Here is a 69272-nt window from a genome sequence, read left to right as displayed (position 1 = left end):
CCTCGCTGCTTGTTATGTGAAAAATCTGAACGTTATTTGAAACAACTATGTGCCCTGAGACTTAATTTGGCCTTAATGTGGATTCTTTTGTGATGTTTGGTGCAGTTTTCTTGTTCTTTGGGGCTTTTTTTTTCAGCAGGAGATGAATATCTCTAACAAGTTGATTAGTTCATATTTGCACATCTTAATTTTTAAGTGAAATGTGTGTTTAAGATTATACAGTATATGCATATAAGGCAGCCTTTTGTTTGGTAATGTGCTGGAAAAGCTTGAAAATGGACCTTGAAAGTGCTTAAAAAGTGCTTGAATTGAATTTGAACCTTGATAATAGTTTTTGCTCATAACACAGGAAGCTAACGCAGAATAGAGGAATGCCAATTGTTTGTTAGGTCTGTAAATGTGAGCATTTATTTCCTGTTGCAGTGCCGTGTCACATTCAGTGATGTCAGAGATGCAGGTCATCGAGCAGGAAACGCCCGTGGGAGCAAAGTCCTCTTCTCGCTCCAAGCTGGAAATGTTTGATGAGCCTGGTTTCACCTCTGGACCTCCAAAGTACGCACAGAACCCACTTATGTATCATGGATTCATTATCTACCACAGAACATAGAGAGAACTGAGTGCACTCCCTTAATAACCCACTGTGTTTTGCATCTTAGATACAAAGACAACCCATTTACAGTGGGAGACAGTTTTGGATCCCGGTGGGATACTGAAGGAGGAACTGCCTCTTTCACCACCTCCTGGGCACTGGAGAAAGATGACCCCAAGGAGGAGGTCACCATCTCTAGTATCCAACCAACTGGAGAGCGGTACACACATATTCACTTGCCAAATACATACATGTCCTTTAGCTTCTGTCTAAAGCTCTCAGCTCTGACGCACGTTCTCAATGCTTAAACTCAGACTCCCCAGCAGAAGAAAAGCCGACGTCTCAGCTTCAGTTTCCGAGTCAAGTGAGGCCAGGCAGAAGTTTGCCAATGCAAAGGCCATCTCCTCAGACATGTTCTTTGGTCGGGAGAGTAGTGCTGAGGTGAGAACCTTCTCGTCTTCATTTCACTATAAAACAGTTCAAATCTAGGGCCTCTGTAGGCTTGTAATTAACATGTCACCTGTCATCTGTTTACTATGTTCTGTTCTTACCTCATGGTTGACCTTTGTTTCATCTTTCTCTCAGTATGATGCAAAGACGAGGCTGGAGAGCATGTCTGGAAGCACTTCCATCAGTTCAGCTGACCTGTTCGGAGATGGCAGTGACCACAAAGGTAAACGTTAACCAGCAGTTCTTATAATGTCAAAGTTCATTTACTCCTCAGCGCTCATCTGCACTTTTGAGCTTCCTCTTCTAACTTGTGTTTACAAAACTATATATTACCCTACGTGAAAATAGGGGAAATAACTAATATGATTCAATGCAGAGTGGTGTGTACTCACATAGAAAGCAAAGAAACACTTAGTGGTTCATGGGAATCCCTCAGCAGCCTGCACCTACTGCAGCATAACTAAGGGAGGATTCAGGGTCACCTGGTCCAGCCCTAACTATATGCTTTAGCAAAAAGGAAAGTTTGAAGCCTAATCTTAAAAGTAGAGATAGTGTCTGTCTCCTGAATCCAAACTGGAAGCTGGTTCCACAGAAGAGGGGCCTGAAAACTGAAGGCTCTCCCTCCCATTCTACTTTTAAATACTCTAGGAACAACAAGTAGGCCTGCAGAGCGAGAGCGAAGTGCTCTAATAGGGTGATATGGTACTATGAAATAAATGTAATTATTTATTTATTTATTATTTATGGGATTCAGATTTTAATCTGGATTTAACAGGGAGCCACTATATGGGAGAAATCAAATCAAAATATCGCATATGGACTCGACAGTCTCAAACCCCACTGACACTGGATTATTGCGTTAAATCTGCAGAAAGGGTCTGTATCCTACACCTTTGGGGAAGGTACAACTACCTCATTGGCAAATGCGATACGTGTGTTTGGCAGTAATGTTGATTAGATCAAGGCTGATACCTTGGTATGAGATATTATCCTTTATGCTTAAAGAAGAGGCTTCGCACATGAGCGCACGAGTACAAATGCAGACAATGTCGGTGTGGATGAAAGCTGTGCTATTCTGCTTTAGTCCCAAATAGACAGCTGATTCTCGCTGAAGATGTTAAACCTTCATTCTATCCCCTCAGCCTCCTCGTAGATGCACATTTGGTACAAATTCGTTCTTCAGAAAGCTTGACCTCTGACGTCAAGGTCACTGATTTTCGGTGGATGCACCTGTGGTGTGAATTCAAAAGTCTTGGCTCACCTCATTTTCAAGTTACTGTGATGCTGCCTCAGGCTGAGTGGAAAAAATGATATATGATGACCTCCAAAAAGTTAGTGAATAACAAGAGTGGGATTTCTAACTTGAGCCACGGATTGCTGCATGTAGAGGTGAAGTGGCCTACGGTGTTTTCAGCAGAATCACTGCCGTGTGAAACCAGCCTGACTGATTTGGATGTGTGAAAAAGTCCCGTCTGATTAGACTTCTCTGCTCCTCTCAGGAAGAGCCTCAGGCTTTGACAGCGTGCTTCCCTCTGGCTCGGACATCGCTCAGTTCAAACAGGGAGTCAAGACCGTTGCGGGAAAGATGGCTGTCCTCGCCAATGGTGTCATGAACACGATCCAGGTGAGACTGGTCCACGAGACAGCTGCTTTATTTCACTTGAATCCTTAAGTTTGCTCATACTTCTCCTTGTTTTTGTGTTTATTCCCTCCTCAGGACCGCTACGGCTCCTACTGAGCAGCATCGACCGGTGGACCTGTGTGGAGCCAGACAGCCTCTTGACTGACACGTGCATTTGGATGGAGAAGATGGGACGAGACATGGACAGCAGAAAGTATTGCATGGGAAAAGAAATGTCCGTCACGTCCGTCCTCCATTATTGACAGTTTGAGACAGTGTTTTCTTCTCTCATTCTCATTAGCAGACTCTTTAAGTTTTCATGAGCAAAGCCGAACGTCACAGGTTGTATTCTTTTCTAAACCAGAGTTTTGTTGTAATTTACTGTTTGGAATACTTTGGTCTTAGATTTTCAAAATGATGCCAGAGTTCATTCTGCTTTATTTTATTCCTTTGCAGAAGTTGTTTATTTCCATTCATATAATCAAATATGTCATGCTAGTTTTTGTTTTATTGTGAGATTTAAAAAAGAGGCAGTATATATTTTAGTGTCATTTGAACAACAATCGCAAACAGTGCTGCTCACTTACAGTGGCACTTGTCCACAGTTTGTTTTCTTCATAAAGCACTGACTGATTTTCAACTCTTTGAGTTTGGAATTATGCGTTTCTGTCTGCGTGAAACATGGAAGCATCACATTTTTGATGTGCAAGTTGCTATGGTTACATGCTGTGTTTGAAACAGATTGTGCAGCAGTAAATCCATCATTCCCTATAACAAACTTCCAGCGTGCAATACTGGGAATTAGGGAGGGTTAAATCCAACTCCAATAAGCACTGCAGACAGAATATGCTGTCCCAGCTCAAAACTATAATACTGTATTGACTATGCATCTCCACTCTGCCACCTTCAGCTGTGTTCCACTTGTTTTTGCTTGTTGAACCTGGAGTCTGCTTTGATTTTTGGAAAGCTTGTATCTTTTAAGTTCACATATTCAGTTTTAAATAGAAAAATGATCCTCGAGTATTTAACTCGAGGCGAGGAATTCTCTCTAAATTTCACTGCCATGTACAATGCAGTTAAATACAGTGAACTTGAACCATGAAGATTCACCACGCTTGTTCGTATCCCATCTTGTCTCGTGTGTTCAGGGCAGACTTTACGTTCAACAAGTTTTGGAAATTGGATAAAATTCAAAAGTAGTTATTATTATTTTTTTCCTCTCTCATGCATCAAAGTGTAATTTTGATCACCCCGTGTGTGCGCCCTTCCCATGGTAAAAACGTGGGGCGATAGGATGAAACATTCAAAACTATTTATTTGTAGGTTACAAAAAGAAACAGTTAATAAAGATCAAAAACCTGCTTTGTTTTCACTGACGTCAACTTTCTCACAAACACCCAAAGCTAAACCTGTGGTTGCTGCCGTACTAGATTTTACTCTGTTCAACATTCACACATTTTTATATAAAAGCAGACTTGAAATGAAAATGATCCAAAAGTGGAAAAAAAAGTGGGGACGCCCCACAGATTTTAATGCAAAGAAATTGAAGTCAGCCTATTTCAGTCCGGCAACTCAAACTGTGCTGCAGGCTGTAAACATGCAGTTTGGACTGGACAGCCTGGTTCTGCTGTTGGTGTCTTCCAGTTAAAACTGAGTACTTCCTTCCTCAAACACTTTCTCATAGGGAGCTGTGTGATTGAACTGTCTAACATTGTAGGTGCTTCAGTATCAAACACTCTCAGGTGAGTTGGTGCTATATAAATAAACCTGAATTAAAGTGAACTGGTTCTGGTACAAGTGATTTAGCTCCCATCTTCCAGCCCTGGAGGTTATTGTTTGGTGGGAACATGATTACTGTACTGTGGATATGAATCCATTCTGTTTGTGGAAAATCTGAAGAATGACCAGAACAGACATCTTGTTCAATGCAAGGTTTATGCTGTTGTATTACAAGCTCTAAGCCTTATAATTGTTTTTAAACTACTGTTGCTTCAGCTCATCCTTAGCGTACGTAAGTGTTTGTTAGCTGACTGTTACTATTAATCACACAGTTTGATTCAAATGTTATAAATAATCAAATTTCATCACTGTCTAACTGATATCTATCCATGTAATTAATCATCCACATTTCACCTAATTACAACAGGGTTGACTTTTTTTTTGCTTTCCACAAAAAGAAAAACCTGCTGAATTTATCATCTGTGGTTTTATTTCAAAGTGTTGCTTCAGTGTTTGTTTTTAAATCTAAAAGGTAAAAAAAAAGCTGGAATAATTCAGATTTGGGATTTTAATGTTGATTAGAAAAAAAAGAATAAGACCACAAGAAACAGGAACAAATGCAGCTAACCTCAGACTAACCTGTCAGTCGGTTATTCAACTGTAATTTTGAGCATTTGGAAATCTATAAATTACCAAAAAGCAAGAACAATAATAACAAATTATATTTGTGCATGCAGACTGTCAGCAAATGAGAGCAATTGTGTTGAGTTCATGTATTATGAAGACATGGTTTGCTTTAACCTGTATAACGTGTAGGCTAGCTGTATTTACATGGCTCCACCTTCCTCTCTGCAGCGAGCTGCTGAAATACATCATCTGTTATTGACAGATAAAGCAGTGCAATGATGGGCGGAGTTCACAAAGAGATTCTGCTATAAATCAGGCTCAGTGTGTCTACACTGCAAAGATTTAGGACATATTTTGTGCACCAAAAAACTTGCTGAGCGCTGGGATTTTAATTATAACTGTAATGATTTCATTTTTGTCCCTCACTGCAGGCCAGTCATTTCCAATCATTTTATCTGATTTCTGAGGAATTATTGCAAGAGTCTGTGTCTCTGTTCCATCCTGGCAACTGATGGGTCCTTTGTGCAGTTTCTCCAGCTGATTAGCAAACATCAAAGATCCGAGTGCAGGTTTTAGCCCCAGTTGTAGAAGTAGATCTTCTGCCAGGTGGGGAGATAACCCATCAGAGGACCTGAACACAGAGACAACACAATCAAACCCAGCACTAATAGTTCATGAAATCATGTATCATATGGTGGAACAACAGTGCCAAAAAAACAAGAAAAGAAAAAGATCTCTCTCCGTGTATCCATATATGTGTACATGTATATATGCAGGAAGGAGTGTGTTGCTACAAAAATGGAGAGAAAAGGGCAATTAACAATGGAAGAGAGACAGACCATCATAACTCTTAGGTCTGTAGGTCTGTCCGACAGAGAAACTGCAAAGAAAGTCAAGGTGTCAGTGAGTCCAGTTTCCTCCTCCTGCACTCAGAAACAAACTGACAGGAAGTGCAGACCCAAAGACACGACTGGATCAGAGGACACGTTTCTGTGTGATCGGCGGCTCACAGCACAACAGCTTCATCGCAGCTTAACAGAGGTCGTAGTAAGAAAGTCTCAGTCTCAACTGTGAAGAGAAGACGTTGAGCTGCAGGTTTGACAGGACGAGTTGCAGCAATATAATTTAAAAAATACATTTAAAAACAGGCCTGGGAGCGCGAGGGACTGCGCTCCTCTGGACTCTTTCTTAATAATAAACTCTGCCTGTGATAAGTAACGTGACGGTACGTTTTAGAAAAAATAATAACAAATAAAAGTGAATTATCATATCATATGTATAACACTGTAATAATGTATCGCAGGCATCACCTGTGATTGGCCTACCTGTGAAAAGTAACATCTCATAAAACTTTACAGTATTAGAAACAAAACTGAGGACAACCTCTAAAGAAAGCAGCTGAAAGAAGAAAACATATATATGATAATGTGATTACAGTGGTTTTTGAGAGAAGATGGTATTAGAGATAAAGTCAGATGGATCATCTGTGGCAACCTCTAAATGGAGAAGCCGAGAGAATAAGATAGATATGATAATGCAGTTTCAGTGGATGTTACTGGATTTTTAGTGTCGATGCACATTCACGTGACTTTCAAATGAAGTGGATTCTCCCACATGTTAACTCAAGGTTCATACACCTTTTTCAGGGTCAAATTCAAGCACTGTTTAAGCACTTTCAAGGTCCATTTTCAAGCTTTTCCAGCACACTTCATATAAACTTAAAACACACATTTCACTTAAAAATTAATATGTGCAAATGTGAAGTTCATTCATTCAAAACTAACTGTGAGATGTTTGACTACATTGCTGTCTGGATTATTGTTACAGTCCTGAATGATCAGCTTTAAAGTGTTTGTGCTAATAACACCATGTACAGTAAGACAGGCATGGAGAACAGCCCTGACGGGGAGGCTTTGAACAGATGACACACTCAGTTCAATTCAACATATAAGACTTTAAGAACGCACAAACATCGACCTAAAATCTATTTATTCAGTCCATCACCTGTCATAGAATCATGTCAAATAATAATGTATTGTTCATCTCCCTTAAATAAACAGGCAGCCTTAAAGTATGAAACATTCATATACAAAAAACACATATACATGTGTCTGTCGTCTCCGTGGCTGATAGAGCCCCACAGGCCTCAGTGTGAGCTTGAAGCCATTCATAATGTTTAAGTTGTTTAATGTGTCGGTGCTCACGATAAACAGACTTTGAATGAAAGCCGAGGAACTGCCCATATGGATCAGTCTGTCATATTGCTATTATTTCCCCCTAAGCTGTTGCCAAAGACACCAAGTTAATAAAATCTAAGCATTTTCAAGGATTTCAAGCACCCGTACGAACCCTCTAAACTCATCTAAACTCATTTCGTCTGTTTCAAATTAAAGAAATCATTTCACCTGATTATTTTAGGCAATTTCAGGTGACAGTCTCATTTCTCTCTCACACGCACAAATGTTTACAATACGCATTACGAAGTAGAACTCTGAAATGCATTCAATTTTCAAAAGCTGCTATTTTTTAAAGTCACAATTTCAGTTGTTCTACAAACAGCTTTAAGACTAGGGGTGGGTTTTAATAATCGATTCATCGATTAAAATAGATTCTGGCTTGGATAACGTGATATCGATTCATGAAAATCCTGAATCGATTTTTTAATATAAATGTATTTTGCCCAAAATTCTAGAATCTCAGGTGAAACGTCACAAAATTTCAACAACCACCAAACAGCTAAAACAGTAAATGAGAGCAGGAACACGGATTCTGCTCAAAGACGTAAACACACAGCTCGACCCGCCGACGGATCAGAATCAGTGAGATGTCGCCTTTCTCACCTGATGGCACGGACACGGTCGGGGCTGAAAGCCGGCGGCGCACTGATTCTGATGTTTCGGCGGGTCCGCGCTTTGTGTTTGAACCAGCAGCAAAAGAAGATCCAAACTTCGCTTCACGTAAACATCATCATGGACTCACTCTGACTTTTGCTGTTTTGCTTCCACCACGATAAAAATCACACTTCCTGCACAGCTCTCTCTCTCTCTCTCTCTCTCTCTCTCTCTCTCTCTCAGAACAGTTTCCCGTCTAAAAATCTGTTTTCTGCATTATTCGCTTGCTTGTTACGCACAAGTCTACCGCAGTTTACAGGCTGTCGGCCGATGTTTTTTTTCCTTTTACTTAATTTACTTAATTAATAACCTAATTTCTGCTGTTCAACAGGCTTCTGAACAAATTTAAACTTTTTAAAATTATACAATGCAGAACGCTTAGCCGTGTTTCTAATAAAACTGCTGTAACTTCAGAGGTAATGTTCATATGTTGATTAATGGTTTTCTTTCGTTTTTGATCTACTGCAGAATATTTTTATAAAATCCAGGCAGGAAAATCACCTTCATGTCTTTCTGTGTTTTATCTTCAGCTACTTTGACACAAAGGCCTCTGCTGTGATGCTCACACCTTTGATAAAGTCTGGAAAGTGTCAGCTTCCTTTTTATAGATACAAAAATATGTAAATGTACTGATCTGAATTATAATATTTCTGACTGTCTGAGGCAAAATTCAAATCGAATTGAATCAAATCGATTCAGGACCTTGTGAATCAGAATAGAATCGATTCTAGAAATCAGTGACGATACCCAGCCCTATTTAAGACGTCTAAATTCTCGACCGTTACAGCAACGTAAGGCAACATCGTGCATGAAGAATGAGCACACGGTTCTACTTACGTGCCACAAGCCCGACTCCTGGAACATGATCAGCCAAAAGTCTGAGCAGGAACAGAATCTTTTCCCTGCACATGAAGGAGTAAAAAGTAACACCGTTAAAAGACCAGTGAAGGAACAAGAATTACAATACTGTGCAAAAGTCACCACCAGCCACTCCTTTTATTTGGGGAGGTGGGTGGCTTCAGGAAGGTACTGACAGGCTTCCTGCTCCTGTAGATGAAACACGAAGCAAACCTCGTCTAATATGTACCACCAGCTCCAGTTTAGGACATCTGTCACCTGTATTTGTCTGATACATCCTTAGTGCAGGGGGAGGGAGAGGCCCCTATACATCCGGGCCTTGTAATGAACTAGGTCACCCAACTGCAGCTCACCCAGCCCAAAGCCCCACTAAACCAGGCCGGCAGGACCCATCAGGCCCCACCCATCAACCAGCTACAAGGGGACAGATCTACAGATTGTACAATTATTTATGTCATCCTAATTTTAACACTTTTCAGAAGACGATATAAAACCGCTGAAAACACCACTTAACCACAGATACTTACTCAGAGTACTTGTCATAGAAGGGGGAACGCAGAAGGTAGTAGAACAACAGAAAGGCTCTCCTCCTCATCTCGGCCCTCTCCCATCGATTTTGAAATTTGATGTCGCTGAGCGCAGCGAAGCTGGAAGAAACAGGACAAGCAGCTGAAACGACTTCACGATCTCCTCTAACACTTCGATGCCTCACAGCACACATCCTGAGCTGCTGCTTCATGTTTGTAACTCATTGTTTACTTGTCTGGATGATTGTCCCTCCTGCAACAGTTACTGTGACATCCAGACTTTGTTCTTCACATTGTGATGTAGATTTTGTTATAAAACAAGTAAAATGCTCATTTATTACAAATTAAAACTGATGGATGAAATTATTTATTCTAATTAAGACCAGTCCTGCTGTGACTTGTATGCAGTGTTGGTCAAGTTACTTGAAAAAAGTAATCAGTAACTAATTACTGATTACTTCCCCCAAAAGTAATCCCATTACTTTACTGATTACTTATTTTCAAAAGTAATTAATTACTTAGTTACTTAGTTACTTTTTAAAAACACGATTTACAACCTGAAGAGGTGATAAAGCGATAGCTCTTTCAGCCCAATTCTACTTTTTCTACATAATCCATCATACAAAATGTAATCAAATGGAAAAGTCTCTTTTTAAAACTTGTTTTATTAGTTTTAATCTTTTAACTTTATGCATCAAGCAAACATTTAATTATATGCAACATTCTCTGACTTGAATAAATTAGTTTAACATTTAAACCTATTTTCTGCACATTCCAGCACATAAAATAAAATATTTTTTGTGTTTACACTCAGTCTTTCAAATAGATGCAAGTAAAACACAGCAGAAAATAAATAAAGTCAAAGACTAGCGGTCCTGTTGCTCTATTTTCACCTGTAAAGCAGGAGTGGGGTAGGCGGAGGTTTACCCTGGTGCAGGTGTGCCGCAGCGGTCAGTGGAAGGATACGCGAGTTTCTCTGAGTTTCCCATCACGTCGTTGCGCACTCGGTGCTTGCTCGGAAGTTTTCTTCCCACGCACAGCGGACACTAATGTTTTTGTCACTTTTTATGGAATCAAACTCAAAGTAAGGTCAGTACTTCCACACTTTAAACGCTGCACGCTCATACTCTCTCCCACAATCGATATATGATCCATTGTTGATCTGCACACAGCTGTTGTCACGAACGGCGCACTCGCTTACGTCACTGTCGTGAGACATTCTCGCAATAAAATCACGGTTTTAGTAACGCAGTAACGCAGCGTTCCTACGGGAAAGTAACGGTAATCTAATTACTGTTTTTGCAATAGTAATCCCTTACTTTACTCGTTACTTGAAAAAGTAATCTGATTACAGTAACGCGTTACTGCCCATCTCTGCTTGTATGTGACACAATATAAAAGGTGGATGTATGTGTATTTGGGTACTACGCAGATTGTTTGTTTGGTTATTGTCCTGTCTCAACGCCATCCTCCACCCGCACACATTTTCCTTCCAAGATAATAATTAATAAGTTCTTATTTGATAATGAAGTAGCCAACTGGAGGACTGCAAAAGAGGAACTCGCTTACCTGGATAGTTCAAGGACTCCAGAGATAAGCCATGGCTTCCAAGACTGTTTTCCAAAGAGTCCAAGGCAGAGTACTGCAGTTGGGAAGAACTGATTTAAGGAAAATTATAATAACTTCCCACAAGAGCAAAGTGCAGCCATCTGTAAATGGAACTTTATATGAGGCCAGAAAGTCTGAAAACCTTGACCTGTTCCAGGACTAAGTACTTAACTGCTTCAGACTGATTCTCACTGCTTATAAGACGCACACTCTGGCTCGCAGTCTGCCATCTAGAGGTGACGGTGATATTGCAGCTTTCTGATCCACAGTGTATTTCTGTCAAAGCTGTGGTGGTTTCTATGGAAGCCCGTTTCCGCCACTAAAAAAAAAAAAAAAAAGCTAGTATCCATAACTCGAAATTTCGAGTTATTTTCTCGAAATTTCGAGTTATTATCTCGAAATTTCGAGAAATATAACTCGAAATTTCGAGTTACTTTTCTCAAAATTTCGAGTTAGCTCTGCCAATCAAAAATATACGTGAATGAGGTCGCTTTCTTGTTACCCGGAAGCATATGGCGCAGGACCGCGCACTCAAAAACGGATCCCAACAAATTAAAGTATGTTTGCTGATAGTAACACCATGGGATTCAGCTAATAACACAGGGATTTCATCATTTGTGAAGCCAGGCTGAAAACACTCAGCAATCTGTGCATTCACGACTGGATGTAATACCGGTAGCTTAGCTGTAGCATTTGTAGCTGAGGGCTTCAGCTTCCGGGTAACATGGAAATGACGTCATTCACGTAGATTACTGATTGGCAGCGCTAACTCGAAATTTCGAGTTGCTTTTCTCAAAATTTCGAGAAAATAACTCGAAATTTCGAGAAAATAACTCGAAATTTTGAGTTATGGATCCTTTTTTTTTTTTTAGTGGCGGAAACGGGCTTCCATAGGTTTCACAGCAAAGTGTCATTTTAAAAATGTTTTGAACTGTTTATTACTGACATGACAAATATGAATGGACATGAAGGATGTATAAAAACGTTTTCCACTGTTAAAAAACAGAAATGTTCAAAGGCTAAGAGGGAAAGATGGCATTTGTGATTTTAAATAAATAACACTGGTCCACACAGAGGATGCTACAAAATATGTTTGTTTTTAATCTTCTCTAAAATATTATTAATGCAGTGCAGTTAAAATATCTGCTCTTACTCCAACTGTAAACTTCACACTGAACTTTCTTGTTCGAGTGTCACCAGTGGTGTGTTTGTCCTGAGGTACACGCTTTGGCTGTAAACGTCATCCCCACCTCGTTAACTGCTCACCTGCCTCAACGTAAGAACAGCAAAGATCCCACTGAAAGCACAAAGTCCAGCTGAACAGAATCAAGCTTCTGGGATTTCCTTACCTGGATGATTGAGCGCGTTTTAAGAAATATCAGGAATAACAGAACTTTTGTTTAAACAGGTATGGCAACACAGAGAGAGGAAGGTAAGGATACAGTGTGCCAGGGGCCGTCCGATGTACACAGACTCAGCAATTGTCTCTTGGAGCCCCAGAGGTGTTGGTTGGCTGTTGAGTGTTTCCTTTAAGCTGCTCCTTTGCTTTTTGTGGCTCGGTGCTCCCCAGAGCCGGGTCTGCAGCGAGGGAGCTGCCACATCACCAACACGGGACAGGTCACGCACAAAAAGCACAGAGTTAGAGGTGCATCTTTATTCCGCCTCCTGACACTCGCTCTACAACATTTGCAGATTTTCCTGTCTAACAGCAAAGTAAAAAAATAAATGAACAATGTCTATTGCTTTAATCTACAGGACAGAATGAAGTTCATTAAAGGTTTTAACATGAAGACATTTGGTCACTTTTTTGTTTCAGTTACAAATTCAAATCAACATTTTTGAAAACAAGCAGCAAACAAAAGAAGAAAAAACTGTTTTTGTTTCTTTTTTTCTTTTTAGAGTTTACCACAAAAAAGTTCAGGAATACTTCACATAGCATTGTATAAGTGTTTACTGCTAAAACAGCTGACTATCTATGAACAGGTAATGCAATCAGCCAGTTTTGTAAACCCCTTAAATTAGAGCTGAAAGTCAGCAATTCAATCAGATCTTGAGGACATATTCTCGAGGAGACTTGTGGGGCTAAATACAATAACCCAAGTTCTGTCTGAATTTATAAGAATTTAAAGTCTGCCTACACAACTTCACCACCCCATACATCACATTGATATATAGCAGAAAACTGGCCAGACAACAGAAGAAGCTGAATCACAGTCGTTTATATGCACGGTGAAGATGTTGAAGGAAAATTCAAAATGAAATAAACATCAACATCTGGGACAGATAGAGGGGAACAACATGGAATGGATAAAGCATAGTGCAGTTTAAGAACCCCGCTCTTAAATCAAGTGAGGAGGTGATATGAGCTAACAAAGAAGCTTAAGGACAACCTGGTGCTAGTTGGCATTAAGAGATTTCTCAGAAGCCGGCCTTTGTTCAGACAGAAACTGGATCTTTTCAAATACCACACCAGCTGAGTACCACAGGATTTGGTTTTAGGCTTAATTGTCAGGCAGCTTGAATCTTAAGAGGTTAAAATGTTTTAAAGAGTTTAAGCCAAACTTACCACTGCCGAGCGGCCTAATGACTCGTCCTGACCTCTGGCCCACAAAGCAGGTGTCTTCCTGCTGCTCTGTGTTACTTTCATCTATAGAGAAAAGCGTTAATTTAGCCTTCACGCACAAATCACAGAGCAGGAAGTGAGAAATGTCATTCGTTTGTGTGCTTTAAGGAAGGATTCATTACTTTTGAGGGAGTCTCTGAGCTTTAGCATACAAGAAGCGCTGCTAGCACGTGTTTACTTTATCAGGCTCTTGCCTTTATTTACTTATTTAGCCCAAGTTACTCAGTTAGTTTCAGCAACTGGGCTAAAATGCTCCCTGCAGCTCACAATAGAAATGCTAACAGTCAAATGTGACAGGATTCTGGAGCCATTATGAATTCACATCTGATTTTACATTCTTCAATTCAAAACAAAACGTCTCACAGTCATTGAAGGTGCAGGCCATTTTATAAAAGACAACTGACCTTCACCAGCAAAGTCTCCACCTCTGTCAAGGGGGATTATGGGAGGTGAAGTCTGGATGCCAGATTTGTACCACAGAAGAAGCACAATCCGAAAAACTGCCCTGTGAAGGAGTCACATAAAATGTCTGTAAGTTCTCAGTCATCCAGGTCACGGTGGTCTAAGGAGCTCGGAAAGAAAAGCGACTGGACTCATTAAAGTTTCTTGACGATTTTTCACCGCTCATCTGAGAAGCTTCTTGAAATGTCTTCACTTTAAGAAGTCCAGTCGCTTTTCTTTCCAAGCTCCTCAGAAGTCACATAAAAAGCATTTAAAAACTATTCACAACTTAAGGATTTAAAAAAATAACAATTATAACCTTCAACATCTGGAAACAAAAATCACAAATAAATCTAGAGAAAACTTCAAAGAGCACTTTGAAAAGCGTAGTCTTCCACCGAGTCACTCCCAGCTACTCACTACAAGGCCAAAAGTATGTGGACACGCAATGAATGCTAAGGTTCTTTGGAGTTCTTTTAAATTCATGATGCCAAATTTAAAACCAGTCTTTGTGGAGTCCTTTGACAGCTACACTGTCATGTAGAAACAACCACAAAGATGGAACACCATTTGTCTAACACAGACTATATTTTGTGCCTATGCATTAAAGCAATAGGCACAGAAGGAAAGCTATTGTCCTCTTTTGCAGCTCCTTTTGAACATGTACAGTAACTTTTCCATTTTCCAAAAAAATAACTTAAAATGTAGCCTGTGCAAAGTCAGTATCAGTGTTTTTATAATTTCAAATTAAAGTCAAGTTTCCAAGCCATACTTAAAAATCTGAATAAGTCCAATGACAAGCCATCGTCCAACTTCACCCCACAGCTTACAGGCCCCCATCTCCAGGAAGACCTCCACATACTCCAGCACAGACAGCCACGTCAGGAGCCTCTGTTGAGAGATGGACTAGAAACACCACAACACAAAGGATGGACGACTTATTAGATGAAAAAGGATGAAACCCTCACTTCTTCCCAGAACAACATCCTGTGCACAGTTTCTTTAGTCTTTGTATAGTTTCTTTACTGAAGGAAACCGTACAGTAAAAGATGGATGCAGCCATGCTGATGTTAGCCATTGGTTTCTCAGCCCATCTATTTGAGCCTCAGTGTTAGTGTTTTGGTTGCCGCAATGTTAGTTTTAAAAACCAGAAGTTAACATATTTGGAAAACAGGGTGGAGTGCTACGTCCTCGGCTCACACTAGCAATGGTTACCAAGCTGCATTCTGAAAGCCGTACAGAAGGAACAGGCAGGCACACTGCTACTCATCACAAGCCAAGCTTCTTGGATGAGCTTTAGCACAATTTAATCACCCTTCATATAGTGTTTATGAAGGGAGTACAAAAGTATAAAGACCAAAAACTACTTTGTACCAATCTGGTTTAATGATCATTTGATGCCGGGCATTATGGAGCCTTTGGAATCAGCCTTAAGCAGCTACAGCTGGATATTCAGACACATATTTAGATGAAAAGGCCTGGCTCACAGTCTCCGCTCTAATTTATCCCAAAGGTGAGGTCAGGACTCTGTGCAGGCCAGTCAAGTTCTTCCACACCAAACTCACTCATCCATGTCTTTATGGACCTTGCTTTGTGCACCGGTGCGCAGTCATGTTAAAACAGGAAGGGGCCATCCCCAAACTGTTCCCACAAAGCTGGGAGCATGAAAATGTCCAAAATGTCTCGGTATGCTGAAGCATTAAGAGTTCCTTTTAATGAAACTAAGGCGCTGAGTGCTTAAAAACACCCGCACACCATAATCCCCCCTCCACCAAACTTTACACTCGGCACAGTTCATCAGACTGCCACCGCTCTAGTGTCCAGTGGCAGCGAGCTTTAAACCACAGAATTCAATGGCCTGATGGGTAAGTGAATACTTTAGCAGTACAGTGTATTTGTCCTATTGTGCTCTGGTAAATCCTATAGGGTCACTAAAACTATAAAAACTGATCATGGTAACAATAGACTAAGACCATAAGTTTATTTAAGCATCTCTTTAGAATTTCTAGTTTTTATTGCTGCACCACAAAGGACAGCCATTTCAATTTCACTGCACTCTTCTGCAAAGAGAGTAAATGCTTTTCTTTTCTACTGTACTGTGAGAACTGATTTTTGTTTGAATGAAAGCAGAGCTCACCACAGGGAAGGTACATCTCAGCCCTTTGCGCAGAATGTGGTCATTGAATAGCACCAGGAGATTGGAGGCAGAGTACACTACAAAGGTAAAAGATGACGATGAAAATATTTGAATAGTACACACCTATATACAGTATGTTCATTTGTGGACACATAATGCTTAGAAAACTGAACAGAATGCATAGTGATAATATAACCTGTAAAGTTTCCTCACCGCTCAATGTTAACATCAAATTATAGTCCATTATTATTCTCAAGTAAGTATCCTGTAATATAATTAATCTGCAAACCATTTATGTCCATTATGTAACTGAGGAAAAAAATATTTCAAAAAGTTGTATAATGCTAAAAATAAATAGATGTTTATTTAGTTTCGTATAATGTTTTGGCGCACAGGCTGGGAGAGGGTCACCATTCTCCAATCAATGTAAAACAGGACATAATCTGGGATGTAAGAGAACATGATGCCTCTCCTGAGATCTCTGAGCCTTCTGGCTTTTCACAATTTATGTATTCATTCATATTTCTTCATTCACATGGCAAACTCCTACTAATATATAAGGCGTTGATACAAGAAAGAACTAACTAGTCTGTGTTGGTCCTTAACATCTACTTACCTAGTTCAGATATTTCATGGGAATCTGTAAATCTCCCTGCAAAAAACAAACAAAGAAAACATGCCGTCATTCATTTTGCACTGCACGAGCACTTGTAGCTAGTGTTGCCGAGCTAAAGTGAAACTAACAAGAGATCTGGAGAGTTCACCTCCCAAAAAACAATCATAAGTCCAGTTGAGCTTTTGCATTACTTCTAAACAGAGAACCGTAATCCCATCACACTGTATATAAACCTGCTTCTGCGACTGACCTGCGAGCAGGTAAGAGAGAGTGCGCACGGTACTCTCCAGCTGCGCGGTGGCAGCTGGGTTTCTCCTCACATACTCGGTGTAGCGCTCATAAATACGCGTCACTTTGTCCAGATACTCCTTAACGTGAGACATTTCAGCTTTCTCTGAAAGACACACTCTGCATTTAACCGCTGTGCTCACAACAGACCAGCTAATCTACTTGTGTGACTTCTTACTCCTATATTCCAAAAGTATATCGTAAACGTCCGCTTCTTCTTCTTCTTCTTCTTCCGCCTGCCATTGCTTTTTATTGTCTGTTGGCAAACAGCGAAACGGTGCATTACTCCCACCAACCGGTACGGAGTGTGGACCGAAAAGTATTTTTGTTTTTTTCTTCTTCTTTTTTTTTTTATTAGTAATATAAACATATAAACAAAATGCACCATATATTACAGATTCAGAGAATAGACATTTCTTATATATTAGCAACTTTCATACATAGTGAAAATAAAATATAAAGATGGGGTCACATAATTTAACAAATTATTAACTCACTAAATCAAAATCTTCCATAAAGGAAACAAAAAAAAACAGCCTTTTTCTTTTGAACTAAAGTCAAAGATTTAACCAACAGGTTTAAGTCGTTTTTCCAGTAAGCTAGTGTTGGTTTAATCTTAAAAAAGCGACATTTATGTATAAATTGCTTGCACAAGATTAATAACACACTAACACCATAATTAGCTTTCTTTTCTTTCAAAAACACTCCAAACATTATCATATTTAAGGTAAATGGGGTAATTTGAATCCCACTGGAATAAAGCCAGGTATGAAAATCCAACCAAAATATTTGTATAAAATTGCACAAAAAGAATAGATGGTCCAAATCCTCCTCTTCTGTTTCACAAAATACACAATTACCCGTCTCTATTTTGAATCTATCACTAAGGAGTCTATTTGTCGGGTAAATTTTATTCAAGATTTTAAATTGGACTTCTTTCCCTTTAGGAGGGATAGGGAAGGTGATATAATCAGTTCTTATTTTTTCAATTTCTTCCCTTTGGAAATCTTTTAATATGTAATTACGTCTAAGTAAATTTGGAGAATAAAGACTCCTTAATGAAGATCTAAGAAACTTATTGTTGCATTTAACATCACAAAATCGAATACCATCTATATATAATTGCCTTAACTTGGGGGAGATGTCAGAATATATTATATCATTTACAACTATGTTTTTAAGTGACAATGGAATGGATTTTATAACCCGATTAAATTTACTTTTAGAACATTGGATATTAAACTTTTGGCAAAAATCTTGATGTCCTAGAACATGTCCTTCCTCATCTACAAAATGGGCAATTGCCCAAACACCTTTTGATAACCAATCTTGGATAAAAATAGATTTTCTATCACCGCGGAAGCACTAGCTGGTAGTCGGACCGTACGCGTGTCTTAGTGCAGTTGAACATAATCCACAAAGTCCGCTTGTAGTCGAAAAACAAACAGGCAAACATTTATTTCCACAGTTTTGAAATACAGTGATCCATTTGAATGTTCCAGTACACTGCAAACACGGTAAGAAACTGTTTTTCTCCACAGCTAGTTAAAGCCCCCGTAGCTCCACACTGCCTGTCGCGAACCCTCCCCCCGTGCACAGTTACCGTGTGTTAAAGGAACAGTACGTAAAAATTAAATAAGGCAAGAAAAAATACAATTTAACTGTAAATCTTACGCTAAACAAATTATAAAGTAAAAACTGAAATTCCCCATTATCTTACACTTTCTGTTCATCAGTATATATCTATTGTTCCAAATTGGGCTATTATGTGGAGTGAAATTATGTTTAAATAACATTTTCCAATAAAGAAGGACCTGTTTATGGAATTCAGAGAGTTTAGCAGGTAGCTTAGTAATTTCAAAGTCACACTTTAGGAGAAAGTCGATACCCCCCAGTGTGTTAAGGACCTTACTTGGTATAAAAAACCAAATGGAGTGTGGATTATTTAGGAAGGATTTTAACCATTTAAGTTTCAAAACACCATTCATTATATCAAAATCAATTGCGTTTCCACCGCCTTCAATGTATGGTTTAACCAAATCATCTTTAGATATATAATGGCACTTATTCCTCCAAATAAAATTAAAATTCAAGCTATTAATTGTTTTAATAACTTTATTCGATATTGATAAAGAGTAAGCTGGATATATAAATCTAGATAAACTATCCATTTTGGTTAATAATATTCTTCCAAAAATTGTGATGTCTCTTTGTAACCACTTATTTAAGATTGTCTTACATTTGTCAACATTATCTAAAATATTTACTTTTTGTGTGGACCGAAAAGTAAATGTCTTTCAATATGATCCAGATCAGAGGATTTAACCATCACTGTACCGAGGAGGAGGTTTTGGAGTTGAACTTGTCAGCACCTGACACTCCTGTTAGTGTAATATAAGATGTTCAACAGTTTCTTCGTCTCCACAGTAATTACTTTTCCTGTACTGCGTTTCCATGTTATAAATAATGTTCTGTTTAAACTAGTGTGCCCACGTCTGAGTCTAATATGACCATCCTCTCCTGCTCCTTCCTGTTTCTCATTTTTCATAGATTTTCTTTGAACACATGAAAGGCAGTCCTGTTCGTTTAATAATCATCATCGGTGGATGTCGCATAAAAAGTTAGGACGCGTGCCAAAGTCAGGGGTTAAAAGTGGGACTGTGTTTTTTGTTTTGGGGGGTTTTGCCACAACACCAGAATGACTGCAGGTGTCCCTAAGTTGCGGTTGTGGTACTTCAGCATGTACCTCTAGTGAAGAGGAGCATAAAGAGAGTGAGATTTTTTTAAGTGGCAGGTAATTTCAAATATAGCATTTCTATCAGCTCAACAAAAATCAGCCAACACACAAACTGTTTGTGTGAAGTTTGTCTCACAGGTCCAGCTGCTGCATCTCACAGGGAGAGAGAAAAAAGAGAGCCAACTTCACTCAGAGATGGAGAAAGCTAGGAAAGACAGGACAAGACGGGAAGAAGAGAGGTCAGATCTAAAGGTAAGGACTGATAAGTGATGTTTGATGAACTGGAAATTTGAAGCTTAAAGAACAGTGTGTGACTGGTGCACAGTAGCCGTGGGTTCATGGTCAGAGTTAGGTTAGATCAAGTCAGTAGCGGTTTTTGATACGGGCGACACGGGCGGTTGCCCGGGGCGGCATCACGGGCATCAGCAAAAAAATAAAAAATTGCTCGTACTCATGCTGCCCCGACGTCAGCCAGCACATATTGGGAATGGCATCGGCACCGATCGGTTTTCTATCGCCCATTTGCTGGGAGTAAGGGCGCCCTCTGTTTGCGAGGTGCGCCTGCTGCTTGCGGCACAGGGAGGAGAGGGCGGGGCGGCGGGGGATTCTCTGACCGGCTGGAGCAGCATCTAATAACCAACTCGCAAAATAAAACAAAATAAAAACAAACCAACAAACACAAAAACACCAGACATCATGATACAGACTTATAATTTGCACCGATGTTTTTTCGAAATTCTATACACGAAAAGTGAGCGCGAGAGCCCTCGGTGCGCCTGCTCGCTGCTGAAGTCAAAGTAAACTTTATTGTCATCTCCGCTACATACAGTCCAGTATATAGAGAGACGAGACGACGAGGCTCCAGTTACAGCAGTGCAAGTAAACCAACAATAAATATAAGAAGAGTAAGAAAATAAAAATACACTTTAGGATTAGGGGTAAAGGGAGTGTTCGCCCAGGGCGCCAAACAGGCCAGGACCGCCACTGGATCAAGTGTAGCAGAGATTCAAATGAATTTTAGCTGATGATCCACTGACTGAATTCCACCTTCATAAAACTTTATACCATTTAGAAAAAAGACTGCACAAACAAGATACTGTCAGTGTAGAGGATGGAAATCAGCCAGGACAACTCGTGAAACACCTGGTAACACCTTGTTGAATTAATTTGTGTAAATCCACAAAGAGCAGCAGGTCATCTGATCACAGCCTATACACTAAGAAAATATACTGGAGCTCTCAATAGAAGTTATTGTGTTATTATACTTTTCCCCACATTGAGCCATTACAGCCAATTTTAGGGTTCCTCCACCTGCTGAATCCCACTTTAACCCCTGACTGTACCCTGTTTAAAGGCAACGTCACCCTCTACAATGTAGAGTCTACAATGTAGGCAACAAAAACTAGATATATATTTTTTATTTTCTTTCTTTTTTTCAGATTCTGTTTAACTATAGAATGTCGGTACTTTTCCACTGAGATTTAAAGCCACATTCCAAGAAATAATTTTTTAAAATTTTTTCCAGCTCGTGCCCATATAACTTAAGCTTGATTGATCATCAACTTTTCCTTAAAAGTTCTAGGATGCTGCTCTGTTCTAGGATGCCCTCTGGACCCTGTGGAGGTGGTGAGTGACAGGAGAATGGCGGCTAAGCTGTCATCCCTGTTGGACAACATCTCCCACCCCATGCAAGAGACTCTGACAGCACTGAGCAGCTCCTTCAGTGGGAGACTGCGGCACCCACGGTGTGGGACGGAGAGATTTCGCAGGTCTTTCCTCCCCACTGCTGTCAGACTCCACAACAAAGACTTTTGCAGCTGATCAAACCCTCACATGTGCAATAAGACTGCTATATGTGCAATTCTTGTACAATTCTTCTTCTGACGAAGTTGTACTTTTGTATTTTCTTACTCAGTTGTATATAGCATTTGTATTTCCATTTTATTCTATTGTATATAGTATTTTATTTTATATTATTGCATTGCATTCCAGTGTCTTAAACACACACACACACACACACACACACACACACACACACACACACACACACACACACACACACACACACACACAGAACAAAAACAAAAAACATTGTCTAAACTTCCGCTTTGACGAGTGTACCATCATTTATGTCCGCCAGCTCCCAGGTTCAAACACTTTGGTTCCTATTCCTACCGTCGTTTATACGGGTTCTTCTTCCGGGCACGTTATTGTTGCATCAGCATCCAGCCTTTGACTACTGTGACAATGTCGGCTTCGGGAGATCCGGGTACAGTAAATAATATATGGTGTTTGCTTTATAGGTTCGTTAGTTGAAAAACCGCATAAAGCTATGACAGCACAACCTAACGCATTTTGATGAAGTGTCACAGCGAATATGCTAACGCTCAGGCTAGCTAATATGTTGAGCCGCTTAGCTAAAGGAAACACTGTCAATGAGTGACAAGCCGAATTTCATATAAAAAATACAGCTTAAACTAATACTTAATACCTCGGCATAAACACAGGGCAGCAAATACTATTTAGCAATTTGTCTGCGTTTAAAAAAAGGTAGCCTCATCTTCGGCTCATGTGTCCAGTCAAACAGGATGTTATGAAGTAACTACAGTTTATTCTCTTTTATTTGTTTATAGTGTTTTAGTGAACCTATTCCTGTGTGATGTGTGGGGTGTTTTTGTTGAACTGTGGTTTGTTTAAGTCTATGTTCGGGTTTAAGTTCCATCTTCTTTCGTGTCATCTTTAAGAAAATTATTAGCATCCGACAGTATCGCCTTTTTGTTTGATATTTTTACAAAGGTTTATGGAAAGCATTGAAATTATTATTATTACTACTAGTAGTAGTAGTAGTAGTAGGGGAGACCGGGGATCGTTGTAACATTTTTGACATTTCTGTCTGTAAATTGGAGCTCTTTTAAGGTAGTGGATTCAAAATGTAATGCAAAGTATTTACATGTCTCTGCTATTAAATAGTGCAGCTATTTTCTCTGCAGCACAATTACCCATTGCATGGTATGGTCTCAAACACAAAGAGTGAAATGTTACAATTAACCCCATAGTCTGGGTTAGTTGTAACATATCCTGGGGTAAAATGTAACACAATGAAATAAGGGTACTAACAAAACATTAACATGTAATATTTTTTTATTCAACACATGAATGTACTTACATCCATTTATGTAGCTGTGTGTGTGTGTGTGTGTGACAGAATGCAGAAATCTAGCTTTTGAACATATTCCAACCCCCCAAAATATGGAGTGCCAGGACTGCCATAATGAATTAATTAAATACACCATTAAATAATTAATTAAATGTGGCAATAATTAATTAAAATTAGAATTAATTAATTAAATAAATAGTTATGACACATGTAATTAATTAATTATTGACACATTTAATTATTTATGTATTTCACATTTTAATTAATTATTGACACATTTAATTAATTAATTATTGACACATTTAATTAATTATTGACACATTTAATTAATTAATTATTGACACATTTAATTAATTATTGACACATTTAATTAATTATTTAATGATATATTTATTTATTTCATTTTGGCAGTCCTGGCGCCTGGCTCTCATCATGAAATAATTTTATCTGTCAGCCTCACCCATCAAACTCAGGGGGCGGGCTTAACGCTGCCCATGCAGCTTCTCTAACATTTGATTGGTTGCCGTGCAAAGTAAGTCAAAACAGGTCGATCCTAGATAATCGATTGCTTGTGTAGACTTGGGGCAGCCAGGTATCCCAGAATGCAGATCAAATCACAGGCAGCAATGGTGGTGGTGTAGTTTTAAAATACCCCGTTTTTCTGTCACCAGCTACACTTTTAACAGTGTTTTAGCCGCGAATGTCGCGACGTATGTCTGGTCAGGTTGTCAACATAGAACATGTTTGCAAAAGTGCTCAGATGTTTTCAGAGATTTCACTAGCTCTGCTAACAGTCAGCATGCAGAGTGCACCCAGGGGGTTACGTTAACCGGTTTGTTTACATATTCCACTCTCCGTGTTCCACATGTTGCATTCGCAGATTCTCATTTTCACCGAACGATCGTCTCTTTCCGCCTGGTCTTGTGTCTCTGTGCTTCTGTAACATAAAGAACGAGCTGACATTTTTCTCACGACACCAGCGATCAGCTCAACAGACCCTCAGTTTACCTGCATGCATCCTCCTCCTCATCTGTCAGCTGTTTAACACCTGCTGCTAATTCAAGAAACACGCCTACGTTACCTGGTGATAGTCACAGTTTAACCGGGCAGCCGGTGCTCGATATAAAGCAATGTCAGCGCATTTTTCTGCACAAGATAAGTAAATATAGTGTTTTCCCCGAGCGCAGAGCTGCTGGAGCTTGTTTCCTTACAGAGCACTTTATAGGCGAAGCAGCTTCATCAGCGGCTGATGTCCAATCACCGGCACACAGCTTTGAAACCTCAGCTGAGTTTTAGCTCTCAGTGGTTAAACGCTGGACTTCATTCACTCAGGTTCTGTCTGTCGGGTCACGTTTACTTCGCTGTTTTATTTACAACTGAGCAAATCGGTTTGGCTGAGGTTAAAGTTACGTTTCATAACTGCATAGTTTCACAGACGTTTAATGGTTCACTGGCACATGTGTTAGACTGAACTATCATCTAAATATCATCTGTTTTTTAATAGTTATTCAACTGTATTCTAAGCACCAGCTGTCTGTTAGAATGTGATTTTTTTTCTCTCTGTTGGCAGAGGTATAAAAATGCGCAGGAAAATCTGACGTGCATGGCAAACTTCACCGACGATATTTAGGGAGGAATAAACACACATCAAACATAAATGAACCATTTGCCTGTCTCCATAATTGAGAGCATTTTCTCTTCTTATGTCAACACTCTCTCTCTTTTTTTTTTTTTGCTTTTTCGGTCATGTTATGTTTACCTGTCAAAGGCTTGTTACAAACTATGAAACACATCGTGCAGACTTCTGGATGTTAGAAGAAAACTAATACTGCTCATGAAGGAGACTAAAGGCAGGAAGGTGTCCTTTAAAACTAAACATGTTAATAGGACCTCCCTATTTATATCATAGTTTATGATATAGCACATGTATTTCAGTAATAGCCTGCTGATTTCAGGTGAACAGTCGCTCACGTAGGCGTTATCTGTGATACTCCTTAACTATAATTTATCCAAGTTAACTTCAGTTAACCATTCAGACAGTTCTTTTGCAATGAAAAACATAAACACCCATGCTGGTGTAGGTTTCCTCAGTGCCAGCTGTTAACGTTATAGCTGCTTATGCAGTAACCATGGTAACCACGGACTCTGAGCGGCTGGATCGACGGAGGTCAGACAACAATTTTACATATATGATCTTAAAACAGGACACAGCCACTATACGTGCTGGCCTCATATCAAATGTGAAGGCAGACTGAGTCTATGTTTGACGTTTTTTATATCTAATCTTCCTTTTCAAACATTTAAACAGCAGCGAGTCTGCAGCTGAGGGAATACAAACTCAAATTGTCGGAACAGGTTTGCTCGTTTCTTGGATTCATTTGGTGATTTATTAAATGTATAACTGTTATTCTAATCTGCTGCTGAGTCTCTTACACTTTTCTTTATGCTGTATATTTTCACGTCTCTGGAATAGTTGGCAGTTAGATAGTCAGCTGGGAAACTTTGTGTTAACTCATGGAGCTGAGGATATCGTGGATATGCTGACCTCGCTGCGTGGTGTACAGGGCCGTTTACCCTCATGATTAATATTCGCAATAAAAATATTAGCCGAACATCATGAAGTCTGTATGTGTTTCATAGTGTCGAACAACCTTTGTACAGTTAAAGCCAGCAGTTACTACATGACAGAAACACCAACGTTATCTCTTTTATGCGTTTATACACAGGTCACGCTGATTACTGAACAAAAACCCAAAGATCAGCTGTTAAACAGATTTATTTGCTCTCTCTCCTCCTTAAACATGTTTTTAATGTTAGTTATAATTCAGAATTATACTGAAACACGTAGGACACATAAGAACATCAGGAAATAAAACACCGATAAATATAACCTCAGTAAAAGAAGTCAGCGGGGGTTACTACAGCTGTGTACCAGGCCTGCGCTTTGTCGGTGGGATTGCTTGCGAGGCGAGCGGGTCTATCCCACGCTTTGCCGTGAGACTGGGCAGACATCTCCGAAATCATCGAAGCACTTTTGCAAAGAGGCTGTATCTTGACAAACCGACCAGACACGTGAAGATTAAACCGCTACATTCTCGGCTAAAAAAATATTAAAACGGTATTTGGTGACACACAAACAGGGTTTTTCAAAGTTCAGTTCTGTTAGCTTCCACATGCCGGTTGTTGTGTGCTAGAAACAATGGCCACCAGGCCAAAGCAATGGTTTTGACTCGATCAGCGTTAACCCCGCCCCCTGAGTTTGATGGGTGAGGCTGACAGATAAAATTATTTCATGATGAGAGCCAGGCGCCAGGAATGCCAAAATGAAATAAATAAATATATCATTAAATAATTAATTAAATGTGTCAATAATTAATTAAATGTGTCAATAATTAATTAAATGTGTCAATAATTAATTAAAAAGTGAAATACATAAATAATTAATTAAAATGTGTCAATACTTAATTAATTAAATGTGTCAATAATTAATTAAAATGTGAAATACATAAATAATTAATTAAATGTGTCAATAATTAATTAATTACATGTGTCATAACTATTTATTTAATTAATTAATTCCAATTTTAATTAATTATTGACACATTTAATTAATTATTTAATGGTGTATTTAATTAATTCATTATGGCAGTCCTGGCACTCCATACCAAAAAAGACAAGTTATGGAATTTTCTGCAACTGAATATTTCATTCATTTTGGTTGGTCTTCCTTGAGTTTGGCCTCATTGGCTCAGTGGGCATTATAACCTACAATTCTTGCACCAATTTTGAACATAACAATGAAGCTGAAAAAATGTAGTTGTTCACCAGCATCGCAATTCCATTACTTTTTATCCTGGCTTACCTTGGTGTGGTTTGCAAAGTGCTTCGGAAAGATGAGGAAATCTGTTTCTTGCACCCATCCTGATTTATTTCCACTACCAGTACTTCCTACTGGTCCATCTCTGACACAGTGGTCTGCATAATGTATGTGTGGGAACACAAACAGTGGAGGAATTGTGTTACCAATGGCATTAACCGCATATACAAATGCGACCAGTGAACCTCTCTCTGCTGATGTCGTTGCCCCAACTTGTTTAATATAAGTTAAAGTAATAGTGTGGTAAGTTGTAACATCTGCATTATTGTTACAACTGACCCAGACTCCTATAGCCATGAACTAGCTAACATTACAGCCAACGGCTAAAACATTAGCACTAAAGACCTACACAGAATATATGCCCATAGACATACAAATAACACAATTTAAGTTTGATGAGTTTAGCTGCAAAGCAGATAATGCTATTAGAAATTGAAATAAAGTAGAAAAACTTACTTTTTGGCATAAAAATGACTTTTTTTCGTGTTAAATTGTCAGTGTTTGACAAAATGTGCTGATTTTTCACATGTGATAGCAGAACTGAGTTGGGCATGCACAGGATGAGTCACATCATTTGAAACTTAGCCCTGATTGGAGAAATTGGAAGTGTTACAACTGACCCACGTTACAACTATCCCCGGTCTCCCCTATAACTCAGCCTGTTAGGAGAAACACTGTTAACGTTTTCAAGTGCTTACTGTGATTTTTACTCTCAGGTCAGTCATTTAAATTTTATACAGCACAACAATGAAATAAAACAGTCGAGGTGTGATTAAAGTGCAGACTTTCAGCTTCAAGTTAAGAAGGAAATGAACCTAAAATAACTATGAAATTGCTTATTAGTACGTTCCTAATTTACCTTTAAACCAGTGAAACCTGACCCTTTAAAACATTGGTAACATTAACAGTTTTACCAATATATTTGCTGTATTTATTTTCAGCCCCTCGATTGATATAAAATGTGTTCCTGTCCAAATACTTGTTGACCTGCAGTTAGAATTACAGCTCAAATAGTAACACAGTCTGGTTGCTTCTATAAGACATGTAACCTGCACCCTTAATTACATTTTTTTCTCCATCTTTTGCTTTCTCCTGTTTCCACTCAGTGCTTGCACCTCTTTTGTTTTCTTATACATATATAAGGTTCTCTGTGAGTGGCTAAAGGCCAGTGTTATTCAGCATTAGTTCTGCTAGGCTATGTTTGGGTAGCGAGTAGTTCCATTTAACTCACTCATAAGTGCAGTTTACTTTGGACGTGTGCTGACTTTCCAACTGATCGAGTAATTCTTGGCTCTGACCAAAGTCATTAGTCTCATTGGTTATTCCACTGTCCAGTGGAGTAAGGTGGTAATTCTTTGCGAACATTTGCCCTCTTGTTTCTGCAGCCTTTGAGTATGGCTTCTTGCTACAGATAAGTGAGGAGGCTGCACTGACAGTGGCCCTGAATGACTACCTAACCTCACGCAGCTACCTGGCTGGGTTCAGCCCCACCCAGGTCGACCAGAAAGCCTTTAAGCTCCTCCACAGACCCCCAGATCCACAACATGTCCACACTCTGCGCTGGTACAGACACATAGCAGCCCTGCAACAGGACCTCAACCCAGAAAGCAGCAGTGAGTAGAAAGCTGAAGGCATGAACAGGCTAGATGTGGTCCTGCGCCTGCTGGCCGTGGATGTGGAGGCACTCTGAGGCTGTGACGTGCCCTCTTAAACAAACTGACTCTCAGCATGAACTAAGGCTTCCTTTGCAGGCACTGGAATGAACTCTGTTTTAGCTTGCACTTTTGATGTCAGTCATAGCAACTTGATGTGTGTGGTACCTGCAGCTAAGCGCTGAGGAGACTCGCGTTATCGCTGTGTAAACACGGCAGCAACAGCTGGTGAAGACCCCACAGGCAAATACTCTTTGTTCCCATACCTGGCTAAATAGCTTAATATTAATAAGGACAACTTTACAAAAAATGTAAAACATCATGAAAAGAAAGAGTAACTGATGATAGAACACAGAAATGTTTATTTATTAATCTAAACGATGTGTAAGAGCGTACTTGGTTACGTGGCTGATGTGAGTGGGAGTGAAACTCTTATTAAAAAAGCCAGTAAATAGTAAATTTGACCTATTACGCTCACTTTCATCGCTGTATTTTTATCCGGGGACTCCAGTGTGTTGTTTTGCTCATCTGAGTGCAAAGTTGTCTTATGCTGTGCCAGTCTCGGATGTCTAGATTTCCTTCATTTCTTTCACCTTCACTTTCCATTTAACTCTGCTGTGTTACTGGAAAATTCCATTCTTCTTTACAAGGACACAGTAGACACGATAGATGTAAGTTTGGGGTCTGAAAGGTGAAGCAAAACCAGAAATGCTTCAAAACTGTATATTTTTTTTTAAATGTATTTTTACCATGTGGTTGTTAAAAGACTTCTGGTTCTGTAGACATCTGGGGACAGCAGCCTCCCTCACTCTGTGTCCTCAGTGGAGTTTCCTGGGGAGTTCTTGGGCTTACCTGCTTCTTTTGGTCGCTCCAAAAGAAAAGAGGGTTATCAAGGATATGTTCACCAGCTATGACCAGTGACTCTGGCCATGTTAAATAAACGTGTTGACCATTAGCAATCTTAAGCACATTGTGTCCACTTGAAGTTGTTTTTTAACTAATCATATGGGGTATCTAACTATTTTTAGATTCCATATTCTAGCAGGGCTGCACTGCTTGTGAACAGTACTTGTGCTTTCCCTTTGTGCAGACTGCATCAACTCTTTTTCTGATGCGCTGTGTGGATGTTGAACCCTGCCTTTGAGCAAATATTTGACTGGAAATTGAAGCTCAGTAGGTAGACACAGTGACAGAAGTTCAGACTAAAGAGGAAATATTTTCTTTCGTTGACACTGATGAAGAGGAAACTTTATTGTGTGTCTTTGATAAGAATGGGATGATGAGAATATTTATATTTATTGTTAACTACTGTTGAAATATAACACTCCTCAGCACTGCACTAGAACCTATAACAGATTTCTGTCATTGCTTTACTTTAACTATTTCAAGCAAAAATAAATCCATTTACATGTGTCACAGTTTTCGAACCATTATCACAGCACTGGGCATCAGTTCTTTGCTCTTTCACTGTCTCATGTTATCTGACGTGAGCTCTGAGTCACTGTCTTATTGGTAGCCTTTATTGATTAGTCTTATTAATTAGCCCTAATGGAACATGATGTCACCAAAGCATCCATATGAATAGCTTCGACAGAGGTAGAACCCCTTTTCTTATGACGTGAAAACTGAAATTGTCCCTTGTTCCTTTCTCTTTTTAGTCAAAGGAAAGCGTGTCCAGCCTCCTTGGTCTCCACCAGCAGGAACAGATGTTCCTCAGCTGCGACTCTACAACAGCCTGACAAGAGCAAAGGTAGAGACGAATGTAAAGCGCACATCAGTGCTGGTGTTGCTGGGAAATGAGGTCCTCGTGAAGTCGCTACATTAGATACCGCATCCCTCAATGTATATACAGCCACAGGCTGGACAGAGTCAGTTTTATTTATACTGATGCAGTGATGTGAAATTGAAACGATAAGCTATGATTTGCAGGCAAATTAAGCTTATGAGGCCTGTTAAAGTTACAAGGGATTAATAAGGGGCTGCAACAATTCACCGAGTAACTCGAATAACTTAAAAAATAATCGATGCAAATTTTGTGCTTTGGCGCTTCGTTTATTACACGAAGCATCTGTAGCTCTCGGTTTCTGCCATGTAACTGTGAGCGTTTCGCCCACATTTGTAACTACGTATGTAGGAGCAGACATGGGAATAAAAGTATGACAGTGCACGTCATCCATTGGACAGGTGGGCAGCCTGACGCAGGGCTAAACCACTGAAGCAAACACAATTCTAAAGAGTCTGTGATCATTACTGTACAACTTATAAAAAGAAAGAATGCATATATATTTAGATTATTTCATTCAAGTTTTTAATAGTGACAGGATTTAAAGCCTCACTGTTTTCCAAAGTATGCAATCCAGGTATGGTTTAAAGAAGTTATAGTCACATTTCTTTTGACTGATGTATCTTGTGACAGATGTGCTCTCATTCTTGGTATAGAATGCAGCACTTTCACTTCACATTTGTAGATTTAATGCATATTTTTATAGTCTGCTTGCATTTTGCCACATGCACACACAACTGGTTTCCAGATGATTGTAAGTGTAGCGAGATGGTCTTTAGCTTAAGGCTCTTTGTGGCGCTGATAAACATGCCCGTATTTCTTAGATGAGCGTTAGTCTGGCACAACCAGACTGTTCTGGATCAGGAAGAAGTCTCGACTGAAAAAACAAACGTAGAAATATAACCATCTATGCAACCTAATCTCTCGCTGTGGCTCTCGTTTCTATTACACTGCATTTAAAAATACCGCTGCCACCAGTAAGATACATTTTTATCAGATTTTTTTATTTTAAAGTATTTGTTATCCTCATTTAAGTTCATAACCTCCATGTTTCAGGAGCTGTTTGTTCCTCAGAAAGGGAATAAAGTAACATGGTACTGCTGTGGTCCTACAGTGTACGATGCCTCCCACATGGGACATGCCAGGTAAGCAAGATCAGAGGAAATTCTGGGTTGGAAATGATCCTTCATATAGCGAGACTGTTATATTTTTTCTATTACAACATTTTAATGAATAATTTGCTTTATGCAGATCCTACATATCCTTTGATATTCTGCGAAGGATACTGAGGGACTACTTCAAGTATGATGTGATCTACTGCATGAACATTACAGACATAGATGACAAAGTAAGTCTGCTTTGATGTGTTTTCGATGTTTTTAATTTTTTTAATAAAGGTTTTTGCATGAAATGTGGGAGATGGGTTGTCCAAGCTCATCTGTGTCTGTAATGATTAATGTAGCCCTGTTGAAATAAGTGCAAGGTCCTTGTTAACATTCACATTTTCACACATCTGTCTGTGTGTTTATAGGCATGCAGGTAAAAACAGGTTCAGCTTGTAAGCTGACATGTCTCTGAGAAGTTATGGCAGGAATTCAGTGTCTTGTGATGACCTAATTAGACATGGGGAAAACATAAATGTACACGTGCAGGTTTTCAGCTGCTCAGAAAATTAGGAGCTGATTTGTATTTGTTGTTTTGTAATGGGCTAAACGGGCGTCAGGACTACAGGACAGGCCAGTTTAGCACCCAGACTGTCCTACTATGGAGCTGATGTTGCAATACATGCAGAATGCTTTTGAACTTTTGGAATAAGCAAACTCTGCTGTTTTGGTTTATTATTGGGATATTCTTCTTTCAGATCATTAAAAGAGCCCGGCAGAATTACCTTCTGGACCAGTACAAAGAGAAACAGCCACAAGCGGCTCAAATACTGCAGGATGTGCTCAGCGCCAGAACGGTGAGACAGGTTTAAGCCCTGGATGCACTGCACCTGTGTGAAGTACTTATTGATCTGACAGTGATGGTGTAAATCTTCTCTCTTTGTCTTCATTGATCACACAGCATGTATCTCTCTGGAGATTATTGGTCATTATTTAGCGAGGCAGATAATTAAAATAACACAAAACAGAACTGTGCAGTACTTAGTAAAACAGATAAATACTGCGTTAATGTTAAACATTTATGTCACTGAGTTTATAATATCAGAAGATCTAGTTGCAAACCTCCTCCTACAACAACTCTGCTCCATCGGCAGGCTCTGTTGGTTTCCCTATGGGTTGTATCAGTGTTTGTGAAGTAGCAGCTGGTTAACCACAGCATGCACAAACACTAGACTCTATAGACACAAGCATCAGTACACCCTGTACTGTAGCTAGTAGAAGTCCAAGCTTCAGCTCTATCTAAAAACAGAGACAAGCTGAAAGTTTGTTTTTTAATTTCTGTGGATTTCTGTGTGTTATTCTGCCAATTCCAGCCGTTTCAGGCCCAGCTGGCTTCCACCACAGACCCGGACAAGAAGCAGATGCTGGAAAGGCTGGACAGTGCAGTTACAGCCAGTCTGCAACCGCTGCAAGCAGCAATGGAGAGCAAAGCCGCAGATGAAGTCATACGACCTCTGGCACACGTGAGTCTGCTCTGATGTGGTTGCAACTTCAGAGAAATATCACTAGAAATACAGAAAATGCTTTTTTTGTTTTTATTTTGTTTGCTTTTTGTGCTTCCAAAATAACTGCAGCAGATTCATGGATAGATGGTCAGTGCTCTACATTTACAACAGTGGGAGAACAGATTAGCTTTATTACTGCTTGTATTCACTGCCACCATTTGGGATTAGTAACTCGGGGTTAGTGTGACTGATCTGAGTTCCAACTAGGAACTCCACCCAGTTTTACCAGGTCTGCACCAAGAACTAATAAGGATCGTTTTATCACTAGAATCCTGCAAAACTACTCTGTTAATAGTGACCACGAATAAAAGTGTGGAGCTGGAAATGAGCTCAACAAGTCCAATTAAATTGTCTTTTCTTCCCCAAGGTGTTGTTGGAGAATTCCAAGGACTTGCTGGCAGACTGGTTGGACAAACAATTCGGAAGTCACGTCACAGAGAATTCCATCTTCTCCCTTCTCCCTAAATACTGGGAAGAAGACTATCACAAAGATATGAAAGCACTCAATGTAAGTATAAAAAGCCAAATGATTTTCTGAGAAAATCTCTTAAAGGAATTAAATAAATGCCCCCTGTAAAAATCCAACATGTGTAAAGAAACTTTTTCTATGATATATTCTGTCCGCTGTGCTGCAGATTTAAACACCTGACACGAGGCTAAATCAAACAATCATTAGCAAACACAGAAAATGCATATTCACTGTGCTTTTTCTAATGAATGCAAGTGAACTGTTCTGTGTCAGTGTGTGCACCATGATGACACAAGAAAGTCAGTACTTTATTATAAAGCAGTTTCTCTGCCAAACTTTATGGAGGTGAAAATTGTTCAGTTTTACTTGTGTTGTTGAACGTTACCGTTTCTGAGATAACAATGGCTGAAACTGCTCTGTCCAAACTTCTGTTACTGGAAGGACACTATGTCTAAAATATCATTGTTAAAATGTGCTTTGAAATCAGCATTTTCCTGCTGTAACTGGATTTAAGTTGTCATTTTGGCACACAGGTTCTTCCCCCTGATGTCCTTACTCGAGTCAGTGAATACGTGCCGGAGATCGTGGAGTTTGTGAGGAAAATAGTTTCAAATGGTTATGGGTGAGGAAGATGCTGCCGCTGTTCACGATTTGTGTCGTACCGAACGAACTGCTTGCATCGCTGTCGCTATAGTTACTTGTTTCTCTGGTGTCTGCAGGTACGAGTCAAACGGTTCAGTATACTTTGACACCTTGAAGTTTGATTCCAGTCCGCAGCACTCGTACGCTAAACTGGTGCCGGAGGCGGTCGGCGATCAGAAAGCTTTACAAGAGGGAGAAGGTACACTTACTCAGTTTGTCAAACTAAAACAAGCACCACACAACAGGTCGGGGATTTTCAGTGCTTGACTCAGTGCGAGCAGAAGAGATTCACCAAGATTTCCCTCCTACTAATATTTGAGTAGAGAATAAGTACAATGTTCAGTTTTTAACCTGTTGTCGTTGTTTTCCTGGCTCTGTAGGAGATCTGAGCATTTCTGCAGAGAGACTAAGTGAGAAAAAGTCACCGAATGACTTTGCATTGTGGAAAGCCTCCAAGCCTGGAGAACCATCATGGGACTCTCCATGGGGGAAGGTGAGCCTTCATTTTCAGAGACTTTAAAGACCGTGTGATCATCCTTTGCATTTAAAGCTTTTCTTTTATATAAACGTGAAAGTGTCATTTGAGGCTCTGTGAAATGGAACGAGAATTTGTACTTCTGAAAAAGGAAGTCATCAGTGTTTTCTTTGAATGTTGTGACAGGGAAGACCCGGGTGGCACATTGAATGTTCAGCCATGGCTGGCTCTATCTTGGGCGAGTCGATGGACATCCACGGGGGAGGGTTTGATCTGCGATTCCCTCATCATGACAACGAGCTGGCTCAGTCAGAGGTAACTGTTGCAGAAAATGTGTTCCTGTTTACTATGTAAATGCCTGACGTAACACACACTTTGAAACATCCTGAATGTGTTTAAAGCCGTTTCCAGTGATGAAGGGTAAAACCTGTTATGACCACAGTTGCTTGTGCTGCTTACAGGCGTTCTTTGAGAACGATTACTGGGTCCAGTACTTTCTGCACACCGGGCACCTGACAATCTCAGGCTGCAAGATGTCAAAGTCTCTGAAGAATTTCATCACGATCAAGGACGCCTTGGCGAAGAACACAGGTGATACATGTGTTCCTGCTTTGTAGACTGCATCACTTGAGCATACATCACGATTAATAAACTGTCAGGGAGTTTTTCCAGCTATGAGGCTGCACAAACTGTCACAGCTCAAAGCCAAAATCATCATTTTAACAGCAAACTGAATGCTGCTGGGGGTTCCCATGATGCATTGGGTGTTTCTTCTTCAGACATGCTTTTTCACTTATTATCTGTTTATACACCACTTTGCATTTAATTATTATTAAATGCAATGGTTCCCTCTCTCACCCCAACAGCAGTTGTTACTTATTTTATATCTGAAGAGAAACACATTATCCATAATGAACACTAAGTTCTTCAGTTAGATTAGAACTATTTAACGGTCTCACTGTTTGTCTCCACGCAGCACGTCAGCTCCGTCTGGCTTTCTTGATGCATTCCTGGAAGGACACTCTGGACTATTCTTCTAACACGATGGAGTCAGCCGTCCAGTATGAGAAGTTTATGAATGTAGGTGAAAGCAAGAACAAAGACAGTGTTGGAAGATTTGTCTGTTTTGTGTTGATCTGTTTTTGTTTTGTTTGTTATTTGTAGCTTGTACTCACTACAGCCTGTACATACTTATAGTTATAGAATATTCACAACATACTTCATACCGTGTACATTATAACATACCATAATAGACCCATTTCTGTAATATATTTACATATCTATATTATTGCTAATATATATTGTAATATATCTATATCATGGCTAAAGCGCTTCTGGATGGATGCAAACTGCATTTCGTTGCCCTGTACCTGTGCATGTGCAATGACAATAAAGTTGAATTCTATTCTATTCTGTTTGAAAGGAGTTCTTCCTGAATGTGAAAGACATCCTGCGTGCGCCTACTGACATCACCGGTCAGTTTGAGAAGTGGGAGACGGCAGAGGTGGAGCTCAATAACAGGTGAGAGAGCGACTCGGTAGATTAGAAGACCAGTTTGTTGTTCTTCATCATAATTTGCACTTTCAGAGTTGTGTGCGTGCAAACACAACACATTCATACTTAAAACTAAAAAGTGACTTGTGTTGTGTAGTTTCTCTGACAGGAAGTCTGCCGTCCACGAGGCTCTGTGTGACAACGTGGACACCCGCACTGCCATGGAGGAGATGAGAACGCTGGTCAGCCAAAGCAACGGTTACATTGCCAGCAAGAAGAGCGCCAAACTCAGGCCCAACCGCATGCTGATGGAAAGTATTGCTGCGTACCTCACCAACATGCTGAAGGTGAGCATGTTTCTGCTGCTGCGTTTATCGTTTCACAGCTCTCAGAATAATGAATTTTACAAAACACCTTGATTCTGTATGGAGGAGAAATCATGCTGTTTGTTCTTATCTCATTTATACAACATGCCTCATTCATCCATTCACACACGTGAAAGTGGATGTGATACACTTTGTTACTTCTCCAAGTTAAGAAACAACTCCATTACTGGGCAAAATCAGTGTGGCTGTAAACTTGACTGGTTAGCTAGGTGGTGACCATATTTATACCTCTATACCAAGGGCTCTCGAACTTCAGTCCTCAAGGGCCGGTGTCCCTGCTGTAACACACCTGAATAAAATTAGCAGGTCATTAGCGAGACCCTATAGAATAGAGGTGGGAATCACCATACATCCCACGATACGATATTATCACAATACTTAACACACGATACGATATTATTGCAATTTTTTAAAATATTTTGCGATATTCAGATTCTGTACATAGAGGTAAACTTTATCAATATTCATTTTATCTAATATCAAAGTCTCGCACTCAGTCTTTCTCTCATTTCAGTCAGTTTTATTGTTGACAAACTGAACGGTTTGTATTATAGTCTAGTCCAACTTAACTGAATGCAACCATCTGGTACAATTATAGCTATTCTGAACTATGCAATTTATGAAAACTATGCAGCCCATTCAGCAACTGAAGAATTTGAAAGTAAATTAAAACAAAATATAATTTTACATTAAATAAAAAAGTTTTAAACTTAATTAAAATAAAACATGTCTTAAATTAAAATAGGTAAACTGTCATGTTTATTGCTGCCAAAAAAAAGTTAAACACATTTGGACAGTGAAGGAATGTCAGGATCCTTGCTCAGAAAAAGGATCAACATGGTCTGAAGTCAGAGCACAAAAACCTTTTTTGTAACAAAATATCGATTTCTGCTGTCCCTGTATCGATACATTAGTAGCAAACAAAATATCACGATACTACACAGTATCGATTTTTTCCCCTACTATAGAACTCGACTGCATGCTCAGGTGGCGACCCCTACCCCTTGTCAAGTGAAGTAAAGTGTTTGGTGAAACAAAATGTTCATTCACTCATGAGCTGACATGTGGTGTGCCTCAAGGGTCGGTTCTAGGCCCTGTACTTTTTAATTTGTATATGTTGCCTCTCGGCAGTGTCATCAGGAGGCATGGAGTGAACTTCCACAGTTACGCTGATGACACGCAGCTGTACATCTCCGTGTCTCCTGATGACACCAGACCAATAGATGCCCTTTTTAACTGTATCTTGGATATAAGATCTTGGATGGCAGAAAACTTTTTACAGCTTAACCAGGACAAAACTGAAGTTTTAATTGTCGGTCCTGAGGCTCAGAGAGAGAAACTCTTGTCTAAATTAGAGGCATTTTCACTATGTCCTTCGCTACAAGTGAAAAACCTGGGTGTTATTTTTGACTCTGAGCTTGGTTTTATCCCACATGTTAAACATGTAACCAAAATTGGATTTTATCATCTAAAAAATATAGCCAGAGTCCGCCCTATTCTCTCTCGGGCCAACACGGAGATGCTGATGCATGCTTTTATTACCAGTCGCATTGATTACTGTAATGCCCTGCTCTCTGGTCTTCCTAAGAAGAATATTTCAACTTTACAACTCTTGCAAAACTCGGCAGCTCGTGTGCTGACGAAGACCAGAGGGCGGGCCCACATTACACCGGTTTTAGAATCGCTGCACTGGCTCCCCGTGTGTTTCAGGATCGATTTTAAAGTTCTTTTATTGGTTTTTAAATGTCTTAATGGTCTTGGGCCTTCTTATCTCTCAGATCTGCTTTTACCATACGAACCCTCGCGGACCCTGAGGTCCTCTGGTACTGGCCTTTTGATTGTCCCTAAAGTCAGGACACATACTCACGGAGAGGCAGCTTTTCAGTGGTACGGTCCTCGTCTGTGGAACAGCCTGCCGGAGGAGCTCAGGGCCGCAGAGAACGTACATGTTTTTAAGAACAGGCTCAAGACCCACCTTTTTAATTTAGCTTTTACTTAACGTTTATTTATTTTTTTATGCTTATTTATTCTATCCTGTTATTCTATTATTAATTTAGGATTTACCTAATATTTCTTGATTTTATTCTTATTCATTTTTTAATCTTCTTACTCTATTTATATTTATATTTATATTGTATCCTGTTCTTATTTATTTTATCATTTTACCCTGTATATATCGTATTGCGTCATATCTCCAGTGTTTCCTCGGAGGGCGCTCTCTGCACCGGGGCTGTTATTGACCGTGGCTGCTGGGTCTCTGGGGTCCTCTCAGCCTGGTTGGGGGGCTCCTTGGCCTCCTTCCTGCTGTGTGCCCAGCCTGGAGGCTGCGGTCTGTGACCGGCTCCCGGTGCAGACGGCTCTCTGTTATAATGTTTCCTCACTTGGCTCATGCGAGCCCAGCCCAATTTTTACTCTTTAAGTGTGCGCGTGTGTGTATGTGTGTGTGGGTGGGGGTGGGGGGATATATGTGTATTGAGAGTGTGGGGAGTGCGTTGGAGGGTGGGGTGGGCTGCTTTTAACTATGTAAAGCACTTTGTGCTACATTTTTTCTGTATGAAAAGTGCTTTATAAATAAAGATTGATTGATTGATTGATTGATTGATTGATTGAGCTGCTGTAAAATGAATCAAATGGCTCGAGGGCCGATGTGTCCTGCAGGATTTACCTCCTCAACATGTCTTGAAGTTCTCCAGAGGCCTGGTAATGAACTCATCATCTGATTCAGGTTTGTCAACCCAGGGCGAGATCTAAAACCTGCAAAACACCGGCCCTCGAGGCCTGGCGTTCCCCCACTCCTGATCTATAACAAGGCTGGAAATGGTGCAGCAACCACCAGGGGGCATCTTAAGTTGGACTCTGGTCCATCAAGGTGCAGTAGCATGATAGGCAACTCCAAGCCTCGAGTGCCGGTGTCCTGCAGGTTTTAGATGTGTCCTTGATCCAACACAGCTGATTCAAATTGTTAAATGACCTCCTCAACATGTCTTCAGTTCTCCAGAAGCCTGATAATGATCTAATCATTTGATTCAGGTGTGTTGACCCAGGGTGAGATCTAAAACCTGCAGGACACCGGCACTCGAGGCCTGGACTTGCCTACGCTGCTGTATTCAGTCTAAGCTTGGTCCAACATTGGCGTAAAAATAACTGCACCAAAACTGTAAAAATGAGTTTTCAGACAAGAACCTGCTGTTTGATTTTTGTGTGTCAATGAACTTTTAACATGGTCATCGATGTGAGTATGCTTTATTATAATAATAATAATGGATTGGATTTATATAGCGCTTTTCTAGGCACCCAAAGCGCTTTACAATACCACTATTCATTCACTCTCACATTCATACACTGGTGGAGGCAGCTACAGTTGTAGCCACAGCTGCCCTGGGGCAGACTGACAGAAGCGAGGCTGCCATATCGCGCCATCGGCCCCTCTGGCCAACACCAGTAGGCAAGTAGGCTAAAGTGTCTTGCCCAAGGACACAACGACCAGGACAGAGAGCCCAGGGATCGAACCGGCGACCTTCCGGTTACAGACGCGATTCCCAACCCCCTGAGCCACGGTCACCCTGGGTTCAGTTGTTACCTTTATTTTTTCCAAGAGCCTTCAACTGTATAATCATTGTAATGCGTAGTGCATATAGGAAAGGAGATGCCTAACAAACCCTTCAAATGAAACTTTTATTGTTGTCTAGATATTTGGTGCAGTTGAAGGATCGGACCCCATAGGTTTTCCCATGGGTGGACAGAGTCAGAGTGTTGATGTAAGTGAACTGGTTTTCACTTTTTGTGATTGAATTGTGTCTCTTGTGGCATTATTATTATGAGAAATGTACTGCATATGAAAAATTCCCCTTAATTGTCCACAGCTGGAGAGCGCAGTGATGCCATACCTCACAGTGCTGTCAGATTTTAGAGAGCGCGTCCGCAAAATTGCTCGAGAGCAGAAAGGTAAGAACATGCGCTTTAAACAAAACTGTTTACTTTATGACTCAAAACATCACCTCCATGTTGAATCAGAGAGAACTGAAACATGAAATTCTTCTTCTTCTTTTTTTCTTTTCTTACTTATTCAGTGACAGAGCTGCTGCAGCTCTGCGATGTTGTCCGTGACGACATGTTGCCAGAGCTTGGAGTACGTCTGGAAGATCACGAAGGTAAGATGTCTGTGTTTGAAGTTATAGAGATAAAGAATCGGCTCAGGTTTTGATCTTCCTCATCAGGTCTGCCTCCTTTGCGCAGCCGTCTGTCTGTGGACTGGGTTAGTTATTACTGGAATAAACTGGTTACGTCTGTGTCACGAAATCATTATCCGCTCCTTTCATCACATCTTTATAACTGCAGCGCAGTAAGATGCCCTGCTCAATAAATCCGGGCCTTTACTCTCTTCGTAAGAATGTAAAAAAGTTCTGACCTTGTTTCGTTCTTACAAAGTGAAGAGTGTTGGAAAATAAAGTGGTTGTGTTGCAGGCCTGCCCACTGTGGTGAAGCTAGTGGACAAGGAGACATTACTGAAGGAGAGAGAGGAGAAGAAGAGGGTAAGAGAAGACATCATCACACATCGAGTGCATGTCTGGAGCAGTTTAGGTCCTAAGATTGACAGGAGATAATTTATCCCAATTTAAAGTAAACGATAAGCCAGAAAAAAGAAGTGCCCCCTCCCAAAACTGAAGAACGCTGAGTTTCCATGGATATAAGGACAGGCATTTCAACATCTAACAGCTAGTTTGTTCAGACAAAAGAAATTCTTAGCTGATTTACAATTTTAACAGAAGTCCACTGCAAGCCTTCATTTTTATGTAAAATTGTTTTTTAAAAATGCAAACATGTGTTTTAAAACATTTCACACAATAAAATTCCATCTTTCACAGATGGAAGAAGAGAAGAAAATGAAGAAGCTAGAGGCTGCTAAGAAGAAACAGGAGCAAGAGGTCAGTCTGATGGTTTATATAGACAGTGACCTTCTACGTTTGTGTCATCAGGGAAATCTTCATGTTTCTGTTACTGTTGCAGATGGCGAAACTGGCCAAGATGAAGATCCCTGCAAGCGAAATGTTTCGCAGTGAAACAGACAAATACTCAAAATTCGATGAAACGGTAAATCCTTATTTTACCTCCCATGCTTAATTTTTCATGAGAAGAACCTGTTAAGCTGGTGCCATGTTAGTGGTGAGGCTCGTGGGCCCTGATGACCTCAGAAATCTGTTGCTGAGGGCTTAAAACCTGGGATATCTAGGAAAGCAAAGACAAAGATTAGCACCCGGTACTCCAGGTCGTGAGGTGGTCACGGGGCCAACGACCCCACACCACAAAATCATGAAGTTACAGCAATAAAAGTGGGGATTTGGTGCTCACAGCTAGACGTGTGCCTGAGGTCAATGACGTGATGCGGATCCAAGAGTAGGAAAGACCTAGCTCACGGGGATTTGCTTGTACAGACATGAATGTCCTTATTTGAAATGACATCCGCATTCAGTGTAACTGTGTGTGCGTCAGAACTTGAGGAAAATTCAGAAAGGTAATTTAAAAGTTACCATGGAAACGACAGCTCACAAACTGTGTCAACCTGAAAAGCTTTAAAGGTGTGTTTGGTTTTGTCGCCGTTAACAGGGTTTCCCCACTCATGACGTTGAAGGGAAGGAGCTCAGCAAAGGTCAAGCCAAGAAGCTCCGCAAGCTCTACGAGACCCAAGAAAAGTTACACAACGAGTATCTACAGATGAACCAAAATGGCAACTGATTCTGCCGTTCAGCCAATCCATCCACACCGCAGGGAAGAACTATAGAATAAATAATAAGGCCAGAGCTTCATTCTGTCTCCTCTTCATCCTATTTTGGTTCAGGAAACAGACGTGTGTGTGGATTGTGTTTTGTCCATTTACGTAACACTTACATTTACATTCCATAACCATGCAATATGAGAGAAAACCACCACCCGACATGACTTTGTTCTTGCTCTGTCGGAGGTTGGACGTCTTTCACAACAGTAAAATCAAAGCAACAGGTAATAAAGTGGGATTTTGATGATGTGGCGGTGCAGCCTCTGTTAGCAGTGTATGTTTTTCTTGAAACTCTGTGATACTGCCATTTGTTCAAGTATTAAAGCCTTTTTTAACCGTTAGTGCTTTCATGAATTAAAGATGCTAAATGGGTGGCTAGCAGATTAATGGGAAACACCAGCTTTAAGTGGTTTTTTTTTTTTCCCACCATGAATCTTTGGGACAGCTTCATTAAGATACCCTGGAGGAAGGATTTAAAACATTTAAATTTCAGAGGCCACTTAAGAAACTAGGACTGTTGTGGAGGGCTGCACCAGCTTAGAAAGAGATCAAATGAATACGGAGTAGAACCGAGTTCAGCTTGTTGTTTCATACACTTTATCCTGCTGATCAGCAGCGAGTGATATATCACTCTGTGTGTTTGACCTTTTACCTCACGGGTCTGTTAAAGTAACTATGTTGTGTCATTCAAATATAGTTCATTTTTATGCAAATGTGCATTTGTGAAAGGGACTTTTGCTTTTGCTAATAACTGGATCAAATTGTCACCCCTAACAGGGGAAATGACCATTGAATTCATTGTTTCAGTTGTAGAGGGGACTTGTAACAGAAACCATTAGATGGTTTGTGTCTTTCTCAATGCCTGTGTCACCTTATACAAGAGTTACCTTGAAAAGCTAATAAAGTATGGTGGACATTTTTATTTTAATTGGATGTACCCTCATTTAGGAGCATATGGAGGAAAACTAGATGCATCCTGCCCTTAAGTTAAAAGCAATTGCCTCATGGTTGCAGAAAATTAGTGGTACATTATACCCTGCTGTGCTTGGAGCACATGGGAACACAAGTGATGTGTTTTGGGTTTTTTTTTTTGTTTTTGTTTTTATAACTAACTGAACAAAGAGAATCTGTTGGTCCTGTCACTACCCTGAACCTCACACCTCGGACCCCATCGATTCAGCAATTCCTTAAAACATCTGGGTTCTTTATTTTGTGCCATCTCAACAAAGGGACATTTTCATAGGCCATTTTCAGCTGTGGCATAATGAAACGCTGTGAGATCAAGAAGTGGAATTGAAAATAGAAAATGCCACCAAACTCTCGAGCAGCTGGTTTTTGTTTTTCTTTTAAAAGTCACACTGGGACAATTTAACCCCTGCAACCTGTTGCATGGGTTCTTGTGGCTTGAGTAACACCACATGGCAAAGTGCATTTTGTTATTCAGCCGTCCTTCAGGGGTTTGCATTTTTGTACTACGTGTTCTCCATATCTGTGGTTATAAGATGACTTGAATTGATTTAAGGGATGCTCAAATAAAGAGTAAGCGAGTGCAGTGCTGTATGATTACTTGGTCAGCTTTGTGACATGCTGTGACTGTGGATTCATGTTTAAGCTCCTAATAGGGAGATAATTTCATTATACCAGTGGTTGACAGATCAGAAGAATACCAGCCCAAGTAAACATGAAGGTGATCCAATACTTCTGCATCAGTCACTTATTTTGCTGATTTAAAGGAACGTAAAATATGACACGTAAAGGTTTCAAATGTGGTTCTAATTTGAAGTTCACAAATTTGGGTTGCAGCTTTAATATTTAATAAAAATGAATGTATTTCTGTGTCAAACGTGGCCTGGCCCACATGGAAAACACACAGTGGAGTCCAAGAGTCTGAAGGCATCTTGAAAATCTTTCATATTTTCTTGCAAATTCAGAAATAATGAGAACTTTTAAAGGTTGCTTGTCACAGACTTTCCTCTGCAGTCACCTCGTGCACAATAAACGTGTTTAGGCGGTTTGGAACATTGCCAGATCATACATACACATAACATGGCTTATCAGGTCTGTTGTCCAAGGACAAAGGTGGGCAAGACCACCCACCCGCTCCATGATGTGCTGGCCTATCACAGGAGCACATTCAGTGAGAGACTTACGTTGCCCAAATGCACCACAGAACGACACAGGAGATCATTCCTGTCTGTAGGTATCTCCCTGCACTCCTCCTCCATCTAATGCACAGTACACACTGTAATAGTTATGCCCTATTGCACATCCTGTACAGCTTAATTTCAACCTTATATATTTAATTTTTGTTATATACTGAGATATTTATAATTGAGCTATTATATACATTAGAGCTATTTTTTATTTTTTCCAAATTAGTAAAGTATTGTGTTATTTAATTTAAGGTTTTTACTGTCTTGGAGCAACTGTGAGCACATAATATAGTCTGGGATTAATAAAGTATTCTGATTCTGATTCTTTGCAATATCTGCCAAATCAGACATGCAGAGTTACCTACAGACAGCTTGTAGTGTCTATGGATGCTGTTTGTGTTTCCATGTTCACATTGAATGAAAGTATAGTAAGAAGGTAAATTAATGGAATCTAAAGCAAACATCTAAGTATTGCTTTAATGTGGTTTTTGAAATATTTAAAATGGAAAAATTGACATTTTCCTTAAAAATTCGAAAAGACAAATTCTACAAAATATGGAATGAATGGATTAGCTTTGTGTCCCCCCTCGGCCCTGAATTTATGTAAGGCCAGCCCTGAACTGGTGTATCTCTCATGTATTGTACAATGTCAGGTCGACCCTCTACTTCATAATATGTATTGATGTACTTCATGTAAATAAGTTAAACATACTGCATTATGTATACACTGTCAAGCCACCAAATACACTCTTTGTTATCTGAATGTAAAACAAAATGACTAAGAAAAAGTCCCTTTTTTTTTAGGTTTTTTTTTTTTTTGACTAAATAATATTAATGCATTTTTCATACACAGTTTTTAACAACAGTTGCCTTTAGGCATAAGACTTACTTACGTATTATTTAGCATTTGCTATAAATCTACTATCTGGCGCTATATTACTGTAGATGAAGCGATGACTGTGAGATAAGGTTACCGAGCACTTTAAAAGCTCATATGGCTTTAATTCCCACCTGAAATCACTAGCCAATCACAAGCGTCCGAACGAAATCGCTACATCCAATCAGATTTAGAGGACAACTATTTGAAAGCTGCTCGTCGCTGTGTTGTTTAGCTACGGAAATAACTGTTTACGGATTTTGTTGGGAAACTGTCCTCTGTTAGTGAATTATATGCTCTTTTGCTTGTTCTTGGTCACTCTGTATCCTCGTTGCTGCCCACGGTAAACATGTCTGTGGAAGTTCGTGCTGTGGTGAGTAAAACGACTTTTGTTTGCTTAGAGAAGCGCTGCTGTTGGCTAGTTGATGCTAGCGCTGCAATAATAACGCTATCGTTTCAGTAATGTTAAACACGCTGTAGAAAAGTCGGTCAAGCCTTTTTAATGTGCATGTTTGTCTCGTTAGCAGCTCCTAACCGCAGAGAACCGGCAGAAACCGGGGAAAGCCGCCGCAGCAGCGGGTCCGAGGAGAGCAGCTCTCGGAGAGATTACAAACTTTAACGCAGCAGTGACTGTTACAAAGGTAAGAGCATCTTGGTTTGGTTCCTGACTCATTTGTCTGCTTTGCAGTCACTTGGTAAGTAGGTAATAAAGTCTTATAATAGAGGTCTGATTTATTGGTATGCCTGCTAGACTACAAGTAGTTTTACTGGCTGACTTTCAGCCCAGACTTCATCTGTCTGTGTCTTTTGCAATAAACACAAACCTTGTCAACTGGTTTAGCTGAGCCAAAGCAAGAACCTTGCAGCAGACTGAAATCCCCTTAGTGGTTTGCAAAAGGGAAGGTCGCAATAGTTGAACAGAATTTTATTCCTGTCCAATCTGAAAGTCTTATTAGTGACTCGTGTTGCATTTCCCAACTGTAATGATTCCAAACTTGTTTCCTTAGAGAACAGGACAGACAAAAGTGTCAGCCAAGCCATCTTGTGTCCAAGTGGCTAAACCTGCCGATGTAGCAGTTCGACCGGTCCAAGCAGCTACAGAGCCTCTTCCTTTGGTTTTGGAGGAATCTGCAACTGATGTGTCCATGAAGGAGGAGACTGAGTTGTGCCTGGCTTTCTCTGAGGCACTGCTTGCGGTGCAGGACGTGGATGAGGAGGATGCAGACCAGCCACAGCTTTGTTCAGAATATGTGAAGGATATCTACAAGTATCTGCACAACCTGGAGGTAGTTTCTTCCCCTACCTTCTGACACCAGCTGCTGTCGTCTCTGACTTACATCAGTTTGTCTTCTCAGTTGCAGCAGACAGTACGAGCAAACTACATGCAGGGCTACGAAATCACTGATGGTATGCGAGCGCTTCTCATCGACTGGCTGGTCCAGGTTCACTCCAGGTTCCAGCTGCTGCAGGAGACTCTGTACCTCACAGTTGCCATTCTGGACCGCTTTCTTCAGGTGATGTTTCTGAACAGCCTTGTCTATGGGTTTGTGACCTGGATCTAAAAGGCTTCTTCTGGTTATGCTGCAGGTCCAGCCAGTGTCTCGCAGGAAGCTGCAACTTGTCGGTGTGACTGCCATGCTGGTGGCCTGCAAGTATGAGGAGATGTACGCCCCAGAGGTTGGCGACTTTGCCTACATAACCGACAACGCCTTTACAAAATCTCAGATTCTCGAGATGGAGCAGCAGATTCTGAAGGGCCTGAAATTTCAGCTGGGGCGTCCTCTCCCACTGCACTTTCTCAGACGGGCATCTAAGGTGGCGAATGTGAGTTTCATTATGAATTTAATGTGGAGAAGACTTCAACAGTGTAGGAATCGGCTGCCTCCAATTCATAACTTGCATGTGTATCACTCTGTATTAAAGAAATGGCAGCTAAGGTGTTAGAGAAACTGTAAGAATCTTAAACCTTGACGTGCATGTTTATCAGTCTGATGGGGAGAGACACACGCTGGCCAAGTACCTGATGGAGCTGACCCTGCTCGACTACAATATGGTGCACTACAGGCCCTCTGAGGTCGCTGCTGCTTCCCTCTGCCTCTCCCAGCTGCTGCTGGACGGCCTACCCTGGGTAAGTTTAAAGTCACTTTTTATGAACCTCTTGCTCCTTCAAGCTGGCTGTTAATTGACCTCCCATCAGTCTCCCACACAGCAGCACTACTCTACGTATGACGAGGCCCACCTGAAGCCCATCATGCAGCACATTGCCAAAAATGTTGTGCTGGTAAATGAAGGGAAAACGAAGTTCCAGGTGAGTTTGCTGAGAATAAATATGCCAGCTCATATCATGTGTGAGTAGAGACTGACCTTGAGGATCTGTCTCTGTAGGCTGTGAGGAAAAAGTACTCAAGCAGCAAGCTTATCAAGATCAGCCTCATTCCTCAGCTCAAATCTTCAATTGTCAAGAACATGGCAGCAGCTGTACTCTGACTCAACTTTTTTTTTTTTTTTTTTTTTTCATGATCTGAGAATTTGAGTCATTTGTGTTGGGGTTTTTTTTTTTTTTTTCTTTTTTTTTTTTCTTCTCTCTAATGCACCTTGAACTGCATATCCAAGCAAAAGCTGAGAAGTTGTTGTGCAGCTTCCAGAGGATCTACAGACTGCTTCTATGAAGTAAAATGGCCTGAAGTTTTTCTCATCTCTAACTTTTTATTTTTTTCCACCAGTGGAAGATTTTAACTATTGAATGATTAAACATGCCTGTTGGGCAGCAAACAGTTTTGCATCTATTTGCATGTAATGTACCTTGTTGGAGATCGAAATAAAGTTTTAGATGGTTCTTAGACTTTATCTTGTGTGTCGTGGTGTGTGTGTGTGTGGGGGGGGGGGGAAGCCACCCCCCCAAAACCAAAAAATCATAACCTACTTTTGGTTTTACTTCATCATAGACGGGTGGAAAATATGAGACAATGCAAAGCCTGACTGTTCTTGGCATGCATCTCAGTAAAAGGGCTCACAAATGACTTCATTGTGGAAGCAGGGGAGATATCACTGCCTATCAGAACAGCTGGTTCTGGAAGTGAAACGAAAGTCTTGTGGAATAATGTTTGCATTGGAACACTGAACTAAGATGGGGGTGTGTCCTCATCAAACACATTTCTGTAGCGATGACATGAAACTGGTATTAGAGCCTAAATGGAATGCATGCTAAAACTTAAGTTTGTGGTTTTTTTTTTTTTTTTTGGTTTTTTTTTTTTTTTAAAGTGACAATTTATCCCCAACAATGCAGCTCCTGACATCACTAGCACACAAACAGCTCCACTACAGCAAGGTGGCAATTTATGAAGGCTTCTCTGCAGACCAAAGGGAGCCTTATTTCTTAAGCCCTGTGACCTGGATAAGCAGTAGAAAATTGACACAATGTTAATATAATTAGCTTAACATCACAAATTCTAAGCCATTTTCCAACTTCAATACATCAGCATACATTTCCTGTCAGTTTGTTGGACACACCCAGGAGTCTAAACTCCACCCTATTGGCCTGTTAGGCCTTTTAACTCCTTACCGCCAAACTGAAAACAAAGAACCTCTACTTTAAGACTCCGTTTAACCTTATATCTGATTACCATGCAATGTAAATAGATATTTCTTCACCTAAATGTATGGTTGTGCCACACCAATGGTCTGTATTTACTTAAAGTTGATATTATCTTTGGTTCTTCATGTACTAAATCCTCACCATCACCATATACCTTTTGGAATGGCTTTCTGGATCCCGTGTTTAAATGTGAAAACCACATCAGATGTTCTGTCAGCCAGTGCAACCAACATCAGTGGAGTTTTTGCAATGCTTCGGAGGTTACTCATGTGATGTCATGCACACATTGCTCAAGAGATGTCCACTAAAGACATGATACATTGACAGATTGTTAGGAAAAAAAAATTGTATTCCCTGATTAGTGGAGGTTTCTGGCTATCACTGGATGGACTCGGTTGTAAAGATAATACTGTACCAAAAACCTAGTGAATGCTGTAGTTGATGAAAAATTGCCACAGTTACCTGCAATTTTTCATGTTTTTCTGTATATATCACTAGCCGAGCAATAGTAAACCTTAAAAAGGTACGACACAAACTCGAAGCAGAGAAGTAAAAGTCTTTCTCAAGTCTGTGGTCCCCACATGCTTCAAGAGATCTACCATCATCCCTGTCCCCAGAACAACAAGCCCTCATGCCTGAATGACTACCGGCCAGTTGCGCTGACCTCGGTGGTTATGAAGGTGTTCGAGAGGCTGTTGAAGAAAACCATCTCCTCCTCCATCCCAAACATCACAGATCCACTCCAGTTTGCCTACCGACCCAACAGATCCACGGAGGACGCCATCACCCACGTCCTGCACACCACCCTTAGCCACGTGGACAAGTAACAGGGTAACTATGTGATAATGCTGTTTGTTGATTACAGCTCAGCGTTCAACACAATAGTGCCCGGTAGACTGTTCACAAGCTGAGGGATCTAGGACTCAACAGCTGTCTGTGTGCATGGGTGTTTGACTTCCTCACTGGCAGAACTCAGGTGGTGAGGGTGGGTAGGTGCATCTCTGACAGCATCACCATCAGCACGGGAGCGCCACAGGGGTGTGTCCTCTCACCACTGCTCTACTCTCTACTACTGTACCACCTCCGACAACTGAGGAAGTTCAGGGTCTCTCCAGTGATCCTCAGGACTTTGTATACAGGCGCTGTGGAGAGCATCCTCATACAGAACATCACATCCTGGTATGGAAACAGCTGTCTTGAAAATAAAAAGCTCTTCAGAGAGTGATCTGTATGGCAGAACACTGCTGCAGTACTCCTCTCCCTTCCCTACAGGAGATTTACATCAGGAGATGCTGGACTGGAGCAACTCAGATTTTGAAGGACCCGTCCCATCCCAGCAATGAACTGTTCCAGCTTCTGAAAGGTTCCGCACCATCCGAACAAAACCGGAGAGGCTCAAGAGGAGTTTTTATCCTCAGGCCAGTCATGTGTTGAATCACAGTTTCGCTACAGCTTAGAGAGTAGCTGAATCCACATGTCTTCCATTGAGTTTATGACCAAAGTAATATGCTGTGTTAGACACTCAAAAAATAACAAGGACGTTTTTGCCAAACAGTGGTTGCCGGGGGTGATGACTGACTGGTCTGTAGACCTGTGTTACTGGGACTTTAGTCGCCATTTTTCCTGCAAGTGCCATCAACGTCCTGCAAGCACTCAAAGCAACACTTTTTCCTAATGACTGGTGGCTGAGTTGCACATCAGTCTCTAGGCCAGTGTGACTGGGGCCTTATTCGCTTGATCCTACATTCACACTATGACTGTCCTATGTCCAAAATGCCAAACAAGTTAATATGATATGGTTATCCTCTGTGTGTCTGCAAAACATCAATACATGTCATAATAATTAGGGTTGCTTTTTCAAACATTTAAGCTTAGAGAAGTTTTTTGATCACAGATGTTATACTTCTACCACCATCTTTTATGTTATGGAATTCTATAGATTTCAATTGAGTGTCATGTTGCTGACTTATTATGTCTCTGGTATTAAGGCACAACCATCGATTACCCATCGGTTACAAATTCTTTACATTTCGAAAACCCATATGTCTTTTATTAAAAGTAATAAATTATGAAGAATAAATACCAAAAACATTTGCCTTTTAACAATTTATTACTAAAAATATGTAAATGTTTGTATATAAAGCTGACAAATTTCATGGGCGCAATGTCAATAGCTCAGAGTTGGTGTTCAGTTGAAGCGAACTCTCCGCATGGAGCCAATGGTGCTGTTCTGGCTGCCCCAGTCAGAGAAGTTGTTGTAATCACGCTTCTCCAGGATGTAGTGGGGTCCTCTGTAGTTGGGCTCCTGATACACCACCCACCTGTATACACAGAGGAAGGTTAGATCTCTGGTAGGATACTAGTTACACTGCTCAAAGTCCAAAGGCTTCACTCGTTTAATCACTCACGCTCCTCCGAGCACACGAATGGAGGCTACTCTGTTGAGGCTGTAGCGGCTCATAAGGTTGGGGATGTCATCCTGGAGCTCCATCTTCTTACCAGAGAAACCAGCTCGTTCAAACAGCTGAGCTTTGGCAGGGTTGTTGTCCTAGAAGTCACAGAAATACACAACTGTTGAGTGTATGTGTGTGTGTGTGTGTTTTTGAATGTATTTGTTTAATGGCTCCTGCATTTTTGAATAAGTTATACTGCTGTTGAAATCGAAAGTTTTAATCATATTGGATTACTAATTACTTTAAGATAACATGAAACTTTGGAGACTGAGATAAATGTTATGTACTGGCTAATGACCTGAGGTGGATTACATTACACTACAACATACACGTTCAATCAGCAGATAAGGTGCTAAAACAGCACTCCAGTCCAGTGGTTCACAATTGTCCATCTATAACCTATAAACAGGAAGAACCTAACCTAAGCATATCCTTCAGAAAGAACATTAAAAATATTTACAATTGCTTTGATTTACTTGTGTAATATTGCTAAAATCAGAAAGACCCTGAAAAGCTGCTTCATGCATTTATTACTTCTAGGCTGGATAATGTACTTCATTATCAGATTGCTCTAAAATCTCCCTTAAAAGCCTTCAGGTGATTGAGAACACTACAGCAAGAACTACAGAGACCATATTTCGCCAGTTTTAGCTTCCCTTCATTGGTTTCCTGTTAAATTTAGAATTAAATTTCAAATCCTTTTTCTCACATACAAAATGCTAAATAATCAAGCCCAGTCATATCTTAAAGAGCTATAGGACTGTGCTATCTGAACGCGGCACTTTGTTGTCAGACTGCAGGCTTACTGGTGCTTTCTAGTTTTAAAAGTAGAATGGAAAGCAGAGCCTTCAGCTATTCGACTTCTTTACTATGGATTTGGCTCCCAGTTTGGATTCAAGAGACATGCACTCTCTCTACTTTCAGGATTAGGCTCAAAACTTTCCTTTCGATACAGCATATAGTCAGGTCTGGATCACTTCTATTCTATTCTATTTATATAAATCACAACAACAGTCGCCTCAAGGTGCTTTATATTGTAAGGTAGACCCTACAGTAATACATACAGAGAAAGGGGACTGAAGAAGAAAAACTCAATGCATCATGGGAATCCCCCAGCAGCCTACACCTATGGCAGCATAACTAAGGGAGGATGCAGGGTCACCTGATCCAGCAAAAAGGAAAATTTTTGAGACAGTCTGTCTGCTGAATCCAAACTGAAGAGGGGCCTGAAAGCTGAAGGCTCACTGATCCATACAACTGGGCTCAGTGAGCCTGAACCATTCTTTAGTTATGCTGCAAAGAGGCTGTGGGGGCGCTTTCCATGATACACTGAAGGTTTCTTGTTCGCTCATCTATTTTGACTCACTGTGTCTTTATACAACACAACTTACTGTATTTAATTAGCAGTTATTAAAAACTGACTCTCTCTCCCATAGTGTGTCTTTTGTCACTCGGTTCTCTTCTTTCCCTCCTCATCCCCAACCAGCGAGCTCAGATTTTCTGCTGGAGCTTTCTTCCTGTTAAAAGGAAGTGTTCACTTGCCACTGTTGCCGATTGCTTGCTTATGGGTGTCATGTGATTGCTGGGGATTTCTTTCCAACAATTTAGGGTCTTTATCTACCGCTGTGAGGCCACTGTTATTGTGAAATAACAGATAAGGTTAAAAGAAAAACAAATTGAAATTGAATTGAATTAACAGACAACCATTCCCACTAAAGCTGGTTAGCTGGTGTCTGTGGACTGAGAGAACCAGCACACTGTTGTTAAGGCTGATTTCTTCTTTTGTAAGTTTTCTTCTAATGCTGCAATTTTTTAAATACAAATTTGTAAAACGGTGAGACAAAGTGACGCTGAATACTGGAGTATATCTTTAGAAATAACCACAGATAAAATCTTTTTAGTATGACTTTTGCTAAACCAAAAAATATTAAAACATTATGTATTAGAATAATCAAAATGTAATTACTTTAAATTACTTATTATGTAACTGTTAAGCTGCTTTTTTGTTCATCACAAAGTTAGCTCAATATACATTATTTACCAACACATTGTCTTTGGATGGAGAAAAATATCATCTTCTATGACATTAGCACTGTGCATTAGTCATTCTTCACAAAAACAAGTAAAATGTCTGCATAATTATTAAGACCAAAACAATCTGCTTTAATCCTGGAATCCACCATAAATAGCTCTGATGTATTTCTGTAAACTATTTTATCTCTTTTATTCAGTTGCTTGTCAGCAGTACAGCAGATATGGAGCGCATACTGCATGTTGTTCTTTAAAAAGGTCGAGACAGAAGAAGATCTTCCAATCAGACTGAGTTCTGTATGTTCTGTAACTAGTGTGCGTTTCTGTGTTCCACCTGTTTGACAGCACGGATAGAGGAGATGTGGTCCCCTTGGGCACACCACCTATCATAGCAGTTGTACTCGCCCCTGTCTGACATGTCCCATAGGTACTGACGTCCCCGGAAGTTTTCATGCTCATAACCCACCCATCTTTAAATGAGAAGAGAGAGAGTCAAAAATCAATGTGGCAAAGGCAAAAACAACAACAAAGCTAAAATAAAAATATGTTTGAAATGTTGTTTTAGATTCAAATAGGCTCTAAACAGTGATTAAACATCATTTTGATTTCATTTTGCTTTTAGTGTCTCTTTATTGAAGGGCGCAGATATACAGTAGTGTGAAAAAGTGGGCTAAATGGGCTTGTTTGCTGCCTCAGGAACTGGAAGACTTGCTGTGGTAATGTGGAACCATGAATTCTGCTATCACAACATCCCGAGAGGGAATGTCTGGCCATCTGTCTGGACCTCAAGCTGAAGCGCACTTGGTTTCTGCAGCAGGATCCAAAACACACCAGCGAGTCCACCTTTGAATGGCTGAAGAAAATTAAAATGAAGACTTGGAGTGGCCATATAGGAGTAGCCTAATCACAGTCCTGACCTGAATCCAACTGAGATGCTGTGGCATGTCATTAAAAAGGAGGTTCATGCTCAAAAACCCTCCAGTTTGGCTAAATTACAATAATTCTGTGAGGACGAATAGGCCAAGATTTCTCCACACTGCTGTAAAAGACTCATTGCCAGTTATCGCAAACGCTTGATTGCAGTTGTTGCTGCTAGGGGTGACCCAACCAGTTATTAGGTTTAGACAGCAATCACTTTTTCACACAGAGCTGTTAGGTTTGGATTTTTTTCCTCCTTAATCATAAACGCCTTCATTTAGAAACTGCATTTTGTGTTTACTTTGTCTAATATTTAAATTTGTTTGCTGCTCTGAAACATTTAAATGTGATAAACATACAAGAAATAGGAAAGTAGTTTTTCACACCACTGTAGATGCTTTCATCTGCTTTTTGGATAACCTTAGACAGCAGAACGTGCATCAGTGGCCTGCTGCCTGTTTTAAGTAGACTTACGCTCCACCCTCCACCTGGACAGAGTTACATCTCTCTGGGAAGTTCTTGTCACCGATCCTGGTGCAGTCGGAGCTCAGGTCCAGCTTTCTGCCAGCAAAGTTTCGCTGTTCAAAAAGGGTCACCTGAGAGCAGCCGCAGCACAAAAATATGGTTACAGTTTACCCCAAACCAAAAAACATCAAACATAGGAAGCCTGCATGAAATGGAGGTATTCCTTATTAGGAGATATTTGACAAATATTTCACATGTATACCAAGTTTTAGACTTTGTGGCAGCATAACCTGTCTGTGAGGCTCCTGTGTGAGTAGCTTTTTAGTCTGACATGAACACATCTTTCAATTTTTGAATGTTTTATTGATCTAACAGTAAACAAGCAGCCATTATCTGGCTGTCAGAGCCATCTGAGGTTTTTGTACTGGAAATGGAAATTTTCACAGAAGACTATCTGAAAATATTTGACTCAAATAAGCTGATTTTATAGAGGTTTCTGGCTTTTTTTATAACCACTTAATTCCTAAAGAAACAAATTTTGGTTTTCGTGGTTTTTTTTTTTAGTGAAGATGCTAAACAACCAAGATAAAACAGACCGATTGATCAGTTATACATAGAGATACAAAGTTCCGATAGAGCCAAAGGACAGACATTCCTCCCTGAATCCAATTTTTATGCCAAGTCAAGCTAAAATCTCCCAGGCTTCAGCTCTAAATGTAATATATATATATATATATATATATATATATATATATATATATATATGTAGACAGAGAGAGAGAGAGAGAGAGAGAGAGACTGAGAGACCCAAGTTATTGGGAAATGGAGTGTCACCTCTCTGGTGAGGTACCAGCTAGATATAGTCAGGCTCACCACAGCGCACGGCTTGAACCAGTCTCCTGGAGAGGGCCTGAACTCTGTGTTAGACTGGAGTTGCCCTGAGTGAGTGAGAGGCAGAGGGCTGGGGTGGGTATCCTAGTATTCCCTCGGCTTGCTGTTTGTACGGTGGGGTTTTTCCTGGTAGACAAGATTGTTTGCACCCTGCGCTTTTGGGTCAAGGAATGGATGCTGACTGTTGTTTGCACTTATGTGCCAAACAGCGGTTGAGAGTACCGGGTCTTTTTGGAGTACCTTGGCCGGGGTGCTTGAGGGTGCTCTACCTGAGAACTCTGTCATCCTACTCGGAGACTTCAGCACTCATGTGACAGAGAGACCTGGAAGGCCCTGACTGGGAGGAACAGCCTGCCAGATCTGAACCCAAGTGGTGTTTTGTTACTGGACTTCTGTGCAAACCACAGTTTGTCCATAACGAACACCATATTTGAACATAAGGGTGTCCATAAGTGCACATGGCACCGGGACACTCTAGGCCGCAGGTCGATTCTGGATTTTGTAATCGTATCATCAGATTTGCAGCTGCATGTTCTGAACACTTGGGTGAAGATAGGTGGTGAGCTGTCAACTGATCACCACCTTATAGTAGGTTTGATCAGGTGGCGGGGGAGGCTGCGCTGTCAATGAGGCTGCGCTGGGAACACCTAGCAGACAATGCGAGATCTTAAATGCCCACATTTGGCTGAGCTTCAACACTATTCCAAGAGAGACTAGGGACATTGAGTCTGAATGGACCATGTTCAGCACCTCGATTGCTGGAGCTACTCCATTGATAACCCCCAAACCAGATGGTGGACAGCAGAGGTGAAGGGAACCATCATGCTCCAACCAGAGGGGGATCACACTCTTCAGCCTCTCCTACAGCCAAAGTCTGGAAAGGAGAGTCCATCCGTTAGCCAAACCTCGGTTGACTAACAGATGGAGGAACAATGCGGTTTTCATCTCGGTCGTGGAATACTGGACCAGCTCTTTGTCCTCTCGAGGATACTTGATGGTTCATGGGAGTTTGCCCAACAAGTCTACATGTGTTTTGTGGACTTGGAGAAGGCATTCGACCATGTCCCTCAGGGCGGCTGGCCTCTCCCTTAGAGACAGGGTGAGGAATTCAGCCATCTGGGTAGCCATGTCAAAGGATGCCTCCAGGATGCCTCCTGGGCGCCTCCTGGGTGAGGTGTACTGGGCATGTCCCAGTGGGAAGAGGCCCAGGGCAGACCCAGGACACGCTGGACAGATTTTATCTCTCGGCTGGCCTGGGAACACCTTGGTGTTAACCCGGACAAGCTAGAGGAGGTGGCCGGGGAGAGAGAGAGATGTCTGGGCTTCTCTGTTTAGGCTGCTGCCCCTGCAACCCAGCCCCAGATAAGCAGAAGAAAACGTATGGAGGGATGGATGAAGTTTGTTTGATTTAAACAACACCAAGTCAAATCATAAATGATTTTTGTTGATTTGTTTATTTTTGATAAAGTGATGTAAGATGCGATGCTAAGATTTTAAATGTCTTAAAGAATTTTAAAAGGTATGCCTTTAAGCTAATTTTTGTATAAAAATAACATTATGCTCTCTTAAACTGAAATGTGTGGGTTTATATGTTGGGTGAAGGTTAAGTCGACCATTTTTTTTCTTTTGGTGTGAAAATGACTAACACGATTTCTCAATTATCAGAATAGTTACTAATTAACTTGACAATTCAAATTATGTGTCACAGATTGACTCATTTTTTAAATTCTAGTCACTTTATATTAGGAAACCCATCTATACTTTGACAAAGTAACTAAGTAATTATTTGACTCACCCTCCCACTGGACCCGTAGAAGGCACGTTGGAGCACAGACCCCAGCTTGCTGTAGATACAGAAAACTTTGAATGAATTATATATACACACACATGTAATAATCAAGACATAAACTACAGCGATCAAAGAAACTCCCCAGTCTGTGGTCTGGAACCAAAAGTCAAGACTTTAGCCTTTGAAAATGTCTTTAAAAAAAAAAAAATCACTGCAGTGTTTATTTCTATTTCCAACTCTTGCATCAAATTAGTTTCATGCTTCAGATTAATTTGGATTAGCGCTATCATCTGGCACTTTAAAATGCGAGACAGTATGTGTGCATACAGCCTTCATCACTCTCCAGGTGATTTTGGGAAACTGGTGTTGGAGGCATCACAGAGAGCACAGCATGATAATCAGGAGAAACTGGCTGTAAAGCCACAGGCCCACCCACCTCAATAACACTGGTGGGTGTCTTGCTCTGTGGACTATGGCCAGAGTAGGGCACTCTCAACATACCTGGTTTGTTGGACTAATCCTGGGACCTTAGTAAAGATGTTCATGTCAGCTCTGCGAGGCTACAATAAAGCCCCTTAAATATGGCCAGCTGAGGTGAGCGGACGAGTGCTAGAAATCTCAAAACATTTCTGTAACAGTCGTTGGGGCCCTTGTGCCTTTGATATGCTAAACCCATGTTGTCTCCTTTTTCCACAGCCGCAAACACTGCAACCACATGCAGTGCACTAAAAAACAACAACAACATACAAATGCACATAGAGTGAGCAAGTGAAACAGATGCGTGAACGCAAACACAACAAGCAGAGAGCACAGCTTCAGCACCCAAACATAAAGTGAGAGTGCAGTGCCAACAGTTTTAGTTCTGAACATTTCAGCATTTCTCAACAAAGCTCTGTAAACAAAGCATCTTATGATAATGGCTGTATTCATGCTTAGTACAGGGCCCCGCTCCACCACACTGTATTTACTGAAGTGGTCATGACCCTGAGGCTGGTGAGCTTCTACTATACGAGCATCACCTCTGCAAACCCGACTGTAATGAAAACGTGGTATTGTTCTGATTGTTTCACCTTCTGGTTTCAGAACTCCTGGAAAAATGACCACACTTTGTGTTCCTGAATCTAGCTAGAGTGGGAATCATGGGAAAATTAAGAACTTATTCATTTCAGACTGGATCTGAATCAAGTGGTGGATTTTGGTAATGTTCTTGAGTCACAGCAGGTCATGGAAAGGCCTGTCCCAGTGGAACCAGTACCTAACCTTTACCGTCATCACTCATGTGCTCTAGCAAACTGTTTTACCTAATAGAAGGTTATCATATGAAAATATTGACCGATTATTTCCTGTATTTTCTAAATTAATGAATGTTTGACTTCAATGGCAATAATGATCATAATAATTCAGCACTGGGACACTAATATAGACGGTACTACCACAGACCCTACCCTTACATAGCTGTAATGGGCTAGTGGTCGTATGAAGCTAAAACAATAACGCTGAGTTGGCCGAAACATCAGCTGAAGCTGGAGGATGCATCAAGAAAAAACATGTGGCCGAGCTGAAGCACATCTGTCAGGAAGATTGTACTGAAATTCTTCCCCACCTGAGTATTGTACTCAGCTACGCCAGAGACAAACTAACCCAATAAACATTACTGCTGCCAAATAGAGGTTTAACCAGTAGTCACATCCAGCAGATAACTTTTTAAATATCTTCTGATGTGTTTTGCAAACAAATTATGCTCTCTGCCATTAACTTTGCTTACAGTGTCAAAATCCCTCCTTTTCAAAAAGATCTGTTGGCCCCAGCAAATGCTTTATGCTCACACTTCACTGCTTTCAAATGGAGAGGTATTCAGTGTGCGTCTGGTGGGGTGGGGGTTGCTGTACATGTGCTGATGAATAGCAGAAAATGTCCTGGATACTCGACTCGGTTTTGTTTTTGTTACCATTGGCAGCGAACCAGCTAGTAACGCTGGCGAACACTGATCAGGTGGAGAAGCTTGGAGACTTTTCTTGCATTTTGGAGCAGTTTCCAACTGAGACAAATGCAGCAGGTCAGACATCTATATGTGGTTCTGAGTGAGGTGGTTGGGGCGACACAGGCTGAGCAAAGGGGAAAGTATAGGGAAAGAAACAGCACAGGAATTAAGGGCAATTTCGTATTTCTTCCCCACTCTTACTTTTTAAAATCTTCCACATCCTTGAAAAGATTTAGCAGCTTGAAATGTCAGTCATCCTAACCGTGTTGGACAAGTTGGCTTATTTTCTGTCTCTGATAGCATTTTGTGTCAGTGTGTCCTACAGCTGGCTGAAATGAAACTAGGCTCTTCTGACAATGACTGGGTGTTTCGGTGGATATGTAACTTTTTTCAGTGGATATTTAAATGATCCTGAGGTTTGGGGTTGAATTAGGATGATTTTACTCAAAACCTGTGGACACCTGACACCTGAGTGTAAGTTTCTGAGTCTTTGTTTTACTTAAACATTTATGCATGTTCTGTGATATTCCATCCTGTATAGTTCAGAGCAGACTGAAGCCTTGCAGCAGCTGCCATCCCACACATTACTGCAATTAACCCTATGAGGTCTATGCCATCACTGGTGACAAACCTAATCCTACCCTAATATGTTTGTTTGTTTTTTAATTATTCACGAGGGTACAAAGACAATCAAAAGGTATTTATATTTTTTCCAAAAAAGTCCTTTGTGCCGTTCCAAAATATGAGTAGGATTAGCGTAATGAAGACACTACACTTTAAAAAATTAATGTGCAAGCTATGAGGATGTTAAATCTGTGCTAAAATCTGGCTAGTCAATTGTAACTAAAGACAGTGCTCTCTTTGCCAAAGATGACAATGCTGCAGTGGGGAATCCTGAGACCACACCATGTGCTTGCCTTGGTGCTATGTGTGTCAGCCACTGAGGACTTTGACTGGACAAAGAACGAGAGAACGTCCTTCTACTACGGCACCTTCCCAACTGGTAGGAAACCAGGATCTAAGAGAAAGCAGACCACATGCTGGACTTGCAGTTCCACAGGAGAGCAATATAGTGTCCGTATATATAAAATATCTCTCTGGTATATTCAGCTAAACTCATTTTTGTTGGTAGAATCGAGTATTCCTAGTTCCTACATGCAAATCCCAAATCCCGCACTTTTTCACACTCATATTTCTTTTTCAGTGCTCAGAGTTAAATCTTTATTATGTAACCAATTTATTAAACAATCTGTCACAAAACCAAGAAAATACAAATATCTTAGTCATCAGCAACTGGAGTTATCTGAGAATTCATAAATTAATCAAGCATAAGATTCTTCCACTACTACTTGTTCTTCTTCTGACTTCACCCTTCAGACGTTCCCACAGCGGATCGTCTTCCTCCATCTCACCCTATCCCCAGCATCCTCCTTCAATACAGCTATAATACATCTAAGGTGTTTCTCTTTTCCTCAGGACTGGCAGCTCATTTTCAACATTCTTTGTTTACTATATTCACCATTCCTCCTCTTTCTAATCGTGTCCATTCTGGTCACTCCTGATGAAAATCGTAATATTTTCAACTCTACCACCTCCGACTTGGCTTCCTGTCGTTTTGTCAGTAATATCATCTCTGAACTTTGTATACCATCTTTCATGTAAATTTTTCTTTCACTCTGGCTTTTTCCCACAAATCCCACCTGCTACTCATCTACACCCACTCCACCCTGTCTGAACTCTCTTCTTCACCTGACTCACGCACCGCGCATTGCTTTGGATGGTTGACCCCATCCTCTACCTTCACTACCTCTGCTTCTTGCATTTTAACCTTTCAACGTGCCTCTCTCTCACTCACACACATGTACTCTGTCATACTTCTATGGACTTTCACTACTACCACACACCCCACCACTATCTTACTGTCCTGCACCAGCCTCACATACCTCCCCTAACTTCCTTATGCAATGCCAGAGTTCCTCTCGTGGAACCTTATCATATAGTTTCTCTAGAAACAAAGACAGAGTGAAACTCCTTCTGACCATCTGTATACTTCTTTATTAGGAATCTCAAAGCTAACATTGCACCTGCAGAGCTATTTCTCAGCATGAAGCCTCATCCTCATCTTCCACCATTTAAAAGCTGTTTCTACCTTCACTTGCTTCTTCTTCTTGAAGTCCAAAGTCATCCTACAGAACCCATCCAATGCTGTGTAGCTACATTCTGCTATCACTCAGACGTAGCTCACCCGTGTGCACCATCCTCCACTCTAGTATGTCACTCAGTGTTCCTCTCTCTTCTCAAATATGTTTCTACAACAGCCAGTTCCATCCTTTATGCCAAATCTGCTACCATGTGTCCTTCGGCATTTCTCTCTCTCTTGCCGAACACCTCATCACCTCTGCTTCCTTTTCCACTGATATCTGTTCTCCCCCTGGAGACTCTCTCTCCCACTTCACACAACTTACTCCTGAATTCCTTGTTTGTGGAGCACATGCACCCCTAACATTTTCCACGTCACTGTTTTAATTTCCAACTTCAAACTCTTGATCCTAGCTGATATTCTCTTTACCCCACAACACTATTCACATACTCTTCCATCAAGATCACCCCTGCTGTATTTCTGTTATTATCTACACCGTGACAGAACAGCTCCAGTGCTCCTGGCCCTGCTTCTCTTCTACCTAGTTTCCTGCCTACATTATAATATCAACCTTCCTTCTCTCCATCATACATACCCCTGAACCAGTCATAATCCCTAGAGTCTCTACTCTTCCACACTTCCGCCTTTCCTTCTCTCTCACTGCCTCCTAATACAACCTCCACCTGGCCTCCTCTTCCTGTACCTTTGGTGCACAGCGTCACGTATTCCACCTGCAACCTGTCGGCCAACAACACCTCCAACTGATATAACTGATCCATTATGGGGTGTTGATGATAATCATGTGGACAAATATCAAGTCAGCAGCCATCCTTAAGGTTGAATATACTGAACTAGACTGAAATATATACAGTATTACAGTTTGAATAGTGATGTACTCAAATAGGAAGCTCTCATAATTAAAGGAACAAAGCCTTGAACTATTTTAATTGATGTGTGGTGAAGACAGAATAAGGAAAGTTTCCCTTTTTTAAATCATATTATTAAAAATCAGATATTTTCCATGATATTGTAATTTTTTGAACATGCACTACTTGCTTCCTGGCATACATAAATGTTTTGATACTGAGTGTCTGCTCAAAAGGCTCAAAAGGCTGTGAAAAACATACAAATGCTTATTGTCTGACCAAGATTTTTCAGAACATAAATATATTATAACATTTTTCTCTTTTGCTTTTTCAATACTTATGAAGGCATGACTTTTAATTCCATATTATGCAACACTGTATAGGAAACCTATGTCTCCAGCGTTTGTTCATATCACACAATCTTCATGACAGACGGATCTTTCCTAAGTTGCCATAATTTTTTTCTGGGCACAAAATGTTATTAAAGAACAAAGTAAGAATAAAACGTTCTTAAAGTGCTCATGTTGGTTTAAAAGTTGATCATATAATTAAACATAAATATAAAATTCTACCTTAACCTGGAAAACCATAATGTGATCATGATTATAAGCTCAGGAGTGAATACAAAATAAAATAAGATTTGTTGATTGTCTTTTGTTCCTCTGCAGGTTTCTCCTGGGGAGCTGGCAGCTCTGCTTACCAGACTGAAGGAGCCTGGAATGTCGATGGAAAGGGAATAAGCATCTGGGATGCATTTTCCCATAAAAAGGGGAAAATATTCTTGAATGACACAGCAGACTCTTCATGTGAGGGATACCACAAATTCAAGGTGACGTGGAAAAAATGGAATTTTCTTCAGTGCCAAAATTTTACACACAATATTTTATTGCTCAACCGATCTAAATGACTCGTTTCTCTTCCTCTAACATTCATTATCACAGCCTACATTACATATGGATGCATATTACAAATATAACTGTAATATAAAAATATATTTTCCGTTTTCTTGCTTTCCTACTAATGTTTATTTGCAGCCCAGAATGTGAAGGAATAGCTTTTACACTAAAGGTAACATTTTGAAAAGGTGTCAGACTCCTGACAGTGAGTAAAGTAAAAGTAAATATTAAGTAAAAGATCAATTTAAAAGTGTTGATGTAAAAATAAAAAATCAACATGAAAGTAAGTAAATAAAATAAAAGAGTGGTCTTACATTCAAATCAAACCACAGACTCCAACATAAGCCACATGACTTATGACTCCTACACCCCAACCAACATCCAGAACTGTTATAGTTAGAATGGAAAATACGTTTTAGGAATTTTAGGAAACATTCAATCTGATTACAGCTTTATCTGAAGATAATATAAAGTAGACCTGTTTCATATGTTATCAGACAAAGACTCACATCTAAAGACATCGTCTTTTGTGATTTATTTAAAGAAATATTTCCTGCTGTCTGTCTTTAAGGACGATATTGCCTTGATGAAGGACATGAAGCTGAATCATTATCGTTTCTCCATTTCCTGGCCAAGGATTTTACCCACTGGACTGAAAAGTAAGCATAAATCTGACATCTGACATCATTTAAAAATGTATATATCTGAAATTTGCACAAAAAATTAGGACATTTGTATTTGCGTGATTTTTTCTTAGTTGTAACAATACTTCGTTCCCTTTGAAAATCTATTTATTTCCTCTTAAATTGTGCCACACGTGTAAGGAAAATGCATTTGTGGGTTGAGCAGTAGAGCTGAATATGGCGGTTGCATCCATGATAAACTTGCCAGTATAAACAGCTTATTCTGCTATGGACTCTTACTGTGAGCTTATGATAATCTAAGACTCACCCGGATAGGGACCAAGCCATTGGGCAACTTAAAGAATGTGTTGCACAAAACCAAGTGTCAGCAGTATTATAGTTTCATAGAACAGAGGATGTCAGAAGCGGACATCCCAAAAAGATGACACCGGCATTTAGGAGCCATGAACAGAGCTCTGGTCTAATAGGGCTTCCAGGAAGCCTACCATGACTGCCTTTCACCATCAGGCCCAGTTTTGCTGGTGTCTGCAGCATGAGCACTGGAACTTCAACATGTGGAGGAACAATATATTCACCGAAGAGTCCAGATTCCCCCTGCAGCAGTTGGATTGTGGGGTCAAAGTGTGGATTGATTGTTGCACTGATAGGGTAACAGCGTTAGGTGGTGTAAGTGTGATGGTTTTGGGCGGCATCTCCCTCACTGAATAAACAAGGCTTATCATCACTGGAGACAATATCAATGCAGAATGATATCGAGATGAGATGTGGCACCCAGTGGCAATCCCACATCTCCACAGTTCAGGTCTGAAGTCCATCTTCCTCCAGTCTGTGACCGAGCTGGTGTCCAGCCTGACAACGAGGTGCCTGGGTATTGTAGCTGTGTATGGTTCTTCATGCTACTCAGGCCCCGGTCTGTTTAATGAAATTACCAGTATGAACTTGCTTCTTCAGACGTCAATAATCTGACACCAAGCAAGAGTCAGTAGCAGAACGAGCTGGTTGGCAAGTTTTTCATGGATGCACAAAAACTGTGCTCACACTGTATGTGTGAGCCTCATGGTGTGGATTTCCACAACCAACAATTGCATTAGGTGTAATGTATAGTTTCCCAGCACTTTGCTCCATGTAGTGTATGTCACTTTCAATTCTTACAGGTGAAAAAATCAATGAGAAAGGAATTAAATATTACAGTGACTTGATTAACATGCTACTGGATAACAAGATCACACCCATTGTCACTCTATACCACTGGGATTTACCACAGGTAAGCACTAATATTATTGCTCAACATAGTTTCTTATCCAAAGCTATATTGTAGATACAACAGTAAAATCTATGTTACTCTCCACAGGTGTTACATGAGAAATATGGCGGTTGGCACAATATCAGCATGGTGAATTACTTTAACGACTTTGCTAACTTATGCTTTGAAAGATTTGGAAACAGAGTCAAGTACTGGATTACTTTCAACAATCCTTGGGTATGTCAGGTTAAAGAAAAATGGTTCCTTCACAGTTTGCAGTTGTAATGTAATACGGTATGCTGTGTCAGAGAGTGATTGTCAGTGTCTCGTTATTAAGTCCATTGCTGTGGAGGGATATGAAACAGGTGAACATGCACCTGGACTGAAACTGAAGGGAACAGGAGCTTACAAAGCCGCCCACCATATCATCAAGGTAGGACTGAATGACTTGTGCCCAGTTTTGCTGATAAATCTGATCATTTACCATAATTTCCAATTATTAGTTTTAATACTATGATTGCAAACTTGAAAAACAAAGGTGCTCCAAATCAGTTGCTGTCAAGATTATAATTCCATCAATTTTACCAAGAGAAGGCCAGAAAGTGCAGTGGTCAGATGAAACCAAAATTAAGTTCTTTGGCATCAGGAAGCACATTAATGTCATGAAGTGGCTGAGCCAGTCTCCAGACCTCAGTCCTGTAGAAAATCAGTGGTGGGAGCTGAAGCCAAACGGCAGGTCAAAGGTCAAATCCCTCCCAACATGTAATCAAACCTGGTGATCAGCTATAAAAATGTCTTATCGCTGTACTTGCCAACAACGATTTCATGTTTTGGTTGATATTCTGTCTCCTACATTAAAACCAAACTGTCGAGAGCTCATTTATAAGTTTGCTCACGTACATATTTTACTGAATCTGTAACTGAACAAACTTTAAATTCAGCAGAGCAGCAAATAATTATTTACCCCTACTGTAATCAGTGTTTACAAAAATGCTCTTTACTATTATGTTATTATTTTACACATTTTTCTTTACCGTATGATTCCTACATATTTTTTTGTTTATTGTGTTTTGTTAAATATTACATTAAAATTGGTCAAATATATTGTGTTGCTTATGTAGCAGTTTGTACGTTATTCTTCGTGGAGCCTTACATCTTATTTTGTTACTTATCCTAACCAGGTATAACTCCCAGAAGAGATACTGTATCTCACTGGGACCCTTGATTGAAAAAATAATGGTGAACAGACATAAGGCTAAACCTGCATCTCTATCTTTGCAACAGGCACATGCTAAAGTATGGCACACGTATGACATGCAGTGGAGAAGCAAACAAAAAGGTGAAAGGGAAAACTTTCATTCATCTATCTATCTACCTACCTACCTACATCTATATATATATGTGTGTGTGTGTTTGTATTTATGTGTATATAATATATGCATATGCATAATTTCTATCAACAAAGCTCTTGCATGTGTGCAGGCCTGGTTGGGATCTCGCTGACTGCTGACTGGGGTGAACCAGTGGACATCTCCAACCAGAGGGATATCGAAGCAGCAGAGAGATACATTCAGTTCTACTTGGGCTGGTTTGCTACACCTCTCTTCCATGGAGACTACCCACAAGTTATGAAAGATTACATTGGTATGTCAAATGCAACCATTTACACCTTTGCAATATGTAAAAATGTCCTCACCCCAAAAAAGAAAAAGGATATAACTACATGTGTCAAGAATTTTCAAGGGAAGTTTAACGTACATCCCTTTCAAAGAGAAAAATCTCACCATGTCATTCATTTATTTTCATGAATTTCTGAATAGGAAGTAATACTTTCCAAAGCAGCTGCTGTGATCCTGGCCTTTTCAAACTCAGTGGTCAACACACACTGCTGAACTGCTAAACTGAGAAGAAGAGCTGAGCTAGAAGCTGTTGCTATACGGAGGTATATGGAAGACCTCTATTGGCAGAAACAAGCACGGGGGGCCGGGGGTGCTTTGCAAAGTGTTATATGTCTGTCTTTGGCCAGATTTTGTCACAACAGCAAAACATAGCAATTAAGAGCCTGACTTGTAGTTGATAGCAAATATGTTGTGGTCTGGAAGAAAACAGCCATGCGTTGCAGTAAGTGCTAACCTATTGTGATCTTGGGGGTTTGTGTACACACTTGTGACACAACTATGCACCTCACTTTCTGTGTGACCAGCCACGAATAAGTCACCACGAATGCTTTTAACCTGAGTGAATGCACTATTACCTCCGCTGGTAGATTAATTCCTATATTCCAGTGTCATCATGTGTAGTAGCTGTACACATGCTAGTCTGAACAGAATACTGAATCAATCAAGATCCACTATGTAACACTTCTCTTTGTTTGCATAAGAGGAAGTTGCATACTCAGTATTTAGTGGATTGTAATTTTAGCGTGACTTCAGTCTGATATTCCTTGTCTCCTTATGCTCCTTATGTTCCCCCACCCCTGCTGTCATTGATCCCTTGCATATAGCTTCACTTCGTTTCACAGTGTACTAAATTTCTTCAGGCAGGAAGAGTGGTCAGCAGGGTCTGGGAGCTTCGCGGCTGCCCGTCTTCTCTCCTCAGGAGAAAAGTTACATCAAGGGCACCTGTGACTTCTTGGGTCTTGGACATTTCACAACTCGCTATGTCACTCTGAAGAATTACCCATCAGGAGCTGGAGACAACTATTTCTCTGACCGTGACCTTGCTGAACTGGTTGACCCACAATGGCCTGACCCTGGTTCTGAATGGCTCTACTCCGTTCCCTGGGGCTTCCGACGCTTGTTGAACTTTGTTAAGGTACACATCCTGATTACTGAGCTATTCAAATTAAAACTCTAGCTGTATTTGGGGAAAACTGGGGCTTTGTGTGAAACCACTGCATCATGGACATATTCACAGTGAAGACTGGATGAACTGATCACTCATGACAAGTTCATGTATGGCAAATGTATCAGCATTATATAAATTGTTGATGTCTTTCTGTTGTGAACCTGGGTGATACTGTATTCATTTGAAATATAGTTTTTCAGCAAATATAGTAACAAAAATATGTGATATGGCATCTCACTAACAGACTCAGTATGGAAACCCCATGATCTATGTGACAGAAAATGGCGTGTCAGAGAAAATGCTGTGCACCGACCTTTGTGACGACTGGAGGATGAAGTACTTCAAAGACTACATCAACGAAATGCTCAAAGGTGAAACCCAGGAAGACGTCACTGTCTCAAAAACTGCCTATCAAATATCAAACCTGTGTACATTAGATATGATGTCAATCAAACGAGTGTCCACGATTCGACTTACAGCGATAAAAGATGGGGTCAATGTGAAGGGGTACACGGCCTGGTCTCTCCTCGACAGCTTTGAGTGGGATGAAGGCTTCTCTGAGAGGTTTGGGCTCTACTACGTGGACTTCAGGAGCAAAAATAAGCCACGCTACCCAAAAGCTTCTGTCCACTACTACAAACGCATTATCAGCTCAAATGGCTTTCCCAATCAGAGAGAGGTAAACGCTACACACTTCATGCTAAAAGTCCCCCATGGAGGTGAAGACACTATGCTTAAACAAGGGCTTGTTTGGGCTTTACAGGTTGAAAGTTGGAAGAGGAAAGCTGTAGAGACTTGCTCCTCCAGTAACCAGCTGCTGGCTGCAGGTTAGTATAATGAAGTAGTGCGTGGGCTGTAAAAAGCTTGGTGGGGCCAAACAAAGGAAAATTCAGTCTGAAGCTTGTTTTTGTCTCATCTAACAGGGTTTTTCTTTGTTTTGCCCCTCCAGCTAGAAGAAAGTCAAAGGAAAATCAGGAACTTGCAGGAATGGAACAGGCTTGGTCAATCCATGATGAAGTTTAGGTACATACTTTGATGCTGAGTGAGATTAATGTGATTCTCCCAGCTTTTACTGAGTCAAAACACATTTCAGCAACACATCAGGTACAGATAGGAGCCTTAGAATATGCGAGGGTGTTATATGTAAGCTTTAAATTTACATTTCATGTGGTGAGCGGTCCTTAACTTTGAAAATAATTTCTCCATCCTGTCTTTCTTTCCCCGTCTCCAGTACTGTTACATAATAACATCTTTTTCTCTCACAGCGATTGCACCTTTAGAGAGCAGACACATTTTGGACCAAACTGCACAGAAACTGTGCGTTTGGTTGTGTGTTTGGGATTTTGAGCTTCACTCCCTTTATGCTCACTCGTCT

General features: G+C 40.5%; 7 protein-coding genes across 10 annotated transcripts in view; 4 read left to right on the top strand and 3 right to left on the bottom strand.

The window, feature by feature from the left end:
* The window catches only part of LOC120724522 (ADP-ribosylation factor GTPase-activating protein 2-like), a 7761-nt gene extending 3741 nt beyond the window's left edge, over window positions 1-4020 (top strand). The window contains exons 6-11 of the mRNA XM_040016750.1: window positions 424-552; window positions 657-809; window positions 904-1030; window positions 1175-1262; window positions 2539-2663; window positions 2757-4020. Of these exons, the coding sequence (XP_039872684.1) occupies window positions 424-552; window positions 657-809; window positions 904-1030; window positions 1175-1262; window positions 2539-2663; window positions 2757-2777 (643 nt within the window). The 3' untranslated portion in view covers window positions 2778-4020. The remainder of the gene's footprint in view (window positions 1-423; window positions 553-656; window positions 810-903; window positions 1031-1174; window positions 1263-2538; window positions 2664-2756) is intronic.
* A 912-nt stretch (window positions 4021-4932) lies between these two features.
* On the bottom strand, window positions 4933-17234 carry LOC120724520 (peroxisomal membrane protein PEX16-like). 2 transcript variants are annotated; one of them, XM_040016748.1, is made up of 11 exons: window positions 16958-17233; window positions 16708-16743; window positions 16092-16168; window positions 14727-14860; window positions 13918-14018; window positions 13457-13537; window positions 12333-12482; window positions 10852-10924; window positions 9283-9402; window positions 8735-8799; window positions 4933-5637 (listed from the first exon to the last, which is right to left on the bottom strand). In XM_040016748.1, the coding sequence occupies exons 1-11, from the start codon at window positions 17088-17090 to the stop codon at window positions 5579-5581; spliced, it is 1029 nt and encodes a 342-aa protein (XP_039872682.1). In that variant the 5' UTR covers window positions 17091-17233; the 3' UTR covers window positions 4933-5578. The 2 variants fall into 2 exon arrangements, 1 of the variants encoding a protein (XP_039872682.1); XR_005693950.1 differs by lacking the exon at window positions 4933-5637 and adding an exon at window positions 6768-7567 and having other exon boundaries at window positions 8655-8799; window positions 16958-17234.
* A 235-nt stretch (window positions 17235-17469) lies between these two features.
* On the bottom strand, window positions 17470-18892 carry LOC120724521. The gene is made up of 2 exons (XM_040016749.1): window positions 18718-18892; window positions 17470-18340 (listed from the first exon to the last, which is right to left on the bottom strand). Exons 1-2 carry the CDS (start codon window positions 18789-18791, stop codon window positions 17497-17499), a joined length of 918 nt encoding a protein of 305 aa, XP_039872683.1. The 5' UTR covers window positions 18792-18892; the 3' UTR covers window positions 17470-17496.
* A 2984-nt stretch (window positions 18893-21876) lies between these two features.
* Window positions 21877-43668, top strand: LOC120724518 (cysteine--tRNA ligase, cytoplasmic-like). 2 transcript variants are annotated; one of them, XM_040016744.1, is made up of 23 exons: window positions 21888-22001; window positions 28152-28379; window positions 30077-30168; window positions 31258-31346; window positions 31453-31549; window positions 32063-32161; window positions 32678-32827; window positions 33237-33377; window positions 33872-33960; window positions 34058-34179; window positions 34361-34473; window positions 34642-34770; window positions 34917-35046; window positions 35432-35535; window positions 35879-35976; window positions 36107-36296; window positions 40025-40093; window positions 40199-40280; window positions 40406-40486; window positions 40800-40867; window positions 41201-41260; window positions 41343-41426; window positions 41940-43668. In XM_040016744.1, exons 1-23 carry the CDS (start codon window positions 21980-21982, stop codon window positions 42066-42068), a joined length of 2466 nt encoding a protein of 821 aa, XP_039872678.1. In that variant the 5' UTR covers window positions 21888-21979; the 3' UTR covers window positions 42069-43668. The 2 variants fall into 2 exon arrangements, with proteins under 2 accessions (XP_039872679.1, XP_039872678.1); XM_040016745.1 differs by lacking the exon at window positions 28152-28379 and having other exon boundaries at window positions 21877-22001.
* A 1679-nt stretch (window positions 43669-45347) lies between these two features.
* LOC120724519 (G2/mitotic-specific cyclin-B2-like) lies at window positions 45348-47980 on the top strand. Of its 2 annotated transcripts, none has more exons than XM_040016746.1 (8): window positions 45348-45511; window positions 45663-45779; window positions 46146-46424; window positions 46494-46652; window positions 46726-46962; window positions 47126-47266; window positions 47336-47446; window positions 47524-47980. In XM_040016746.1, exons 1-8 carry the CDS (start codon window positions 45488-45490, stop codon window positions 47623-47625), a joined length of 1170 nt encoding a protein of 389 aa, XP_039872680.1. In that variant the 5' UTR covers window positions 45348-45487; the 3' UTR covers window positions 47626-47980. The 2 variants fall into 2 exon arrangements, with proteins under 2 accessions (XP_039872680.1, XP_039872681.1); XM_040016747.1 differs by having other exon boundaries at window positions 45349-45511; window positions 45666-45779.
* Window positions 47981-50759: 2779 nt separating this feature from the next.
* LOC120724500 (gamma-crystallin N-B-like) lies at window positions 50760-57825 on the bottom strand. The gene is made up of 6 exons (XM_040016690.1): window positions 57782-57825; window positions 57287-57335; window positions 54610-54731; window positions 53552-53687; window positions 51142-51281; window positions 50760-51054 (listed from the first exon to the last, which is right to left on the bottom strand). The coding sequence occupies exons 1-6, from the start codon at window positions 57823-57825 to the stop codon at window positions 50922-50924; spliced, it is 624 nt and encodes a 207-aa protein (XP_039872624.1). The 3' UTR covers window positions 50760-50921.
* Window positions 57826-60137: 2312 nt separating this feature from the next.
* On the top strand, window positions 60138-68934 carry LOC120724536 (lactase-like protein). The gene is made up of 13 exons (XM_040016766.1): window positions 60138-60264; window positions 62936-63096; window positions 63735-63822; window positions 64962-65071; window positions 65159-65287; window positions 65388-65483; window positions 66335-66389; window positions 66533-66694; window positions 67590-67864; window positions 68142-68268; window positions 68377-68576; window positions 68661-68724; window positions 68847-68934. The coding sequence occupies exons 1-13, from the start codon at window positions 60138-60140 to the stop codon at window positions 68918-68920; spliced, it is 1668 nt and encodes a 555-aa protein (XP_039872700.1). The 3' UTR covers window positions 68921-68934.
* Window positions 68935-69272: the final 338 nt, after the last annotated feature.

This window comes from Simochromis diagramma, unplaced genomic scaffold (genome assembly GCF_900408965.1).
Source record: "Simochromis diagramma unplaced genomic scaffold, fSimDia1.1 OVJJ01000692.1, whole genome shotgun sequence".
Taxonomy (NCBI): domain Eukaryota; kingdom Metazoa; phylum Chordata; class Actinopteri; order Cichliformes; family Cichlidae; genus Simochromis; species Simochromis diagramma.
Note: the sequence above shows the minus strand (reverse complement) of the source record. Positions and strands in the feature narration are given on the sequence as shown.

Coding starts and splice junctions, on each gene's coding strand:
- LOC120724519 (XM_040016746.1), top strand. CDS start 45,488: ATGTCTGTGGAAGTTCGTGCTGTG. Junction 45,780..46,145: donor CAGCAGTGACTGTTACAAAG/GTAAGAGCATCT, acceptor TTGTTTCCTTAG/AGAACAGGACAGACAAAAGT. Junction 46,963..47,125: donor GGGCATCTAAGGTGGCGAAT/GTGAGTTTCATT, acceptor CATGTTTATCAG/TCTGATGGGGAGAGACACAC.
- LOC120724518 (XM_040016744.1), top strand. CDS start 21,980: ATGTCGGCTTCGGGAGATCCGG. Junction 34,180..34,360: donor AGCTTTACAAGAGGGAGAAG/GTACACTTACTC, acceptor CTGGCTCTGTAG/GAGATCTGAGCATTTCTGCA. Junction 41,427..41,939: donor ACTCAAAATTCGATGAAACG/GTAAATCCTTAT, acceptor CGCCGTTAACAG/GGTTTCCCCACTCATGACGT.
- LOC120724520 (XM_040016748.1), bottom strand. CDS start 17,090: ATGTCTCACGTTAAGGAGTATCTGGACAAAGTGACGCGTATTTATGAG. Junction 16,744..16,957: donor TCTCTCTTACCTGCTCGCAG/GTCAGTCGCAGA, acceptor TGTTTTTTGCAG/GGAGATTTACAGATTCCCAT. Junction 12,483..13,456: donor CATTAGGCCGCTCGGCAGTG/GTAAGTTTGGCT, acceptor GTGATGTGGCAG/CTCCCTCGCTGCAGACCCGG.
- LOC120724500 (XM_040016690.1), bottom strand. CDS start 57,825: ATGAACATCTTTACTAAGGTCCCAGGATTAGTCCAACAAACCAG. Junction 53,688..54,609: donor GTCCAGGTGGAGGGTGGAGC/GTAAGTCTACTT, acceptor TCTCATTTAAAG/ATGGGTGGGTTATGAGCATG. Junction 51,282..53,551: donor CTATCCGTGCTGTCAAACAG/GTGGAACACAGA, acceptor TGTGACTTCTAG/GACAACAACCCTGCCAAAGC.
- LOC120724536 (XM_040016766.1), top strand. CDS start 60,138: ATGCTGCAGTGGGGAATCCTGAGACCACACCATGTGCTTGCCTTGGTG. Junction 67,865..68,141: donor GCTTGTTGAACTTTGTTAAG/GTACACATCCTG, acceptor TCTCACTAACAG/ACTCAGTATGGAAACCCCAT. Junction 68,725..68,846: donor TAACCAGCTGCTGGCTGCAG/GTTAGTATAATG, acceptor TTGCCCCTCCAG/CTAGAAGAAAGTCAAAGGAA.
- LOC120724521 (XM_040016749.1), bottom strand. CDS start 18,791: ATGTTATTTAAACATAATTTCACTCCACATAATAGCCCAATTTGGAAC. Junction 18,341..18,717: donor TATATACTGATGAACAGAAA/GTGTAAGATAAT, acceptor CGGTGATAGAAA/ATCTATTTTTATCCAAGATT.